Here is a 72,089-nt window from a genome sequence, read left to right on the forward strand (position 1 = left end):
AGCGTGTAAAGGGGGGGGGGGGGGGGGGGGCAATGCAAATAGTCTGGGTAGCCATTTGATTAGGTGTTCAGGAGTCTTATGGCTTGGGGGTAGAAGCTGTTTAGAAGCCTCTTGGACCTAGACTTGGTGCTCCGGTACCGCTTGCCGAGCAGTAGAAGAGAGAACAGTCTATGACTAGGGTGGCTGGAGTCTTTGACAATTTTTAGGGCCTTCCTCTGACACAGCCTGGTATAGAGGTCCTGGATGGCAGGAAACTTGGCCCCAGTGATGTACTGGGCCGTTCACACTACCCTCTGTAGTGCCTTGCGGTCGGAGGCCGAGCAGTTGCCATACCAGGCGGTGATGCAACCAGTCAGGATGCTCTCGAAGGTGTAGCTGTAGAACCTTTTTAGGATCTGAGGACCCATGCCAAATCTTTTCAGTCTCCTGAGGGGGAAAAGCTTTTGTTGTGCCCGCTTCACGACTGTCATGGTGTGTTTGGACCATGTTAATTATGTAGACACCAAGGAACTTGAAGCTCTCAACCTGCTCCACTGCAGCCCTGTTGATGAGAGAGAATTGGGGAGTGCTCGGTCCTCTTTTTAAATCATCATGTTGAGGGAAAGGTTGTTGTCCTGGCACCACACGGCCAGATCTCTGACCTCCTCCCTATAGGCTGTCTCGTCATTGTCCATGATCAGCCCTACCACTGTTGTGTCATCGGCAAACTTAATGATGGTGTTGGAGTCATGCCAGGCCGTGCAGTCATGAGTGAACAGGGAGTACAGGGGGGGACTGAGCATGTACCCCTGAGGGGCCAGTGTTGAGGATCAGCATGGCGGATGTGTTGTTGCCTACCCTTACCAACTGGGGGCGGCCCGTCAGGATGTCCAGGATCCAGTTGCAGAGGGATGTGTTTAGTCCCAGGGTCCTTAGCTTATTGATGAGCTTTGAGGGCACTGTGGTGTTGAACGCTAAGCTGTTGTCAATGAATCACATTCTCACATAGGTGTTCCTTTTGTCCAGGTGGGAAAGGGCAGTGTGGAGTGCAATAGAGATGGCATCATCTCCTGATCTGTTGGGGCGGTGAGCAAATTGGAGTGGGTCTAGGGTTTCTGGGATAATAGTGTTGATGAAAGGCTGGTCATGGCTCACAAAGCACTTCATGGCAACTGACGCGAGTGCTACGGGTCGGTAGTCGTTTAGGCAGATTACCTTAGTGTTCTTGGGCACAGGCACTATGGTGGTCTGCTTAAAACATGTTGGTATTACAGAGACAGAGAGAGGTTGAAAATGTCAGTGAAGACACTTGCCAGTTGGTAAGCGCAAGCTCGTAGTACGCATCCTGGTAATCCATCTGGCCCTGCGGCCTTGTGAATGTTGACCTGTTTAAAGGTCTTACATCGGCTGCGGAGAGTGTGATCACGCAGTCTTCCAGAACAGCTGGTACCCTCATGCATGTTTGTGTTATTTGCCTCGAAGCTAGCATAGAAGTAGTTTAGCTCGTCTGGTAGGCTCATGTCACTGCGCAGCTCGTGGCTGTGCTTCCCTTTGTAGTCTGTAATGGTTTGCAATCTCTGCCACATCCAACAAGCATCCGAGCCGGTGTAGTACGAGTCGATCTTAGTCCTGTATTGACGCTTTGCCTGTTTGATGGTTCGTCGGAGGGCAAAGCGGGATTTCTTATAGCTTCCGGGTTAGAGTCCCGCTCCTTGAATGTGGGAGCTCTACCATTTAGCTCAGTGCGGATGTTGCCTGTAATCCATGGCTTCTGGTTGGGGTATGTACATACTATACGGTCACTGTGGGGACAACGTCATTAATGCACTTATTGATGAAGCCAATGACAGATGTGGTGTACTCCTCAATGCCATCGGAGGAATCCTGGAACATATTCCAGTCTTGTGCTAGCTAAGCTACAGGACTGTTTTGCATCTGCTTCATCTGACCACTTTTTTATTGATCTAGTCACTGGTGCTTCCTGCTTGAAGGAATCAGGAGGATAGAATTATGGTCAGATTTGCCAAATGGAGGGTGAGGGAGAGCTTTGTATGTGTCTCTGTATGTGGAGTCAAGGTGGTCCAGAGTTTTTTTCCCTCTGGTTGCACATTTAACATGCGGATAGAAATTTTGTAAAACCGATACAAGTTTCCCTGCATTATAGTCCCCGGCTACTAGGAGCGCCGCCTCTGGGTGAGCGTTTTCTTGTTTGCTTATGGTGAAATACAGCTCATTCAGTGCGGTCTTAGTGCCAGCCTCTGACTGTGGTGATATGTAAACATCTACAAACAATTACAGATGAAAACTATGATTTTACAGTTTTGAATGTCCTGTTTGTAGTTTAATCTTCCACATAGGTCATCAAAGATTGCACGTTTGCTAGCAGAATGGAAGGAAGTGAGGGTTTATATGATCGCCTACGAATTCTCAGACGGCAGTCTCGACCCTTTTTCTCCGCCTCCTCTTCACGCAAATCACAGGGATCTGGGCCTGTCCCCGAGAAAGAAGTATATTGTTCACGTCGGCATCGTCAGATTCGTTAAAGGAAAAAAAGGATTCTGCCTGTCTGTGGTGAGTAATCGCAGTCCTGATGTCCAGAAGTTATTTTTCGGTCATAAGAGACGGTAGCACCAACATTATGTACAAAATAAGTTTAACTTTTTTTTGTTAAATGCAAATAAAAAATACAAATTGGTTGGGGGGCACGTAAAATGAGTTCCATGGGTTCCAACCCGCTCTGCCAATAACAGATAGTTTTCAGTTTGGCCTTCCCCACTCCCAGCAAAATTATTTCTTGAGAAATTGCTTTGCCAGTGGTGGAAAAAGTACCCAATTGTCATACTTGAGTCAAAGTAAAGATACCTTAATAAAAAAATTACTCAAGTAAAAATAAAGTATTTGGTTTTAAATATACTTAAGTATCAAAAGTAAATGTAATTGCTAAAATATACTTAAATATTGAAAGTAAATGTATAAATCATTTCAAATTCTTTATGTTAAATCAGACGGCACCATTTTCTTTAATTCACCATTTATTTACAAATAACCAGGGGCACACTCCAACACAGACATCATTTACAAACTAAGCCTGTGTTTAGTTAGTTCGCTAGATCATAAGGCAATAGGGATGACCAGGGATGTTCTCTTGATAATTGCGTGAACTGGACCAGCTGTCATGCTAGCCATTCAAAATGCAACGAGTACTTTTGAGTTAAAGGAAAAAAAGTAAATTATTTTCTTTAGGAATGTAGTGAAGTAAAAGTAGTCAAAAATATAAATAGTAAAGTACAGATACGCCCAAAACTATTTAACTAGTTCTTTAAAGTATTTCTACTTAAGTACTTTACATCACTGCTCTTTGCGAAGATGCCGTTTATTGTTTTATGAAAACATTCAAATAGAAACAAAATCACAGCAAGGCCTTTCCTGCAGTCAAATGAACAAATTGCCCTCATGGGTGGCATGTTATTCATATTTTTCTTAAACTTTTTTTTCTTTCCTTTTACACATAAAATCCAGTGTGGCTTTGTCAAACAGTTTTGTTATTTTTTTAAATTTTTACCTTTATTTAACTAGGCAAGTCAGTTAAGAACAGATTCATATTTTCAATGACGGCCTAGGAACAGTGGGTTAACTGCCTGTTCAGGGGCAGAACGACAGATGTACCTTGTCAGCTCGGGGGTTTGAACTTGCAACCTTCCGGTTACTAGTCCAACGCTCTAACCACTAGGCTACCCTGCCGCCCCGTTATATGTCAGTCTTCTATTATGCATGTCTGACATGGCACAGGTGTCTTTTTATTTTAAAGCCCATAACCATGTGTGAGGTGTATACTTCTGTTTCAAAGTAGATTTGTTTAAGACTACCAAGAATCACTCTTTGATCCTGATTTCACCTACTGCTGTAAAAGGTCAATTGTTAACCAGAAATAAGACATTGAGATAACACCTTCAGTAACCGATAGGTTACACACTGTTCCCCGGTAGGCCGTCATTTTAAATAAGAATTTGTTCTTAACTGACTTACTTAGTTCAAATAAATGATTGTGTTAAATGTAATATATTACATTTAACACAAACACCATTTCCCTCCAGTGGTACCAAACTTCACAACGTAGAAAAAGAGGCTTAGCATTTATAGGATGTTTTACAGTACACTGCAGCTGCTCTTCAAGCCACACTCAGTTTCAAGTCTCTATGATGTGTAACTGTCTCATTTCATGGACAATTCATTACATTAATCACTTTTTTACATAATTATTTCAGCTTAAAAAACATGTAAAAGATATAAAACAATCAAGTAGTATTTCAAACAGGAAAGAACGCAGAGGTTGTTGTTGCATAAGATTGTGAATGGTTCCGGGTGTCATTTTTACAACGGGCACTTAAAAACCTAGCAAGAACAGGTCGACATCCAGGTACACTTCTCCTACAGGTAGTGTGTACACAGGTAATAGGTCATAAAGGCACTGTGAGAACATTGCTATGGTGGGTTGCTGGGTGTGACCAAATTCCACCCTGGAACATGGTACATTGACAGGATAATATGGTGGTAATAGACATACAGTGGGGCAAAAAAGTATTTAGTCAGCCACCAATTGTGCAAGTTCTCCCACTTAAAAAGATGAGGCCCGTAATTTTCATCATAGGTACACTTAAATCCAGAAAATCACATTGTAGGATTTTAATGAATTTTTTTGCAAATTATGGTGGAAAATAAGTATTTGGTCACCTACAAAGAAGCAAGATTTCTGGCTCTCACAGACCTGTAACTTCTTCTTTAAGAGGCTCCTCTGTCCTCCACTCGTTACCTGTATTAATGGCACCTGTTTGAACTTGTTATCAGTATAAAAGACACCTGTCCACAACCTCAAACAGTCACACTCCAAACTCCACTATGGCCAAGACCAAAGAGCTGTCAAAGGACACCAGAAACAAAATTGTAGACCTGCACCAGGCTGGGAAGACTGAATCTGCAATAGGTAAGCAGCTTGGTTTGAAGAAATCAACTGTGGGAACAATTATTAGGAAATGGAAGACATACAAGACCACTGATAATCTCACTCGATCTGGGGCTCCACGGCAAGATCTCACCCCGTGGGGTCAAAATGATCACAAGAACGGTGAGCAAAAATCCCAGAACCACACAGAGGGACCTAGTGAATGACCTGCAGAGAGCTGGGACCAAAGTAACAAAGCCTACCATCAGTAACACACTATGCCGCCAGGGACTCAAATCCTGCAGTGCCAGACGTGTCCCCCTGCTTAAGCCAGTACATGTCCAGGCCCATCGAAAGTTTGCTAGAGAGCATTTGGATGATCCAGAAGAAGATTGGGAGAATGTCATATGGTCAGATGAAACCAAAATATAACTTTTTGGTAAAAACTCAACTCGTCGTGTTTGGAGGACAAAGAATGCTGAGTTGCATCCAAAGAACACCACACCTACTGTGAAACATGGGGGTGGAAACATCATGCTTTGGGGCTGTTTTTCTGCAAAGGGACCAGGACGAGTGATCCGTGTAAAGGAAAGAATGAATGGGGCCATGTATCGTGAGATTTTGAGTGAAAACCTCCTTCCATCAGCAAGGGCATTGAAGATGAAACATGGCTGGGTCTTTCAGCATGACAATGAGCCCAAACACACCGCCCGGGCAACGAAGGAGTGGCTTCGTAAGAAGCATTTCAAGGTCCTGGAGTGGCCAAGCCAGTCTCCAGATCTAAACCCTTTAGAAAATCTTTGGAGGGAGTTGAAAGTCCGTATTGCCCAGCAACAGCCCCAAAACATCACTGCTCTAGAGGAGATCTGCATGGAGGAATGGGCCAAAATACCAGCAACAGTGTGTGAAAACCTTGTGAAGACTTATAGAAAACATTTGACCTCTGTCATTGCCAACAAAAGGTATATAAAGTATTGAGAAACTTTTGTTATTGACCAAATACATATTTTCCACAATAATTTGCAAATAAATTCATATAAAAATCCTACAATGTGATTTTCTGGATTTTTTTTCTTGCATTTTGTCTGTCATAGTTGAAGTGTACCTATGATGAAAATTACAGGCCTCATCTTTTTAAGTGGGAGAACCTGCACAATTGGTGGCTGACAATACTTTTTTGCCCCACTGTACACAGAAGAGGGTGTAAGTCTGATTAACCAAAATACCATTTGTAAATATTGTGCACAACCCTGTACTCCTTATGTTTTCCTACATGGTCACAGGCATAACAAATAGCTTGGATGAACTCTTGACTCAGTTGAATTAGATGTTGCTGAGCAAATAAGTTTCTACGCCACTGAAAGTAGTGCAGATATGCCTCATCATCCTTGTCCAACTTCAGGAGGAATTCAGCCAGGGCTTTTGCATTGGGAAAGTCATTAACATGGATGAAGGAATCTCCCGGGACAAAGTCCTCATAGTTCTGTCTCGGTGGGCCCAATACTACTGGCACTGTTCCTGCTGCAAGTGGTCCGTTAAGCTTCTCAGTGATGTAGTCTCTGTGGACTGAGTTCTCAAAGGAGAGGTAGAACTTACAGCTGGAGAGTGTTGAGAAGTAGTCCTCATATCTCAAAAATCTAGCAAAGGCTTTTCCATAGACATCCACCTTAATATGTTTGACAAGTTCTCTGTAATAGTTATCCCTTACTGCTGTTCCAGTTGCAGGGTTATTGTTACTCACAATCCAGCAAACTAATTTATCCTTCTTGGGCAGCACAAAGTCCTCACCCTGACCTTTCCTTGCAGTTAAGCGCCAACGTACAGGGATGTCTGCATCTTCCCTATAACTCAAGGTCAAGTTGAAAAGGTTCTCTAGACCAGGTATTCTAATTGTGTTTGTAGGTGATTCCACATGATACCAGATCCACTTCTGGAATGGTGGTCGAGGTGATGGAGGCAAGTTGGATAAATCATGTTTGATGGATTTGTGAAAGATGAGCACCCCGTCTGCCTTGTTGTACAGAGACTGGTCATCTGTCAGTTGGCAGCCATCAATGTTGAAGAAAGTGGTGCAATCGCTAAAATCAAACCTGCGGTTTTCAGGCCAGAACCACAACAGCATGATGGGCTTGTCTGGCTGCTTCTTAGACAAGGAGCTGTTCTCAGATGGCTTTGAGTAATGACGTGGCAAAGCAGGTTGGGGAGGGCAGATCGGAGATGGAGCTGATTGATAGTACATTACAAACAGCGTCAGAAATCCTCCTATACCAAGGATCCCCACCAAGATGGTACGCAAAGGTCCAGTAAGGAATGTACCTGGCAGCATTTTGCCTCCTGTAAAGAGCAAAAGAAAAACATTATTCACACAAAGAAATGCAACTAAATGAAGAATTTTGTTTAACTGTTATTAAACAGCTTGTGTGTACACACAAAGTAAAAGAAAATAAACTGGTGCAGATTAAAAACACATCATATATTTGCCCTCATCCTGTGCCCGAAAGACAACTCTCTCATAAAAGCAATAAAGAGCTAATACCCAGGAGCGGCAGGCAGCCTAGCGGTTAGAGGCAATCCTAGACCAATTCCGTGTCTGACGGTTCAAATCTGGCAGTAAGTGAGCTGGCAACCGAAGGGTTGCTGGTATCAAATCCTAGATGCCATTGCCTGCCGTTGTGCCCTTAAGCAAGGCACTTAACCCCCCCACAACAACAGCTCCCCAGGCACCCAGTGTGGCAGCTCCCCCACACCTCTCCAAAACACACAAACATAAATATTTTGTAGGGGTTAGGTTAAAAGCAGTGGTCAAATTTCAGTTGGACCTTGTGTGCAATTGATCAATAAAGTGATCTTAATATTGACCCCCCCCCCCCAAAAAAAACAAATATTTTGTAGGGGTTAGGTTAAAAGCGGTGGTCAAATTTCAGTTGGACCTTGTGTGCAATTGATCAATAAAGTGATCTTAATATTGACCCCCCCCCCAAAAAAGGCAGGAATTGAGCATCAATGAGGCCTACAGAATCTACAATTAAAACAATTAACCATGAAGTAGCAAGTGAAGCGACGTTGTCATAGATCTAATATGTTGACCTGTAGATTATTGGTTAGGCTACTGTGAAATGTGTGCGCTTTTAGATAATAGTACCCTATAGCTGGCCTCATAAATACAAATATTGAAGCAACTGATGTAGCCTAATGGCTTAATACTAGGTAGGTCTATCAATTGAACATACATGAAAGATGTCAATATTTAGCCTAATAATCTAACTAGCTATCATATAATTCATAAATCTTGGTTTTAATTAGTTTTTTTAAATGCATCCTTGCTTCGCTTGTATATAACATTGCAAACTTTTTAGGCTTTATATTCAACAATTAAGTTTTCGGAGGTCAGAGACAGATTAACATCTTCATTCTATGTTTAGCAGAGGTGTGTGCGTGTGTGTGTGTGTAAAGTGACACAGGAGGGCAAACGGTGGTATAAGACACGTACACCTCGATCCCACCGACAGTGTTGTTTCGCAAAATGATTGGCAGATATCTGGATATTTGTGCAACAAAAAGTTCAACGTTCACCTTCTGATACCACTTCTGTCAAGCATACACTTGAGGCATATGTTCTATAAAGCTAATGTATGCACCACACAGAACACACTGCAACTGCCTCTGAAAGGCAATGCTGCAAGGCAAAAGCAGCGTTCCATTGGATATTAATGTACTTCTGGTGGACCAAAATTAAATTTTCACTGTCGGTGTAATTGAGGCGTTAGCTGTTCTAATAGTGGTCTGAGGCAGGAGTTAGATTATGAGCGATTTCATGTGCAACGTTTATAAAAGGCTGTTTTGGGAAATTGCTCTGGAATTTAAAGATGCTCTTACAAAGGTTCTAAAGATGAACTTAGCCTTAAGATGTTTTTGGGAAACCAGGCCCTGGTCTGCGTTCAGTAAAAACAGAAACTGTGATTTACTGAATGACCAGTTGTGTTCAAAATGCACCGCTGCCCTTTAAATATGTCACTCATTGATTAAAGCCACAACCACCAAACATTACAGAGGAGTATAAGGGCCAAGTGAATAATGGCAATATTGAGCATAGTGGCAATATATATTTTTTGAGACGAAAGTAAACATTTTTATAATAAAGTCTCAGTTATACAGCATTTCAATATTAATGTAGGGGATATGGTTAAGGGAATGTCTCCCTGGCTCCCCGTTGCTGTGCGTGCCACCATTGAAATGCCTGAGTTAGATGACTTGGTGAAACTATACTTTAGAATTGGCTTTAGTAAGGAAATCATTGATATTTTAGCACATAATATTATAAGCATTAGGACCTGGAAAATATTGCCACAGATTGTTTTCAGAAGGACACTGTGGTCACATACTTTTGGTCATGTAGTGTGTATGTGGACACCTGCCCGTCAAACATCTCATTCCAAAATCATGGGCATTAATATGGAGTTGGTCCCCCCTTTGCTGCTATAACAGCCTCCACTCTTCTGGGAAGGTTTTCCACTAGATGTTGGAACATTGTTGCGGGGACTTGCTTCCATTCAGCCACAAGAGCATTAATGAGGTCGGACGATTAGGCCTGGTTTGCAGTCTGCGTTCCAATTCATCCCAATGGTGTTCAATGGGCTTAAGGGCAGTGCTCAGTGCAGGGCAGTCAAGTTCTTCCACACCAATCTCGACAAACCATTTCTGTATGGGCCTCAATTTATGCAGGGGGGCATTGTCATCTTGAGACAGGAAAGGGTCTTTCCCAAACTGTTGCCACAAAGTTAGAAGCACAGAATCATCTCAAATGTCATTGTATGCTGTAGCGTAAAGAGATGTCCCATCACTGGAACTAAGGGGCCTAGCCCAAAACATGAAAAACAGCCCCAGATCATTACTGCTCCACCAAACTTTAAAATTGGCACTATGCATCCAGATGCGTCCGTCAGACTGGCAGATGGTGAAGCTTGAGTTATCACTCAGAATGCGTTTCCACTGCTCTAGAGTCCAATGGCGGTGAGCTTTACAACAATCTGCCACCCTAGACCTACTTCAATTTGCTTACCGCCCCAATAGATCCAGACATGATGCAAACGCCACCACACTGCCCTGTCCCATCTGGACAAGAGGCATACCTATATAAGATAAACACTTATTGACTATAGCTCAGCATTCCACACCATAGTACCCTCCAAGCTCGAGGCCCTGGTCCTGAATCCCACCCTGTGCAACTGGGTCCTGGACTTCCTGACGGTCACCCCCAGGTGGTGAAGGTAGGAAACACTGGGGCCCCACAAGGGTGCGTGCTCAGCCCCCTCTTGTACTCCCTGTTCACCCATGTCTGCATGGCCATGCACGTCTCCAACTCAAATCATCAAGTTTTCAGACGACACTACAGTGGTATGCTTGATTACCAACAACGATGAGACCGCCTACAGGGAGGAGGTGAGGGCTCTGGGAGTGTGGTGTCAGGAAAATAACCTCTAACTTCAACAAAACTAAAGAGATGATTGTGGACATCAGGAAACAGCAGAGGGAGCACCCCCCTATCCACATCGATGGGACCGCAATGGAGAAGGTGGAAAGCTTCAAGTTCCACGGTGTACACATCACTAACAAACTGAAATGGTCTACATACAGACAGTGTGGTGAAGGCGCAACAGCGCTTCTTCAACCTCAGGAGGCTAAAGAAATTTGGCCTAAAACCCTCAATTTTACAGAAGCACAATTGAGAGCATCCTGTTGGGCTGTATCACCGCCTGGTACGGCAACTGCACCGCCCACAAAGCTCTCCAGAGGGTGGAGCGGTCTGCCCAACGCATTACCGGGGACAAACTTTCCACCCTCCTGGACACCTACAGCACCCAAAGCCATAGGAAGGCCAAAAAGATAAAGGACAACAACCATCTGAGCCACTGCCTGTTCACCCCGCTATCATCCAGAAGGCGAGGTCAGTACAGGCGCATCAAAGCTGGGACCGAGAGACTGAAAAACAGCTTCTATCTCAAGGCCATCAGACTGCTAAAGAGCCATCACTAGCACATCAAAGGCAGCTGCCTATTGACATAGATTAGGAATCACTGGCCACTTTTAGAAATGGTTCACTAGCCACTTTAAAAAAGATTCCTTATCTAGCATTACTCATCTCATACAGTTGAAGTCAGAAGTTTACCTACACCTTAGTCAAATACATTTAAACTCAGTTTCACAATTCCTGACATTTAATCCTAGTAATTCCCTGTCTTAGGTTAGTTAGGATCACCACTTTATTTTAAGAATGTGACATGTCAGAATAATAGTAGAGAGAATTATTTATTTCAGCTTTTATTTCTTTCATCACATTCCCAGTGGGTCGGAGGTTTCCATACACAATTAATATTTGGTAGCATTGCCTTTAAATTGTTTAACTTGGGTCAAACGTTTTGGGTAGCCTTCCACAAGCTTGCCACAATAAGTTGGGTGAATTTTGGCCCATTCCTCCTGACAGAGCAGGTGTAACAGAGTCAGTTTTGTAGGCCTCCTTGCTCACACACGCTTTTTCAGTTCTGCCCACAAGTTCTATAGGATTGAGGTCAGGGCTTTGTGATGGCCACTCACACCTTGACTTTGTTGTCCTTAAGCCATTTTGCCACAACTTTGGAAGTATGCTTGGGGTCATTGTCCATTTGGAAGACCCATTTGCGACCAAGCTTTAACTTCCTCACTGATGTCTTGAGATGTTGCTTCAATAAATCCACATAATATTCTTGCCTCAGGATGCAATCTATTTTGTGAAGTTCACCAGTTCCTCCTGCAGAAAAGCCCCCCCACAACATGATGCTGCCACCCCCGTGCTTCACGGTTGGGATGCTGTTCTTCGGCTTGCAAGCCTCCCCTTTTTTCCTCCAAACATAACGATGGTCATTATGGTCAAAGAGTTCATTTTTGTTTCATCAGACTAGAGGACATTCCTCCAAAAAGTACGATCTTTGTCCCCATGTGCAGTTGCAAACTGTAGTCTGGCTTTTTATGGCGGTTTTGGAGCAGTGGCTTCTTGCTTGCCGAGTGGCCTTTCAGGTTATGTCGATATAGGACTCGTTTTACTGTGGATATAGATACTTTTGTACCCATTTCCTCCAGCATCTTCACAAGGTCCTTTGCTGTTGATCTGGGATTGATTTGCACTTTTTGCACCAAAGTACCTTCATCTCTAGGAGACAGAATGCGTCTCGTTCCTGAGCGGTACGACGGCTGCGTGGTCCCATGGTGTTTATACTTGCGTACTATTGTTTGTGCCGATGAATGTGGTACCTTCAGGCATTTCGAAATTGCTCCCAAGGATGAACCAGACTTGGAGGTCTACAATTTGTTTTCTGAGGTCTTGGCTGATTTCATTTGATTTTCTCATGATGTCAAGCAAAGCGGCACAGAGTTTGAAGGTAGGCCTTGAAATACATCCACACCTCCAGTTGACTCAAATGATGTCAATTAGCCTATCAGAAGCTTCTAAAACCATGACATCATTCTCTGGAATGTTCCAAGCTCTTTAAAAAGGCAGTCAACTTAGTGTATGTAAACTTCTGACCCACCTGAATTGTGATACAATGAATTACAAGTGAAATAATCTGTAAACAATTTTAGGAAAAATTACTTGTGTCATGCACAACGTAGATGTCCTAAACGACTTGCCAAAACTATAGTTTGTTAACAATAAATTTGTGGAGTGGTTGAAAAACGAGTTTTAATGACTCCAACCTAAGTGTATGTAAACTGCACTCCACACTATCTTAGTCACTTTAATTGTTGTAAAATGTCATCACCCATTTCATATGTATATACTGTACTCTATACGATGCCTCTATCTTAGTCCAATGCCGCTCTGACACACACACATATTTCTGTGTATTAGTTGTGAAACTGTTCGATATTTCTGCACTGTCGGAGCTAGAAGCACAAGCATTTCGTAACACCCACAATAACATATGCTAAACACATGTATGTGAGCAATAACATTTGATTTGACATGGTGATTTTAGGCTTGTGTGCAGCTGCTCAGCCACGGAAACCCATTTCATGAAGCTCATGTTCTGACGTTGCTTCAGAGGCCGTTTGGAACTCGGTATTGAGTGTTGTAACCAATAACAAACGATTTTTACGTGCTACAGCACACGGCGGTCCCGTTCTCTGAGCTTGTGTGGTCTACCACTTCGCGGCTGAGCAGTTATTGCACCTAGACGTTTCCACTTCACAATAACAGCACTTACAGTTGAGCGGGGCAGCTCTAGCAGTGCAGAAATTTGATGAACTGACCTGTTGGAAAGGTGGCATCCTATGACGGTGCCACGTTGAAAGTCACTGAGCTCTTCAGTAAGGCCATTCTAATGCCAATGTTTGTCTATGGAGATTGCATGGCGGTGTGCTCGATTTTATACACCGGTCAGCAACGGGTGTGGCTGAAATAGCCAAATGGACTAATTGGAAGTTGTGTCCACATACTTTTGTATATATAGTGTAGGTAGAGATAGCGGGTTGTGTGTGGGTAGTACAAAGTAGGGTCAAAAAACAAACAAATGACCTAATGCTGGTTCAAACAGGCATCATTGCGTACCTACGCTTACCAATGGAATGAGTTAATAACTCCCATGCCAAATTTCCCACTGACAATTTCAGATTATAGGCATACACTAAATGGCAATGGTGGGTTATGAGTACCAAAAGAAAAAATAGAAAAAAAATTGGCGCTGGTCACTAAATACGAAGAGAAGTGTGGACGAGTTCCTGTCATCTGCTACAACGTTCTGCTGCGTAGCCTAGGCAAACACCTTGCAAATAAATGTGTGCATAATGGCAACTATTATCAACTTTATCCATGGTGCTTTACTAACTGTATTATTTCCCCCTTACGACTATAGGCTAGTTGGCTATGTGAGCACACCCAATAAAACGAATTATCTTGGGATCCTGGAGACCAGAGTATGCCCCATTTCAAGCTGCTCTCCAAATTCGCTCCAACACCGCTATTTTGCAGCCCATTATAAATCTATAGCGGCACACTAGATTACCCACTAATTGAACATTAGTGGGTAAGTGAGAGTAAATTACAGGCCCATCCAACGGCTGTCGGAAAAATGAACAATGAAGCAGCGGTTTTAGCAAGAGTCTGTGGGAGGTGAGGCAACTCAAGTAATAAGCATATGAGACTACTTCATTGGAAGTGTAGCCTACATAAAACACCATGCCATTATGACATATAGGCTGCTGGCCTAACTGTTACTCTAAAATATACTATGCAGTGTTGGCATACGCAGGGGATTGAGAGTAACATTGTAGCGAATTCGAAGGGCACCATGTCTGCAGGCAACTCCACGCCTCTTCGCAGTCTGACAATGCACAACAGCCGTTAGAATGGTGTTGCTTTGGGGATACCGTGTGTGTGTGTGACGCCTGTTTGACACACATACCTCCCGCAATCGCCAAAATATAACAGCCACAGGACAACTTTGGTTGAATGTCGTAAAGGATCAGTCGCCGAAACTGAAGCGATATAGTTAGCTAACGACCCCCTTTTCCACAGAAAAAAAAACGAGACAGGGGCTTGCTAGCTACGATAGCTAGATAGCTGGGATTTTCTATAAGGAATCTGCCTCCCGAAAAAAGCTTCTCCCAAGTGGGTGTAACCTACTCCCATTGCCTGCTGCACTGCTTTTTGGATTCCACCTGACAATGTGTTGACCGTCTGCCCAGTCTCCCCTTGTCTGGTACAGGTACCCCCGAGCTTTTACTCGCCTCCAGCACACACGCACTGTTGGGGCGAGTGACGCTTTGAACTTACAATGGCCCCAAGTCATTATATTTTTTTTCTTGTGCTTTATGCTATTTGCATCATGACTCCAGTGTGCTTTGTGAATATAAACTTGCTCGTTTACCCAACCGTGGGGCAGACAGTTTGTTCCCAAACACGGGACCCCGACTATTGGTTACACGGACTCTTGGCCTACCATCCTATTTTAACCACCTCTCACCGGCTTTGTATTCATGTTACCTGATTAAATTGCTGTACAATATGATCTTGTTGCCATCTGATGCACATTCAAATGTCAAATCAACACTGCAGAGCTCTCCCGGTCCTCTGCCGTGCCCTGATTGTATTACTGCTGATTATATCTGGAAATGTGCCTGTACACCCTGGCCCATCTACTGTTGCTAATCCCAATTCTCCCCTGATTTCGGCTTCACTGATTTCTGCTCTCGTAAAAGCCTGGGTTTTCTGCACGTTAACACTAGAAGCTTATTACCTAAAATGTATCAATTGAAAGTGTGGGTTCACAGCTCCAATCCAGATGTGTTGTTCATTACTGAGATGTGGTTAAGGAAGTGTGTTTTGAATACTGATGTTAACCTTTCTGGTTTTAACTGCTTTTGGAAAGACAGATCTTCCAAAGGTGGTGGAGTGGCAATCTTTACCAAGCAACACCTTCAGTGCTCAGTTGTCTCCACCAAGTCTCTCCCCAAACAAATTAATTTGCTGGTTTTAAGCATCAAATGGCTCTTTGTTGACTGTTGCTGGGTGCTATCGTCTTCCATCAGCACCAGCCTGTACCCTTCCTGCCCTATGCTCTCTCCTGGCCATTTACACTAAGTCTGAATTTATCCTGCTAGGTGACCTAAACTTGGACATGCTTAAACCACCTGACCAAGTCCTAAAGCAATGGGACTCCCTAAATCTTTCTCATATTATTACCAACCCGACTCGGTATGATTCCAAACACCCAGAAAAGGCTACTCTTTGATGTTATCCTCACAAATAATCCTGATAGGTATCAGTCTGGTGTTTTCTGTAATGACCTTAGTGACTACTGTTTTACAGCCTGTGTTCGTGATGGCTGCTCAGTGAAACGACCTGTCCTGATTTGTCATAGACACTTGCTAAAAACTTTAATGAGCAAGCCTTCCTTCATGACCTGGCCTCTGTAAAATGGTATAGAATCAGCTTGATCCCCTCTGTCGAAGACGCTTGGACCTTCTTTTTTGATATTTTCAGTGGTATGTTAAACAAGTCCCCATAAAGAAAATGAGAATTAAATACAGGTTCAGCCCCTGGTTTGGCTGTGATCTGTCAGAGTTACTCCACTTCAAGAATTCCATTTGGCGAAAGGCTCGGCACACGCATAAATCAGGCTGACTGGCTCACGTTCAGGCGAATTAAAAAAGTGCACTCAGGCTATCCGGAAGGTCAAAGTTACTTACTTTAAGGAGCAGTTCTCCAAGAAGTTCTAGAGGTTAAAGACCTGGAGAATAAACCCTCCTCCTCAAAGCTACCCATGTCCCTTAATGATGTGGTTGTTACTGACAAAGAGCACATGGCTGAGCTCTTTAAATCACTACTTCATTAACTCAACCATGCCTCCTTGCCTGTCCAACATTTCCTCATCTCCCACCCCTTCGAATGCAAATAGCCCCGATGCTCCTCCCTCTTTTTCCCCTACAAAGTTTCTCCCTGCAGGCAGTCACAGAGTTCGAGGTGCTAAAGGAGCTCCTTAAACTTGACCCCCAAAAAACATCTGGGTCAGATGGTTTAGACCCTTTCTTCTTTAAGGTTGCAGCCCCTATCATCGCTAAGCCTATCTCCGACCTTTTTGACCGGTCTCCTTTCTGGGGAGATTCCCATTGCTTGGAAGGCAGCCACGGTGCATCCTTTATTTGAAGGGGGAGATCAAGCTGATCCGAACTGTCATTTGCCAATTTCTAATTTTCCCTGTTTATCAAAAGTGTTGAAAAACTTGTCAATAATCAACTGACTAACGTTCTTGTCTATAGTATTCTCTCTGGTATGCAATCTGGTTTCTGCTCAGGTTATGGATGTGTCACTGCAACCTTAAAATGTTCTCAATGATGTCACCATTGCCCTGGATTCTAAGCAATATTGTGCTGTTATTTATACTGACGTGGACAAATCTTTTGATACGGTAGACCATTCCATTCTTGTGGGCCGGCTAAGGAGTATTGGTGTACAAGGGGTCTTTGGCCTGGTTTGTTAACTACCTCTCTCAGAGTGCAGTATATAAAGTCAGAACATCTGCTGTCTCAGCCACTGCCCGTCAGAAAGGGAGTATCCAAAGGCTCGATCCTAGGCCCCACGCTCTCCTCAATTTACATCAACAACATAGCTCAGGCAGTAGGAAGCGCTCTCATCCATTCATATGCAAATGCTAGTCTTATACCCCTCCCCGGATTGTGATAAACGCTCTACAACAACGCTTCGTAGTGTCCAACAAGCTTTCGCTGCCCTTTACCTTTTGTTTTGGAGGTGTTCAGACCAAGGTAATGTGGTTTGGTAAGAAGAATGCCCTTCCGCCCACTGGTGTGATTACTACCTGAGGATTTAGACCTGGAGGTAGTCACCTCATACAAGTACCTGGGAGTTTGTTTTTCTCAGCGCATATAAAACCTGCAGGCTAAAGTTAAATCTAGACTTGGTTTCCTCTATCGTAATCACACTTCTTTCACCCCAGCTAAACCTGATACAGATGACCATCATACCCATGCTAGATTACAGAGACGTAATTTATAGATCAGCACGAAAGGGTGCTCTCGAGTGGCTAGATGTACCATTCGGCCATCAGATTTGCCACCAATGCTCCTTATAGGACACATCACTGCACTCTATACTCTTCTGTAAACTGGTCATCCTCTGTATACCTGTCGCAAGACCCACTGGTTGATGCTTATTTATAAAAACACTCACCCCTATCTGAGAAACCTACTGCAACCCTCATCCTCCACATACAACACCTGTTTTGACAGTCACATTCTGTTAAAGGTCTCCAAAGCACACACATCCCTGGGTCGCTCCTCTTTCCAGTTCACTGCAGCTAACGACTGGAACGAGCCGCAAAAAAGCTTAAACTGGACAGTTTTATCTCAATCTCTTCATTCAAAGACTCAATCATGGACACTCTTACTGACAGTTGTGGCTGCTTCGCATGAACTATTGGTGTCTCTACCTGCTTGCCCTTTGTGCTGTTGCCTGTGCCCAATAATGTTTGCACCATGTTGTGTTGCTACCATGTTGTGCTGCTGCCATGTTGTGCTGCTGCCATGCTATGTTGTCGTCTTAGGTCTCTCTATGTAGTGTTGTGGTGTCTCTTGTCGTGATGTGTTTTGTCCTATATTTAAAAAATAATATTAATCCCAGCCTGTCCCCACAGGGGGCCTGTTGGTAGGCTGTCATGATAAGAATTTGTTCTTAACTGACATGCCTAGTTAAATAAAGGTTCAATCAAATCAGATTTCAAATGCGATTTGTGGCAAAATTGGGAAGAAGTGGAATAATAAAATAAGTGTGGATAATAACAGTAGTGTTCTTTCTGACAAGCACAGTAATTACCCTATATATTAGCCCATTGTTAATGAGAATAGTTCCGCTGTTAAGACTAAATTAAGTAAATAGATAAGTCTCCTATAGACAAGTAAATAGATAAGTCTCCTATAGACAAGATTTCAACTCTGCCCCTACCCCCTAACCAAATTATTATTATATTCATTGTCCCCCCCACCCCCTACAATCAAGCTTACACTTTTCAGTTCACTATTATTTTAATAGTTACAAATCAAGTCACCCTACCAAACTTCCCTGCTAAAACATACTGTAGGTCTGTCAGCTGCCTTTTCGTTGTTGCTTCCTAAATGCCAATCACCAAACGAGGGGACTAATGCAAGTGTGGATTAAATCAACTTTAGTACATGCTATCAAATGTCTACAATAATAGGGACGGGAGTAACAGCACTAATTGTGTTAGCATTGTACATAAAACAGCACTACTGTGCTCCTCTTTTTAAAAGGTTTTATAAACTCAGCGGAGAACATTCTCTCGCTCCATTCAGCTCCACTAATCTTGAGCGGCGTTTCTTTAAAACATGCATTCAATCCCCTTACATAACTAGACCAATGTGCCGCAATGACAGTGACAGAGGTGCCGCTCATGATGTTAAATAAATTGCTCCGATGCGGAGCACAGTTGAAAAGTTAATGCTCTGACTATAGAATGGACTAATTCAAAAAATAAAAGCACTACTTTTCAAACGAGGTAAAGACAGTTTCAGGTTGGCTAGACAACAGATATTCACGCTTTCAAATCGTAATAGCCCTCAAACCACTTGTGCCACAGACTCCAAATAAATGTCATGATGTTGGAAAAATTGCGCACATTGCACAGGACTTATTTTCATGATTTGGACATGAATTCCCTTTCCAAAGATAATAAACATGTGGAGAAGTGAACAGCATTTGGTATTCCTAGTTGAATTAGGGAGCGTAACAAAAGTACAATTTTTTTTTAACATTCGAATTTCAATAGCTCCTTGGTCATGTGACCTACTGACCTCAAACAAGGTTCAGAATGTACACTCGCATTGCACACCCTTTAGTTTGTCCATTTTCATCTCACATGGTTTTACATGAATTTTTCAAACTTTCTCATTTCAATAGCTCTTTGGTCATGTGACCTACTGACCTCAAAACTACTTTCAGAATGTCCACAGACTGGCGGAGACGGGCGCAGTGAGGTGTCCAATGCAGAAACGCAACCGATCCCAGAGAAGCTGGCGGGAGCCCCAGGGAGAGTTCTCTTTTCTTTGTGAAGGGCAGGGCGCCCTGGAATGGGTTCGCCCGAGAGAGTCACTCTTTCGCCACCCTGGAAGTTTGTTGTGTGGCAAATCTCGTGGTCTCGCGAGCGGCTGTGTGCGGGGTTGTCAGGGTGGTGTCTGTCAGCAGACCGGTGGGGGGGGGGTCCGGCGGTTGGCGGCGACTCTGGATACGCGCCCTGTCCCTTCTCGTGGATCTCCCCAGCTACGGCACATGCCGGCCCCATTCGCGCAGCGCATAACAGCGGACTTAGAACTGTTGCGGACCAGGGGAATCCGACTGTTTAATTAAAACAAAGCATTGAAGACTCAAGGTGGGTGTTGACGCAATGTGATATCTGCCCAGTGCTCTAAATGTCAAGGTGAAGAGATTCAATGAAGCGCGGGTAAACAGCAGGAGTAACTATGACTCTTATGGAGTCCTTAGCCCAGGACATTGGATGTCTATGCTTCCCAAAATAATGTGAAGTCGAATACGGTCGACCCCAAACCATACATTGTGTCACCTGCTTGCAGGTAGCCCTAACATAACAACAAACTGGAGCAAAAGGGGACTTCAGGTCGAACGAAACCCTGGTCCGGCTGAGAGTGACTAACTCAGATAGGTTAAGACAGGGGAGGTAAGGGAAGACGGCAAAGTCAGATCCATAACTTCGGGATAAATAGTACCGTAGCCCTTGGAGGGCTCTTCCAACCCCTACTCTGTCACTTGTTTGAGGGAGTCTCTCCAACGGCTAGGATACATACTATCTCTAGCATGTTAGTACAGGGGGTAAAGGGAGATAATGAGGTAGCCCTCTAGCAGTTCTCTTCCAATCTCTCCCTGTATGTCACCTGTTTTCAGGTGTCACTAACGATGCAAACCAAACAGGAGTCAGCTGCCGATGGTGACAGCTGTTGATTGTTTACAGAAGGCGGCAGTCGGTCCTGGAATACAGGGCTTTCGGTCAAGCATGAAAATGTGAGGGCGGCTCCACCAGACTCAATGATTTTCTGCTCTTGTAAACGAATCCTGACCTTGACAGGAAGCAAATCTGATAATAATGGCTCGAACGCATCCCTGGCTTTGGCTGGGGGGGGGGGGGTTAAAGTCCTGGGAGACGGCTGTGTACTATGTGGTGAAACGTTTTAACACGCATCCCCCTCCCCCCCCCGTATACTGGGGCGGCAGGTAGCCTAGTGGTTAGAGAGTTGGGCCAGTAACCGAAAGGTTGCTAGATCGAATCCCCAAGCTGACAAGGTAAAAATCTGTCGTTCTGCCCCTGAACAAGGCAGTTAACCCACTGTTCCTAGGCCATCATTGTAAATAAGAATGTGTTCTTAACTGACTTGCCTAGTTAAATAAAGGTTAAATAAAAACTTCGCTAACTCTAAACCGAAGGTTTGAATCGAAAGCTGGCTTTGGCTGGACCCTCTAACAGTGGAGCACTAAATGGAGATGGAATGTGCCTAGCAGTTATGGACACTGCCAGGTCTCAGGTTCGCCAGGGTGCGGGACTCTACACATTCTATGTGGGAGCTCTCCTCCACACTCCTTGGAGCATGTAGTGGAGATGACATGTGCCTTACCATTAGCTGACACTACCAGGCCTAGGCTTGCCTGTGTGGGACACCACACATTGTATTTGTGGAGGTCTCCTCTACGCTCACTAGACTCGAGGCGGAGACGAAACCCATTGGCCCCGCAGTGATAGGGCAATGCATGGATCTGGCTCATGCCCTACGAAGTGAGGAGAGGCATCTCCAGCTTGTCTGGGGAGGAAGTCCTACATCTGATGTGGGTAGTACCATCAACGCCCATTGATTTTCTGTGGACCCATAAAATGGACGGAAGCAGCCTAGGATCACTTGATGAAATTCAAAGGAGCGTACCCAACTGTAGTAATCCTGCTCAGTACGAGGAAGAACAACAGGTTCAGACATTTGGTGTATGTGCTTGGCTGAGGAGCCAAAGGTGCGAAGCTACTATCTGTGGGATTATGACTGAACGCCTCTAAGTCAGAATCCCCCCCTAAACGTAATGATACCTTAGCGGCGCGGATCTTCGGTTGGCCCAGGACAGCCTGCCTCTTTTGGCAGATGAGTAGAGCAGTCCGTGACGGAGTTGGGGTGCGGCCGGGTGAGTTGCTGCCCTTCTCCTGATGCGCACCGCATGTTTGTGGGGAACCTGGTGCTAAATCACTCGTAGACGACCCGATTCTGGGTTAAGGTTTCGTACGTAGCAGAGCAGCTCACTCGCTGCGATCTATTAAAAGTCAGCCCTTGATCCAAGCTTTTGTCGGGACGGAAGGAGTCTTCCTCCACCATCCTCCTTCTTCTTTACTTACCAGGTGCACGCAGAAGGGCCAGAGGCCAGACACCGAGTGTGAGGGGGCACAGGCAGGCGGGTAGAAGGCATAAAATATTGACATTGGGCTCTGGATACGTAGGGGGCTAGGTGGTGGTCGCCCATCCACCCGGACCCATCCTCTGGTGGGACTGTGAGTCAGATTGGAAAGTCAGCTGTGGAAGTCAAAGGGTCCCCAGGTGCACGAGGAGGCCTCCCCCAAGGCGGGGGACACTCAGAGTCCGAGCAGGGGCGGCCGGACTCGGGGGGCTGGGAGCAGCACTCAGGCTGTGGAGGTTGGAGTAGGGACTTTGTCTCTGAGCGTTAAAAAGTAGGTGGGTCACTAGGTGCACAGAGCCTGTTTCACGGGGTTCCTGACAGCGGGACTATACACGTTTTAGTAATTCCAGATAGTAAGCTATACTTTAAGGCCAAAGGAGAAGGGTGTTGACCAGGTAGGTGTGGAGGCCTGTAGTTACAGGGAGTAAGCTCTCAGGCCCAGGGAGAGGGCAGGCAGGCGGGCGGGCGGGCAGGGAGTGTAGGCCTAGAGGCCAGGAGACAGAGGTCACCAATCCCCACCCTCCTCTATATTCCTTACAAGTTGTGGCTAGTCAAATACTCTCTATAGAACAAACTTCAAGTCAGGATAGTCAAACAAAATTAATAATTAATGTATGTGTGTTATATTAAACAGAGGGAGTAAAATGTAGGCAAGCAATAAACATTTCAGAACTATTAGACAAATAAGAGAGATGTATTTATAGACTACACTTGAAACAAAGAGCGAAACCGAAAACTGCAGACATTACTAGTGCCTCTCCATCAATAATGAAACGCAGCCTGACGTGATCCTTGACAGCTGCCTTGAAGGACACACATAAAAAAATGCTTTCTGCTACTAAGATCAGTGGTATGTAGGCTAAACTGACAACGGAGTGAAGAGCAAAAATCTCAACTAGCAAGCAAGTCGCAGCAATGAACAATTGTGTGTGTGTGTGGAGGGTGGGGTTCGGTCTCAACTTCGTATCGGGCCTAATACCCGTGCCAATATAGCCTCAACAGCGGCTTCTCGGGCATTATCACTTAAATTATCGAAAGGCGGAAATCAATTTAACTGCGCATTCGCAGTATGGATAAATCTAGCCGACTAAAACTCCGCTAGGAAAACCTAGTGTGATGATCTGTTGTATAAATTGCCGTTACACAGGAAGCACAATTCGGATCTTTGCCCCTAGCCTTATTATTTTCACAATTAAAGCTGCCTGTCTAAACGCAGCCTAAGGAATCCGTTTTTACAAAAAAGTAGGTAACCTTCTAAATAGTAGCCTAATGTATGACCAGTAAGCTTGGGGGACCGATTTTACACACACACACAAAAAAACAAAACATTTTAGGGCTAAGTTCATAGTTAGAACCTTCGTATGAGGTTCATTACATCTCCGAGCTATTTTCCAAAACCATCGTTTTTAACGTTGCATTTAACATTCGTAATCTAGGGCCTGTCCCAGACCACTCGTAGAACAGTTAAATGAATAGTTAATGCTTTTTTTGCCCTCCCGTGTCACTTTATACACAGACCTCCGCTAAACATATAATCACATGGTTTATCTGTCTTCTCTGTGACCGCTGATAATTTAGGAAGTTGACGAAAAAAAGTAGCACGTCTTTGCAATTGATACAAACAAGCGACGCATACAAATATGCTTCAAATGAAATCCGAGAGGACTACAATAAAAATAAACACTAGACTATAGGCCTATTTCAATCATATTGAAATATATTTCGTGGTCAATCAATTGAGTTCTATTTTGTTAGTTGTATTGAGACAAATTAGTCGCCTACATTTCAGGATGTGTAGCCTAACAAATGCACAATGTGCCAAAATCGGTGATTTAGTGCATTTTCATTGGTAAACGGAATAAGCCCCTCTATTTGCAGACGTTGGTGGCCTATTAATATATATCAGCTGATTAGTTGTCAGTATTGTGAACGAATTATAGAGTTAAGAAAATATTTAAATTGAGAAAGCGGATACGAGTGCTCTTCTTGAGATCCTATCACGATTGACATGTTCCAACCACGCACCTAGCGACCGTTCTTTCTACGTGGTGTTTTGAGAAACGCATGTTAGGCCTACATCTTCGGCTGCTGTAGGAAAGCTGCATCGTTAAAACACTCGTAAACCTAAATTATATCGCTATCGGGAAACTGGGCACAGCACACGATGTAGTTTGAGTGAGTAGTAGACAATACATTTCGGACACAGCCTCAGACATATAAAAGTCAATCCTGTAAAATATACAAGTACATTTGCATGTATTATTTTACTTGACCATTCAAAACGGAACTCAACAAGGCACCAATAAGTGAAAGCCTGTAAGACAAAAAGATAATGACTCACCGGTCAACAGGTTGTCACGCCGTATTCAGAGCTTCTCGTCAAGTCATTCATACACACGCCCGATGAGAACTATGTAGCTGTGAGATGTTTCTTTGGTAGGCCTACTCATCAGTTCAATAAAGCGATAGGACACCGCGAGAAGCTGTTTCACAAGATCCTCCAACTACACTGGGTGTGAGAAGGGAAAAAAACAACTTCTGGACACCCGTATAGTTGGAAAATATAGCATTATTGTCAAGGTGAAATAGAGGTTTGCCTCAGCGGGGAGGGGCAAGCCAGATCGCGTTACTTCCTTCTAAGCCACGCCAATAAACGGTAAAGAAAAACATCCTCCATCGTGTTTCTTTAGAAAGTGGGGATGCAAGAAGTTCTACTTCATACATTTCAGACGTTAGTACGGTTGAAAGTATTGATAATATCGGGTAATAATAATAGTCACGCCGTTGACTTGACAGCGTGGGAGGAAGTGTGCGTGGTTCATATATTCATATAAAACCGTACACCAGACACTAATTGTCCATTCTTCTCGCAAAGTTATTTTAGTTGTATCAAGCAAGTTGACTGCTCCCCATTTTTCGGATTGTATCTTCCCATGTCCTGTTTTTAGGTTATGTTGTTTCTTAACATGACAGTGCATGATTTATTTAATTGGCCGTCAAATAAGTTAGGCTATTTGATCGGAGAAACGTGCATGATGTAAAAGGTGTCCGTCTCATTACATTGCCATACATTTGATCTCCAGCCTGTAGGCTACAGAAAAGGCCACATACTCTTTCTACCATGTCCTATATCTGCTACATGATTTATTTTTGATATTTTCTTTTTGACCGAACTTTGGTGGAGCGCCCCAGCTATATGCGTCTCTCCAACAGCACCCTGGAGAGGCGAGCGGTGAATGGACTAGCAAAATATTTTGTGCCCCTCCCTTTGACAAAGTGGGAACTGTTTATCACAGGGTGGCATCAGCACTCACATAAAAAGGCACCGGTTGAGAGAAATTGTCATTGTTTTTTAGCAGAATTATGTGTTGTTGTTGGTGTGACTTGATGAGTTTGGCTCAGCAAATGCCACCCTCGCCGCTCTCCCCTACCTATTCCCTTTATCGGAGGACATCGGGCTTCATTGTCTTGTGCTGACTTAGCCCCCCAGCTGGTGTGTGTGTTGGCCACTGTACTCCGGTGCTAACCTTGTCAAGATATCCTCCACTGCTGTGCTCGTTATCAAGGCCACCGTGCACTGTCGTCCTTCGATTATTTAAAACTCCAAAGGGTCACTTCCCTCGATAACCACGTCTAGGAAGGATGTTAAGTTTAGCCAGCTATAAATCGTGAGATTCGGATTGCCTCTGTAACAGGGTGGTTATGTTTCCACTTGCCTCGAAAGAAAGGTGTATTTAATGTTCAAGCATTCTTATTGGTTGGTTCAATTCTGATGAAAATAAGGCGTGTTGTGATTGGCCCCGCTTGCAGATGGGGGAGATCGCGAACGTCAGGTGTCCCCAGTATGAAATGTGATGCAAGGGGTAGGTCACATTCTGAGTACTGTTTTATAATGTGTACACGTTTGCTGGACATTGCTGATTTATACATGTGTGTTCATATGGTACCTGTTAGGGATTGAGGGGATGTGTTTTGGTTTATGATTGCTGTATATACGTGTGTTAGCTAGCATGCTGGTCACATACGCCCACTGCTAACAGTTGTTTTCATGCTACAAATTTTACCATTGACAGCCATCAACATCATCAAGCCCCGCACTTTCCTATTTAACAACAGCAGATAATAAATAATGCTCAACTGGGACCACTGGCTAGGGTGATTTATTTGTACAAAACACAACGCAAGGAGAGTATTATCAACATCTGTTACACCTCTCCTAGGCATCCTTCTCCCCTGGTATTACTAGCACGCTAAAAGCTAGCTAGCAAGTTTACCAACTCAACCTAGCTGCCACTGTGTGTTGTCATCTTGGATTACCAAATGACTGCCATAGTTGCGTTTCACATATATAAGCCTACGTTTCAACATGATATGTCTCCTGCTCCAGCCCTGTAGTCATAGCTATGCTCACCCAAAATTATTTTGCGGGAGCTGTACAACTCCAGCCAGATTATTGTAGCTCTATACCTTTACTGTGTATTGTGGTAGCTGTTGTAATACAGTCTCCTATTACTATTATGTTAGTTAATTTGATTAATAAGTACATTACATTACATTTAAGTCATTTAGCAGACGCTCTTATCCAGAGCGACTTACAAATTGGTGCATTCACCTTATGACATCCAGTGGAACAGTAGTGCATCTAAATCTTTTAAGGGGGGTGTGAGGGATTACTTTATCCTATCCTAGGTATTCCTTAAAGAGGTGGGGTTTCAGGTGTCTCCGGAAGGTGGTGATTGACTCCGCTGTCCTGGCGTCGTGAGGGAGTTTGTTCCACCATTGGGGGGCCAGAGCAGCGAACAGTTTTGACTGGGCTGAGCGGGAACTGTACTTCCTCAGTGGTAGGGAGGCGAGCAGGCCAGAGGTGGATGAACGCAGTGCCCTTGTTTGGGTGTAGGGCCTGATCAGAGCCTGGAGGTACTGAGGTGCCGTTCCCCTCACAGCTCCGTAGGCAAGCACCATGGTCTTGTAGCGGATGCGAGCTTCAACTGGAAGCCAGTGGAGAGAGCGGAGGAGCGGGGTGACGTGAGAGAACTTGGGAAGGTTGAACACCAGACGGGCTGCGGCGTTCTGGATGAGTTGTAGGGGTTTAATGGCACAGGCAGGGAGCCCAGCCAACAGCGAGTTGCAGTAATCCAGACGGGAGATGACAAGTGCCTGGATTAGGACCTGCGCCGCTTCCTGTGTGAGGCAGGGTCGTACTCTGCGGATGTTGTAGAGCATGAACCTACAGGAACGGGCCACCGCCTTGATGTTATTTGAGAACGACAGGGTGTTGTCCAGGATCACGCCAAGGTTCTTAGCGCTCTGGGAGGAGGACACAATGGAGTTGTCAACCGTGATGGCGAGATCATGGAACGGGCAGTCCTTCCCCGGGAGGAAGAGCAGCTCCGTCTTGCCGAGGTTCAGCTTGAGGTGGTGATCCGTCATGCACACTGATATGTCTGCCAGACATGCAGAGATGCGATTCGCCACCTGGTCATCAGAAGGGGGAAAGGAGAAGATTAATTGTGTGTCGTCTGCATAGCAATGATAGGAGAGACCATGTGAGGTTATGACAGAGCCAAGTGACTTGGTGTATAGCGAGAATAGGAGAGGGCCTAGAACAGAGCCCTGGGGGACACCAGTGGTGAGAGCACGTGGTGTGGAGACGGATTTTCGCCACGCCACCTGGTAGGAGCGACCTGTCAGGTAGGACGCAATCCAAGCGTGGGCCGCGCCGACGCAAAATACATATTTTTATTATATATATTTTTTTGAACTGAGAAAACACTGCATCACCATGATGCTGGGCATGCATGGCTGCGCCTCTTGTGGAGCTGAACTACAAGTAGAAGATAGTCATGACCTGTGCTACGCCTGCCGAGGTCGTTGGCCACCTGCGTGTGAGGCCTTTTCTGACCCCTGCATTAACTGTGTCATCCTGTTTGTGAAGGTGAGGGAAGCACGGCTAGCCAGAGTTGATGGCCTGGTTTTCACAGATAATTTACAAGCGTCTGGCATAGTTAGCCAGGACCCATCCAGGGCCACGAAACCGATGGCGGCCCCCCGGTGAAAATGTTTTTAAAAAATAAGCACCTCAGATCGATTCTTTATCCTCTGAGATAGAGCAGCTAAAAACGCTTTGTGTTCCTTCAAGCCCCCGGAGTCAGGGCCCTATAGCACTCCCTCCAGCATGCGAGATGCAACAGAGGACTCTGATATCCGTGATGATGACCTACTCTCCACTTGGGCATCCATCCAGCACTTTAGTGACCAAGATGATGACACACCCAACATGGTGAAGGAGGTGCCAACCAGTGTTGTGAACCCATTCAGTGTCAATGCAAAAGATGGGTCAGAGGAGTAATTCCGAGGCTCTGATCACACTGAGTCAGAAAAAAGCTCTGCCTCAATACGTGCTGTCCTTTGTGCAGACTTAGCTAGGCTAGAGCTCGATGATCCTCATGCTACAGCCTCTGCAGCTAACCCGTTCTTTAAGAAGGTCCCCGCAGCTACACCGTTCGGTGTGCCACCTTCACCGGACTTAGTTACAGAGCTCTAGAGATGCTGGCCAGACCCGCGGGCCCCCCACTGCAAGGATAGTAAGATGCTATCTGCCATGCACGATACAAAACAACATGGGCTTGACCATCTGCCTAAGGTGTATGAATGCATAGCAGAGCTGATGCTCTCCCCAGCTGAAGCCCACTGCCCCAGACCTCACTATAGGGGTACAGATGAGCTACTGTCATGGGCCTACAACACAGCGGCCCGCATTGGGAACTCCCTTTCAGTGCTCGTGCTAGCACAGAACAGGATGCTCCAGCCGAAGCACGCAGAACTGGACCTCTTCAAGCGTTTGCGTTCATGTCCAGAGAGCTAGTCATACTGATTTACACCCAAGTTGTGACTCATCGCTAGGTCTGGCTTTCCCAAGCCCCAATGTCCAATGACTGGACGGACTCAGAGAAAGATTCCAGTGGTCGCCGGGCTGATATTCGGCCCCGCGGCTGAGCGGGCAATCAAATGTAGAAAACAGCTGAGTCAAGCTACACCACTGTGGAACCCACCTTTCAGAAACCAGGCATCACAGAGTAGTGGTAGAGTGTGAGGCCTGACCCGCATGAACCTCGCCTTTCTCACTCGGCCCAGCACCACATACGCCCTTGGCCCTACCACCAGCCTAACACAGGCGCTCGCCAGCCCTAGACCGCAACGCTGCCACCCCCCAGACCCCAAGAGGCCGGGGCCATAGCACCCCCCAACCCCATAAATAGGCATGGGGGCAGAAACTGAATGGCAGGTGTCAGCCGTCGGCTGATTTACCCAGCAGCACCTGACCTACTGGGCATCCCACTCCTCAGACCCATGGGTGGTGATGACCTTCTCACAAGGGTACAGGCTGTAGTTCTGACGCCTACTCCAGCAATTCTCAGGGGTCAGAATGACTTCAGTCACAGGCCCCCTTAAAGCTTGCACCCTCAACCAGGAGATTACATCTATCCTGGAGAAGGGTACGATCACAAAAGTAAAAGCATCAGAACAGCAAGATGGCTTTTACTCAACCTATTTCCTGGTTCCCGAAGAAAGACGGAGGCTTCCGTCCAGGTCTGGATATAAAATGGTTCAATTCTTCCTGAAAGTTCTCCCCTTTCACATGTTGTGGATGGTCAATGTTCTCCAGACCGTAGCCGCAGGGGAATGGTTCACGTCCCTGGACTTAAAGGATGCTTACTTTCACGTTCCTGTGTTACCAGAACACAGGCATTTTCTACGGTTCGCCTTCCAAGGCTAGGCATATCAGTTCATGGTATTACCCTAGGGCCTCTCCCTGGCTCCTCATGTCTTCACAAAATGTGTGAGCGCAGCCCTGAGCTCCCTCCACCTACAGGGGATCAAGATCCTTCCTTACCTCGACAACTGGCTCATCTGCACCCCTCTCGCGAGTGTGCGGCTGAGGGCACAGCGCTGACACTGACCCACGTCACCACACCGAGTCTTACCCTGAACAACGAAAGGGCAACTTCACATCAAGCCAAAAGGTCACCTTTATTGGCATGGCTCTGAACTCCCACGCTATGAGGGCATGTATAACACCTCGGCATGTGGACAGCATTATTCTTCTGCAATTCCAGTTGAACGCGCTGGTGAAGGTTAGAATGTTCCAACAACTGATGGGCATGCTCACGGTGGCCTCCGCGGTGACACCATTAGGCATTCTGTCTTTAAGGCCACTACAAGTGTTGTTCAAAAACCTTCCACCTCCGCTTGGACCCCAAGCGGGACAGAAATACCAGAATACGGGTGACGAGCATGCTACTCTACTCTGCAGCCATGGAAGAAGAGAACCTAACTGACTACAGGTGTCACAACCGACACTTCACTAACAAACTGGGGAGCACGGGCAGAGCTGGAGGAAAGAGCACATCAACGTGCTAGGAATTCAGAATCACTTTCTGATGGTTCTCAAACACAAACATGCCCTGATACGATCAGACAATACATTGAGTGTTCCACATCAACCATCAAGGGGGAACAAGGTCTGTACGGTCCCTACAGGTTGCTCAACAACTCTTGACATGGGCTCTACCACATCTGGCCCCCCTATGAGCCATTCATCTCCCAGGCAAAGTGAATGAGATGGTGACTTCTTGTCGCGACAGAAACCGCCCGCGGGGGAATGGAGACTTCACCCGCAAGTAGTGAAGATGATACGGCAGCGGTTACTGCTCCCTCTGGTTCTCTCTGGCAGAGTCCAAGAACCCCCTGGACATGGACTCCTTAGCCAACACAAGGCCAGAGGGCCTACTGTTTACTTTCCTTCTGATCCCCTGATCTTAGCAACGCTGCACATGGTCTCTCAAGCTCAGCATAGGCTGCTGCTTGTTGCCCCCAGATGGCCAGCGAGACCCTGGCTTCCAGTCCTGCTCAGTCAATGGAGGGAGAACCATGGCAGCTCCCTCACAGACAGAACCTGCTCTCACAGATGGGTGGCAGGATTTGGCATCCCAGCAAAGACCAATTGCAGCTATGGGTGTGGCTTCTGATGAGCCCGACCCTCTACTGATCGGCTGTGATCCTGCTTTTATCGAGACGTTACAGAATGGCAGAGCCCCATTGACCAGGATGATGTATGCTGGTCGCTAGAAGCTGTTTACTGAATGGTGCTCTACCAGGGCGGAGGAACCGATGTCCTGCTCTGTAACTGTTATATTGAGCTTCCTTCAGAAACTATTGGACTCCGGTTGCTCTGACTCTATATTGAAGATGCATGCCTCAGCCATATTTGCTAACCATTTACACATCGATTAAAAAATCGAATCTGCCAATTCTTACAAGGTGTCCGGCGGCTGCATCACCCCAGGGCCTGTCCGCGCGGCATCTTTGGATCTGCCACTAGTATTGGAGGCATTAACGAAACCTCCCTTCGAGCATACGAAGGAGCTGGACATAAAATGGTTCTCTCTGAAAATTACTTTCCTCTTAGCTATTTCATCAGCGAACCGTGTGAGTGAGCTCCACGCACTCTCTGGGTCCTGTCTGCCTACAATGGAAGACAGACAACCTACAGTGAGGGAAAAAAGTATTTGATCCCCTGCTGATTTTGTACGTTTGTACGTTACAAAAAAATCAGAAACTCATGTCAAAAATGTTATAAATTGATTTCCATTTTAATGAGGGAAATAAGTATTTGACCCCTCTGCAAAACATGACTTAGTACTTGGTCGCAAAAACCTTGTTGACAATCACAGAGGTCAGACATTTCTTGTAGTTCCAGGTTTGCACACATCTCAGGGGGTGATTTTGTCCCACTCCTCTTTGCAGATCTTCTCCAAGTTATTAAATTCGAGGCTGACGTTTGGCAACTCGAACCTTCAGCTCCCTCCACAGATTTTCTATGGGATTAAGGTCTGGCGACTGGCTAGGCCACTCCAGGACCTTAATGTGCTTCTTCTTGAGCAACTCCTTTGTTGCCTTGGCCGTGTGTTTTGGGTCATTGTCATGCTGGAATACCCATCCACGACCCATTTCCAATGCCCTGGCTGAGAGAAGGAGGTTCTCACCCAAGATTTGACGGCACATGGCCCCGTCCATCGTCCCTTTGATGCGGTGAAGTTGTCCTGTCCACTTAGCAGAAAAACACCCCCAAAACATAATGTTTCCACCTCCATGTTTGATGGTGGGGATGGTGTTCTTGGGGTCATAGGCAGCATTCCTCCTCCTCCAAACACGGCGAGTTGAGTTGATGCCAAAGAGCTCATTTTGGTCTCATCTGACCACAACACTTTCATCCAGTTGTCCTCTGAATCAGTCAGATGTTCATTGGCAAACTTCAGACGGGCATGTATATGTGCTTTCTTGAGCAGGGGGACCTTGCGGGCGCTGCAGGATTTCAGTCCTTCACGGCGTAGTGTGTTACCAATTGTTTTCTTTGGTGACTATGTTCCCAGCTGCCTTGAGATCATTGACAAGATCCTCCCGTGTAGTTCTGGGCTGATTCCTCACCGTTCTCATGATAATTACAACTCCACGAGGTGCGATCTTGCATGGAGCCCCAGGCCGAGGGAGATTGACAGTTCTTTTGTGTTTCTTCCATTTGCGAATAATCGCACCAACTGTTGTCACCTTCTCACCAAGCTGCTTGGCGATGGTCTTGTAGGCCATTCCAGCCTTGTGTAGGTCTGCAATCTTGTCCCTGACATCCTTGGAGAGCTCTTTGGTCTTGGCCACTCCATATTAATGCCCATGATTTTGGAATGAGATGTTCGACGAGCAGGTGTCCACATACTTTTGGCCATGTAGTGTATGAAATGAACCCCCCACAAAAAAATTCTCACAAGAGTAGCAGGTTGTGAACTCTGCAAACAACGTTTCCACTCCGAGAATGAGAATGGTAAATGACTGTAGGCTTCATTAATCCTTGTATTAACAGAAATGTATGGAACAAAATTACAGGGATTAATGGTAAATGAGGACATACAGTAACAGTCAAAAGTTTGGACACACCTACTCATTCAAGGGTTTTTCTTTATTTTTTAAACTATTTTCCACATTGTAGAATAATAGTGAAGACATCAAAACTATGAAATAACACATGGAATCATGTAGTAACTGAAAAAGTGTATTCTTCAATGTAGCCACCCTTTGCCTTGAAGACAGCTTTGCACACTCTTGGCATTAGGTGTTGTGTGTGTATATATGCACACACACAGTACTACATAGAGCCATGACTACACGGAACTCTATTCCACATCAGGTAAGGTAGATCAGGTAGATTTACAAAACATGTAAAAATACACCTTATGGACTGTGAAGAGACGCACACAAAGGTACAGACACACGCAATAACATGTGTACAGAAACATGTAATACTGTTGTATGGTGGTATTATACATTTTATATTGTTCATATGTAGTGATGTATGATGTACTGTTTTATCTTTTGTTTAATGTGTGATGCAAGTGCCTTAATGTGTTTGGACCCCAGGAAAAGTAGCTGCTGGAGATGATCGTGGACTACAGGAAAAGGAGGCCCGAACAGGCCTCCATTAACATCGACGGGGCTGTAGTGGAGCGGGTCGAGAGTTTCAAGTTCCTTGGTGTCCACATCACCAACAAACTCATGGTCCAAACACACCAAGACAGTTGTGAAGAGGGCACGGCAACATCTTGTCCCCCACAGGAGACTGAAAAGATTTGGTATAGGTTCCAAGATCATCAAAAAGTTCTACAGCTGCACCATCAAGAGCATCACCGCCTGGCATGGCAACTGCTCGGCATCCGACCGTAAGGCGCTACAGAGGTTAGTGCGTATGGCCCTATACATCACTGGGGCCAAGCTTCCTGCCATCCAGGACCTATATACTAGGCGGTGTCAGAGGAAGGCCCCAAAAATTGTCAAAGACTCCAGTCATCCAAGTCATAGACTGTTCTCTCTGCTATCGCACGGCAAGCGGCAAGGCTAGGTCGAATAGGCTCCTTAACAGCTTCTATCCCCAAGCTATAAGACTGCTGAACAATTAATCAAATGGCCACCCGGACTATTTACATTGAACCCCCCCCATTTTTACACTGCTGCTACTCGCCGTTTATTATCTATGCATTGTCACTTTACCCCTATCTACATGTACAAATTACCTCGACTAACCTGTACCCCCGCACATTGACTTGGTACTGGTTCCCCCTGTATATAGCCTCGTTATTGTTATGTAATTTTGTTGAGTACTTTTTATTACATTTTTTACTTTAGTTTATTTAGTAAATATTTTCTTAGCTCTTTCTTGAACTTCTCTGTTGGTTAAGGGCTTGTAAGTAAGCATTTCACGGTAAGGTAGTAAGGTCTACACCAGTTGTATTCAGAGCATGTGACAAATAACATTTGATTTGATATATTTGATTTACTACCTTGGCAGCATCTGATGGGATCCCTAATAAATACAAAAAATATATATAAACAGTATACACAGTATATTATACTGTATATATTGTGTGTGTATCTGTGTGTGCATGTGTTCCTACTGAGACGGATGGCGTCTCCAAATTAAGAATATGCCACTGACTTCAGAGCAACTGTCTTGGTTAGGCAGGGAGCTTACCTCCAGCCAAGTTTTATGAGCAGAATCAGAGAGCCTGACCTCCCTCTGTCTGTCTGTCTGTCTGTACGTACCAACCACCAACTTGTCTAGCCAGTTAGTTGTTTTTATTGGATGATGTTTCTTTTCATGAGCAATACATGTGAGATCACGTTACATTGGGTGATGTTTCTTTTCATGAGCAATACATGTGAGATCACGTTACATTGGGTGATGTTTCTTTTCATGAGCAATACATGTGAGATCACGTTACATTGGGTGATGTTTCTTTTCATGAGCAATACATGTGAGATCACGTTACATTGGGTGATGTTTCTTTTAATGAGCAATACATGTGAGATCACGTTACATTGGGTGATGTTTCTTTTCATGAGCAATACATGTGAGATCACGTTACATTGGATGATGTTTCTTTTCATGAGCAATACATGTGAGATCACGTTACATTGGGTGATGTTTGTTTTCATGAGCAATACATGTGAGATCACGTTACATTGCCGCGGAGCTGATGTTCATTTTACTGTAGGTGTCTTTTCTTATGTTTGTTTTCTGTATGAAAATGCTATTGGCAAAAAATATGTTATTGAGACCAATACATCACTGAGAGTAGGCTGGTTTTGAGAGGCGTGTGTGGGCATTGTCCTCTCAGTATTGGCTGCCATTTAAACGGCATTTACGTAAATAACTGGCTTGTTAAAGAGCCTTCCCCTGTTTGTTTGTAAGATGTGGGTGAAAAAATGGTGATTTGCAGCCTGCCAGTCTGAGTTATCAACCCCTCATGTTCTCCACTGACCTAAACATTACTGCAGAATCTTCTCTTCAAAAAGCATCCACTGCATTCTACTCATTAAGTATTGAATACAGATGCCACCTTGTCCTTACTAAGCCATGACTACTGTCTTCCTACATGAAAAAATACTATAGTGTTCTCTGTAGTGTTTTTGCTGACTTAACTGTAGTATTCACTGTAGTAACTAAAGTCTGCAAAATGTCTGTAAAACACTAAAGTCAGCAAAAACACTACTGTGGAAACTAGTATATTGTAGTGAACTGTAGTATTTACAGTTAACTATCGTATAAATACTGTAGTAAAATAACTAGTATATACTATAGTAATCCATGTAGTATTTACTGTATTTATAATGTAGTATTTACTGTAGTGTTTTTGTGGACTGTACTACTGTAGTATTTACTATAGTGTTTTTATTTTATTATCTTTGACACAAAACTGTAGGCTTTCCGCTTCAGGAAACCTACTGGAGAAATACTAAAGGAGCACATTTTCGATGACCTGTAGGTAGGTATAGGACTTGTGCTGTTTTTTCCATGACCTGTAGGGAACACAATACAGAATTTTGTCTATTCTTGGCATGTAGGTTTCTCACTTGTGTGGTACAAATTGCGATATGTGGGAGGAAAATGGGCAGGATATATGTAAAATAACCAGTTAAACTGTACTGTTTTTGCAGACATTACTGTAGTATTTTACAGTAAGTACTACACAATCAATGGATAGGACAGTGTGTAGTATACTACAGAATTCTATAGTAAGTACTGTAGTAAAATAGTAGTGAACTTGGGACTTCTGTCTTGCTAGCACACGTGACCGCCCTCCTGAAGCGTCTTACCAGTCGGTGCCACATGAAAAGCTAGCTATTTGCTGGCTTAAGTGGGGACACTTCAGGCTGAGGAGTTAGTTCCACACATCTCCATGTGCTATACACACACACACACTCTCTCTGTTAGCTGCATTTATATGGCCGTTTACACAATATGTCCCTGCGGGCTCACAGTGGAGAAGTTTTTTGAGTGCCACACCTCTGCACGGGACACATTTTAACATGGGAGACTGCACACCTCAACTTGGCATCATCCCACACAGCCTGTGCAACCGCCAACCAGAGCATTTCCATACCCATGAGAACTTAGATGCCTCCATCTAAAGACAAGTCATCCTACAGTATATCACTGGTTAGTTCAACTCTGTAATCACACGTTGTATGACTTTATAGGTCACTAATGGATAGATGTATGTAATATCTTGACATCTTTGCATACTGTATATAGACACAGCTATATTTTGTTGGAATGAAGCTGCAATTATTACCCCATCTAGTGGTTTTAATATATCCATGTCTGTTCTTTGTCATCAGTTTGACAAAGCATCTCCTCAACATCTTTATCCAGATCCTTATATTGCAAATCAGAAATCATCAGTACGTGTTAAATAATACTTCACATTTGATATTTGTGATGATTAATACTGTCAATTTTATATTTTGTTTAATATCTTGTATTACAGTCATTGCCTTTGAATAGTTTGATATAACTGAATGCTTTAGATGGTCTGCTGTAATATTCATTTAAGGGACATATCTGTCTCATTCAATGTTCTGAGTACATTTCGCATGATGAAAATACATATCCATATTACACTTCTTTTTATGGGGTTGTGAGATTTATACTGTCTGTTATTGAAATATATGATCAGACATTTAAAAATATGTCACGTTTATATATGGGTTTATCTGAATACCAGTCGAACGTTTGGACCTCATTCCAGGGTTTTTCTTTTAGTTTTTTTTTTTTTTTACAATTTTCTACTTTGTAGAATAATAGTGAAGACACCAAAACTATGAAATAACACAAATGGAATCATGTAGCTCTTCAAAGTAGCAACCCCTTGGTTTGATAACAACTTTGCACACTCTTGGCATTCTCTATTATATCCATATTAAAAACTATAGCTGTGTCTATGTACAGTATGCAAAGATGTCGACATGAGTTTACCACAGCTTGTCCTGCAGCAGCTTCATGAGGTAATCACCTGGAATGCATTTCAATTAACAGGTGTACCTCGTTAAAAGTTCATTTGTGGAATTTCTTTCCTTCTTAGGGGTTGTATACAGAAGATAGACCTCTTTGGTAAAAGACCAAGTCCATATTATGGCAAGAACAGCTCAAATAAGCAGTCATTACTTTTAAGACATGAAGGTCAGTCAATGCAGAAAATTTCAAGAACATTGAACGTTTCTTAAGTGCTATGATGAAACTGGCTCTCATGAGGACCGCCAAAGGAAAGGAAGACCCAGAGTTACCTCTGCTGCAGAGGATAAGTTCATTAGAGTTACTGGCCTCAGAAATCGGCAATTAACTGCACCTCAGATTGCACCTCACAGAGTTCAAGTAACAGACATCTCAACATCAACTGTTCAGAGGAGACTGCGTGTGTCACGCCCTGACCTTAGATATCCTTTTTATGTCTCTATTTGGTTTGGTCAGGGTGTGATTTGGGGTGGGTATTCTATGTTCTATTATTTGTATTTCTATGTTTGGCCGGGTAGGTTTCTCAATCAGGGACAGCTGTCTATCGTTGTCTCTGATTGAGAACCATACTTAGGTAGCCCTTTTTCCCCACCTGTCTTTGTTTATGGCACATAGCCTTTAGGTTCACGGTTTATTTTGTAGTGTTTTGTTTTGTTCTGCGTCTTTTCTAATAAAAATAATATGTACGCTCACCACGCTGCACCTTGGTCCTCTTCTTCCAGCAGCCGTGACACCCTGAATCAGGCAGTCATGGTCTAATTGCTGCATAGGAACACTACTTAAGGACACCAATAAGAAGAAGAGACTTCCTTGGGCCAAGAAACACAAGCAAAGGACATTCGACTGGTGGAAATCTGTCCTTTGGTCTGATTAGTCCAAATTTGAGATTTTTGGTTCCAACTGCCGAGTCTTTGGGAGACGCAGAGTTGGTGAACGGACGATCTCTGTATGTGTCATCGCCACCTGAAGCATGAAGGAGGAGGTGTGATAGTGCTTTTGCTGTTGACACTGTCTGTGATTTATTTAGAATTCAAGGCACACTTAACCAGCATGGCTACCACAGCATTCTGCAACGATACACCATCCCATCTGGTTTGCCCTTAGTGGGACTATCATTTGTTTTTCAACAGGACAATGACTCAACACACCTCCAGGCTGTTTAAGGGTTATTTGACCAAGAAGGAGAGTGATGGAGTGCTGCATCAGATGACTTGGCCTCCACAATCACATGACCTACACCCAATTGAGATGGTTTGGGATGAGTTGCACCGCAGAGTGAAGGAAAAGCACCCAACAAGTGCTCAGCATATGTGGGAACTCCTTCAAGACTGTTGGAAAAGCATTACATGTGATTACCTCGTGATCCTGGTTGAGAGAATGCAAATCTGCAATCAAGGCAAAGGGTGGCTACTTTGAAGAATCTTAACATCTAAAATATATTTAGATTTGTTTTAAGATTTTTTAGTTACTACATGATTCCATGTGTGTTATTTCATAAGTTTGATGTCGTCACTATTATTCAACAATGTAGAAAAAGGTAAAAATAAGAAAAACCCTTGAATGAGTAGGTGTGTCAACTTTTGACTGGTACTGTATATGATCATGTATTTTAAACTGGAGAGAAGGAGTGAGAGAGAGGAAGGTAGAGAGAGTAGAAGGTAGAGAGGGAGGGGTTAGAAGATTGATATCAAAAAGCAAAGGGCAGAGAGAGAGTGTTTGGGATATATGAGAGAGTGTTTGGGATATATGAGAGTGTGTTTGGGATATATGAGAGAGTGTTTGGGCTGTATGAGAGAGTGTTTGGGCTGTATGAGAGAGTGTTTGGGCTGTATGAGAGAGTGTTTGGGCTGTATGAGAGAGTGTTTGGGCTGTATGAGAGAGTGTTTGGGCTGTATGAGAGAGTGGGATATATGAGAGAGTGTTTGGGATATATGAGAGTGTTTGGGATATATGAGAGAGTGTTTGGGCTGTATGAGAGAGTGTTTGGGCTGTATGAGAGAGTGGGATATATGAGAGAGTGTTTGGGATATATGAGAGTGTTTGGGCTGTATGAGAGAGTGTTTGGGCTGTATGAGAGAGTGTTTGGGCTGTATGAGAGAGTGTTTGGGCTGTATGAGAGAGTGGGATATATGAGAGAGTGTTTGGGATGTATGAGAGTGTTTGGGATATATGAGAGAGTGTTTGGGCTGTATGAGAGAGTGTTTGGGCTGTATGAGAGAGTGGGATATATGAGAGAGTGTTTGGGATATATGAGAGTGTTTGGGATATATGAGAGTGTTTGGGATATATGAGAGAGTGTTTGGGATATATGAGAGAGTGTGTGGGCTGTATGAGAGAGTGTTTGGGCTGTATGAGAGAGTGTTTGGGCTGTATGAGAGAGTGTTTGGGCTGTATGAGAGAGTGTTTGGGCTGTATGAGAGAGTGTTTGGGCTGTATGAGAGAGTGTTTGGGCTGTATGAGAGAGTGTTTGGGCTGTATGAGTAATGAGAGAATTGTCACTGGGGGCTAAGTGTACATTACTTTTGACCAGAACTGCATAGGGCTGGGCGATATATCAAATTAATTTGATTAATTCAAATGTATATTTTTGTGTAATATTCCAAATGCCTGTATAGCAAGAATCAAGTTCTATATTTTATGAGCATTTGTCTTTTTGGTCTGGTCTCCTTGTCTAACAAGGCGAAAATCTGTCGTTCTGCCCCCTGAACAAGGCAGTTAACCCACTGTTCCTAGGCCGTCGTTGTAAATAAGAATTTGTTCTCCCAGAGATTGGTTCCTAACTTCCCTGAAAAGTTGCATATCACAGGGGGCTATTCGATGCTAATGCAGTACGCACAGAGACAGATCTTGACCAAATACAGGCTCAGCGACCACCAATTGGCTATTGAAAAAGGGAGACAAAAATAGACATGGCTACCCAAAAAGGAGTGTCTATGTGGTTACTGGACGACAGGGGATGTAGACCCAGAGAGACAGAGACACAGAGAGACCGAGACACAGAGAGACCGAGACCTAGAGAGACAGCATCTCTGTGTCTCTCTGTCTCTCCCCCAGACATGTTCAGTAGCCATACCCTTAACCTACTCCTCCTCTGTTCCTCTGGTGATGTAGAGGTTAATCCAGGCCCTGCAGTGCCTAGCTCCACTCCTATTCTCCAGGTGCTCTCATTTGTTGACTTCTGTAACCGTAAAAGCCTTGGTTTCATGAATGTTAACATTAGAAGCCTCCTCCCTAAATTTGTTTTATTCACTGTTTTAGCACACTCTGCAAACCCGGATTTCCTAGCTGTGTCTGAATCCTGGCTTAGGAAGACCATCAAAAACCCTGAAATTTCCATCCCTAACTATAACATTTTCCGACAAGATAGAACTGCCAAAGGGGGTGGAGTTGCAATCTACTGCAAAGATAGCCTGCAGAGTTCTGTCCTACTATCCAGGTCTGTACCCAAACAATTTGAGCTTCTACTTTTAAAAATCCACCTTTTCAGAAACAAGTCTCTCACCGTTGCCGCTTGCTATAGACCACTTTCTCCCCCGAGCTGTGCCCTGGACACCATATGTGAATTGATTGCCCCCCATCTATCTTCAGAGCTCGTACTGTTAGGTGGCCTAAACTGACCTAAACTGGGCCCTTGGTTCACTCCGATCATCCTACAATCTAAGCTTGATGCCCTCAATTGCACACAGATTATCAATGAACCTACCAGGTACAACCCCAAATACGTAAACACGGGCACCCTCATAGATATCATCCTAACCAACTTGCCCTCCAAATACACGTCTGCTGCCAAGATCTCAGCGACCACTGCCTCATTGCCTGCATTCGTAATGGGTCTGCAGTCAAACGACAACACCTCATCACTGTCAAACGCTCCCTAAAACAAGCCTTTCTAATCGACCTGGCCCAGGTATCCTGGAAGGATATTGACCTCAGTAGAGGATGCCTGGTTATTCTTTAAAAGTGCCTTCCTCACCATCTTAAGTAAGCATGCCCCATTCAAAAAAATGTATAACCAGGGACAGATGTAGCCCTTGGTTCACTCCAGACCTGACTGCCCTTCACACAAAAACATCCTGTGGCGTACTGCATTAGCATCGAATAGCCCCCGTGATATGCAACTTTTCAGGGAAGTTAGGAACCAATATACACAGGCAGGAAAGCTAAGGCTAGCTTTGTCAAACAGATATTTGCATCAAACTCAAAACAATTCTGGGACACTGTAAAGTCCATGGAGAATAAGAGCACCTCCTCCCAGCTGCCCACTGCACTGAGGCTAGGAAACACTGTCACCACCGATAAGTCCACTATAATTGGTCATTTACAATAAGCATTTTTCTATGGCTGGCCATGCTTTCCAACTGGCTACCCCTACCCTGGTCAACAGCCCTGCACCCCCCCACAGCAACTCACCCAAGCCACCCCCATTTCTCCTTCACCCAAATCCAGATAGCTGATGTTCTGAAAAAGCTGCAATATCTGGACCCCTACAAATCAGCCAGGCTAGACAATCTGGACCCTCTCTTTCTAAACTTATCCCCTGAAATTGTTGCAACCCATATTACTAGCCTATTCAACTCTTTCTGGAATTGTGATACAGTGAATTATAAGTGAAATAATCTGTCTGTAAACATTTGTTGGAAAAATGACTTGTGTCATGCACAAAGTAGATGCCCTAACCTAACTTGCCAAAACTATAGTTTGTTAACAAGAAATATGTGGAGTGGTTGAAAAACGAGTTTTAATGACTCCAACCTAAGTGTATGTTAACTTCTGACTTCAACTGTATATTCTGTAGTGAGTCAACTTCATTAGCTAGGCCTACTATTTCTAAAACAAATGTATTAATTTGTCACAGGTGTTACCATGGCTACTATGGACACATTGCTGCCTTTTCCTTGACAATAACCCAGGTAAGAGGCATGGGAGCGGAGGATACATCTACCAAATAAGAAAATATTTTCCTTATTAGGCTGGAAGCAGCAACCAGCACTTAAGCAGCATTGATTGGACAGAAGCGAAACTGAATGGCGGGGAGTTCTTCAACACTAGCTGACATGCCAGCTTAGATAGCTAGACAAGCTACTCTAACTTGATTGATAGCCTGAAATGGCCTTGGTAGCTAGTTATGAGATTGGGAACCTACTGTATCTAGCTGCCTCGCTAAAGCCAACTTCAAAAAATTGCTAGGTGGCTACCCACTGGGCAAAAACTGGTTGAATAAACTTTGTGTCCACCACATTCCAACCCAAAAATGATATGTGACGACATTGAATCGACATGGAAAACTGATTGGATTTGCAAAAAATCATTAACATAAGGGAATTAAGTGTTTTTCCACCCATCTTTTAACCAAATCCAATGACATGATGAGATATTTAGTTGACCAAATGTAAATCACAATTAGATGTTGAAATGATGTCTGTGCCCAGTGGGTAGTATTACAGAGAAACATACAACAAAATATTTTTTGTTTTATTCATTCATCAAGAATAAATTATTTCTCAAATTAAATGGATGGAGGAAATGCGGTAGGAGATAATGTTTCCTAGTAATTATGATTAAATCAGGGGGTTTAGTAATTAATTTAACAATTGAAAATAAAAATAAATCAAACAGGACAGATCTAAGGGGGCACAAAGGTCTCTCTTTATGTTGTGTTGTGGTGTCTCTCTTGTCGCTATGTGTGTTTTGTCCTATATTTCTATTTTGAATCCCATCCCTCCCCTCGGAGGCCTTTTGGTAGGCCGTCATTGTAAATAAGAATTTGTTCTTAACTGACTTGCCTAGTTGAATAAAGGTTAAATAAAAAATGACAAAATAAAGTAAAAGGACATGACGCCTCTGTGTACAGTTGCGTCGTGTGTTACTGTAGAATGTATGGTCAATGTTTCAATGCTTTATAGCATTTTTGCTCTACATTTTAATAGAATCTTCGTGAACAGGTTTACAGGTCTTGGTGAATGTGGTGGTTTATGCCTATCATTTATGTTTAATATAGTTCTTTACATTAGCATTTAAAGTGTTGTGAGTAATGGTAATGGAGTGATTATGCATGTGTGGTGCAATAGCCATGCTGCCTTAACTGTCCCTCACAGTGCTGAAGGAGCTGACATTAGACTTTTTACAGGAGAACACACACACACACACACACTTTTATACTTTTTACACATTCTAGATTAACTGATTGTTAATCTCTCCTTATACAAGGACGGGTTGGGAGGCTTACATTAAATTGTCCAATCAGCAGTATACCGCCTGTCTTTCACAGTAAGTCAGGGAATCAGTTTTACCATCGTTTTTGATGATCAGAACCAGCGATGGAGGACTATTCTGAGCGTTCCTTATCGCTGCTCCTCAGGCCTTGCATTTTATCTAGCCTGACTCATCAGATTTTCTAAATTGTGCATGTTAATTTCTTCAGTATAGATCATCTAACAAATCTACTGCATCTCCTGCCTGAGAAACTGGAGAGGATGGGGACAATATAGGAACGTCGGAGGGCTGTTTAAGCCAATGTGTGTATCTATTGAGGAACTGAGGGTAAAATCAACCAGCAAAGATTTTCAAACAACTTTTTCAATCATATCAACACAGACCTAAATATTTTTATATATGAAATGCTCTTATTTGAAAGATTTGTAACAATGTACTTCGCAATAACTACCTGCACTCTTACATTACGGGGACTGTCAACCTCTGAGTTACAGCACTAGGTGGCGCTATCGCCTTTGATGATGAACACATCAGATGAACCAAGATACTTACCAGGGTGGGACAAGAACCAGTCAGTGTGGCAGTCAGATTCATTTAGGCCCACATATGTGCAATGTTTGGCTGGTTGGTTTGCAATGTGTGGCCTTGGGGAGAATCACTTCATCAGTGTCCCAATGCAATATGTTTGTCATATTCTAGGTCAGCACTAGTACAAACACATCTGCATGTTAATATCTACATTTACTCAAGAGGGTAATCTAGAGCAGTGTTTCCCAACCAGGAGTACTAGGACCCCTGGGGGTACTTGGCCTATCCACAGGGGGTAATTGAGAAGACTCTTGAGACCATAGACTTACTGGTAAAATGCACATGAGGGGTACTTCAGGGGTACTCCGGGCAGAGCAAAATTTAGTTGGTGGTACGGTAACCGAAAAAGGTTGGGAATGAACCACTGATCTATCCTAATAGACAGTGAGTGTCAATACAGAGACAGTATCTTTTCTCATTCCTTCATCATCTAATTTCTACTGGGGTTGTATTCATAACAGAAAACTGAGCTGGAAAATGAGTGTTTCTTATTGGACTAGAACAAGTACTCCGTCCCTGTTTCAGCTGTTTCCCTCCGTTTGGTGAACGATGAACACAACCCTGCTCTATTGACCTGCCTCTCCCGTGACACCAGCCTACACATCATAATACAACCACATCTCTAATTACCTTCAAATGGATCAAATAAATACCGGATGCACTTTTAATTATAACAATTTTTTGCTTTGTATTTGTGGCTTGGAGAATTGAGCGGCGTTTCTCTGGAGCGGAGCCATTTGACAAGCGCAACGCTCTTTCCTTGAGCGAGTGGGGAGCGGTTACCGCACCTGCCTTTTCTGCCCCTTGGTGCCATAATTAATGCTCACTTTAATCAAATGAGGAGCATGAACAAAATAATACAGGGCCTTTGAGGTATTCCTCAGGAATTAATGTGGGAGAATGGGATTCTCTGTTCCACGTGTGGTGTTTTTGAGGGCAATTATCATATTGTAGGCCTGTAGTTTAGATAGCTTGACTTGTGACCATGGGGACAATTCAGGTCAAGTGTGATAGATCTAAGATTGTCGTATGGTGCAATGTTGTCTTTCTCTGGAGTAATTATTTCGACCAGTGCAGTACTGTACAAGTGCAGTACTGGATTACAGATAAGAAAATATATATTTGGCTGAGATATTGAGGAGGTAACTTTTCACAGTGAACTTATTCTATGCGAAATCAAATTTTTTGAGACTTCCAAATTGTTGAATCAGCAGGATATTTCTGTAGTTATGGCACTGGCTTCTCTTGAGGTGAAGCTGTGCAGGATCTTTATGACCCTATAGGGCCCTTAGACCTCTTCCAACATCTCCCTCCCTCTTCTCCCCTTTAGCCCAATGCTACAGTGTAACCACAGCACAAACTTTTCTGCAGCCCTATTCCCTTAGTAGCACCTCTCCCCTGTCAAGAGGGAGTGCACTCTAATCCCTCAGAAACTAGTGTCCACTCCATGAGACTACCAATAAACTACATTAACTCCACTACCAATGAGCAACATTAACCCAAAATCAATATAATCCTCAGACAAGTTGTATATATTTTTCTCTTCAAAGATATCTTCTTTTGCCCTGAGAGAGAGAGCAGATTTATAAAATGGCAGGACGTGAGGTTAATCGGAGGGGTGATGGTTTCAGTTCTGGTACAGTAGCTGGACTGTCTATTAATGATGAATCATGGTGGTAACTCGCACTTTGATTGACAGCAGTTTGAATCCAGGTATGTTTTTGTTTTTTAAGCCTAATTATTACCTTAACGGTAGACTCAGTGAAATGCAGTGGTGGAAAAGTACACAATTGTCATACTTGAGTAAAAGTAAAGATACCATAATAGAAAATGACTCAAGTAAAGGTGAAAGTCGCCTAGTAAAATTCTACTTGAGTAAAAGTCTAAAAGTATTGTTTTTAAAATAAAGTAAAAGTATGAATAATTAAAATGTCCTTATACTAAGCAAACCAGATGGCCAGATCAGTGGCAGTAGGGATGACCAGGGATGGGTTTTTTTGTGTGTGGGAATTGAACCATTTTCTGTCCTGCTAATCATTCAAAATGTAACAAGTACTTTTGGGTGTCAGGGAAAATGTATGGAGTAAAAAGTACATAATTTTCTTTAGTAATATAGTGAAGTAAAATTAAACAATGTCAAATATATAAATAGTAAAGTACAGATAACCCCAAAAACGAATTAAGTAAAAATACTTTAAAGTACTACTTAAGTACTTTACACCACTGGCGAAATGACATTGCCACGAGCAGCAACGCAGTTATTGAGAGGAGCAAGATGCAAGACTTGGCTCTCACACAGTCACACACAGTATCTGTGCATGTGCATGGGTTCCCATCATGCTGTTACAGCGTGGCAGCCAGAGCACCAAAACAACGGAGAAGTTGAGCCTCGGGCTTCAACGCCCTTACTTTTGTGGAAATTGACCCACTATGCTGTTTACTTTCTGCATCTACGTCATATCTTTAACCACTCATTAGCATGCCTAAACCTAACCCTAAGTTAACCACTCACTAGCATGCCTAAACCTAACCCTAAGTTAACCACTCACTAGCATGCCTAAACCTAACCCTAAGTTAACCACTCACTAGCATGCCTAAACCTAACCCTAAGTTAACCACTCACTAGCATGCCTAAACCTAACCCTAAGTTAACCACTCACTAGCATGCCTAAACCTAACCCTAAGTTAACCACTCACTAGCATGCCTAAACCTAACCCTAAGTTAACCACTCACTAGGATATCTAAACCTAACCCTAAGTTAACCACTCACTAGGATATCTAAACTAACCTGTTGCATGTAAATGTAAGTTGTTTTGTGAGTTAGTGTTTCTCCATCTATTGGAATTTTGTGTTATGTGTTATGTTATTGGGGCGGCAGGGTAGCCTAGTAGAGCGTTGGACTAGTAACCGTAAGGTTGCAAGTTTGAATCCCCGAGCTGACAAGGTACAAATCTGTCATTCTGCCCCTGAACAGGCAGTTAACCCACTGTTCCTAGGCCGTCATTGAAAATAAGAATTTGTTCTTAACTGACTTGCCTAGTAAAATAAAAGTAAAATAAAAATAAATAAAATAAATATTACATGATTTGCAACTCCAAATTAGGTAATAGTGTCATCTGATATTACCTATGATGAAAAATCATCAGCTGAAGGTCCAACTGAATCCAAGAAATGTGTCTGAAGTCTGTGACTTTAATACTCACACGAGACAGGGAAAACACTCACTGTCGGTCAGCTGAAGCAGTGATGTCATCATCATCAGAGGAGGAGGTTGGAGCTTTATTGGGCTTGACATTTTATTGCCAGGAGTATCAGACACATGACGTCCAGTGAGAGGAGTGAGGGACGACGCAAAGGACGGAAAAGGAGAAGAAGGATCCAATGATATGGAGACAAACACAGGACGTACTCTGAACCTGTAGAGAAGAGATAGAGGTAAATCAATACAAAAATAGAAGGGGATATGTGGAGATACAGAAATGCAGGGTTCTGAATCCATTGGACGGGAATTTAGTTGCCGTGTTTTGCGCTGTGCCGGTAGAGCCTGTGGAACATGCAGCACGAGCCTCTGTCACTCACACTGCTGCAGTGGAGGAGTACACGCAGAGCCCAGCACTGACACACAGCCACAGAACAGTACAACAGACTGGTCCTCCTGCATCTCATCCTCTCCTCATCACCCCATTCCTATCACCCTATTCCTCTGAGGGCTTGGATAAAAAAAGAAACAGGAAGGAAGGAAGGAAGAGAGGGATTTTGTTTTTTTTCTTCTGCCCACCAGAACAGACTCTTTCTCAGATCTGTGTGTCTCTGAATGACTGTGCTGTGTTTTCCTGTCATCGAGTGAAGAAGCAACATATGTGCTCCGATGTCTCCAGAACATAGGCACGCTGCAAGGTAAGAGCATTGGGATGCATGTCATGTTACCCCTAAAGGCACAGCAAGCCAAGCCTTTATGGGCTACATAATTTTTCACAAGCAGGAGAAATTTGAGACTTATCGCAGTATATATGTATGTTTTCTTGTCATTGCCTTGCTACTGTCTCAGAGGCGGATGAAACAGGTTGATTGAAAGTTGACGGAGCCAGACCTAGTACTTGGTATTCATCTCAGTATTGGATTGGGGGACGGGTAGAACATCACACCAGATATTCAACACCTTGGGCAGATGCAGCACATCTGTCTTCAGCTGGACGTGGAGAACTGAATGCTCTCTCCCTTCATCCATCGTCAGTGATCCGTCTGGCTAATGTATGTGTGTGTTAAGCTCGAAGAGTGGGAGGGCCAAACCACTGCCAAGGTTCTCGATGGGCAACGGGGTAATTTTCACCCGGTCTATCTGACCAATATCTGAAGATGGAGCAACTCTGGTATGTTGCGGCTGTGAATATTTGGGGCTCCTTTTCTCAAATGATACGGATGAATGAAATGGGGTAGGAGATAATGTTACCTAGCAATAATCTCATAGGGGTTTAGTTGGCCGTAATGGGGCGGCAGGGTAGCCTAGTGGTTAGAGCGTTGGACTAGTAACCGAAAGGTTGCAAGTTCGAATCCCCGAGCTGACAAGGTACAAATCTGTCGTTCTGCCCCTGAACAGGCAGTTAACCCACTGTTCCTAGGCCGTCATTGAAAATAAGAATTTGTTCTTAACTGTCTTGCCTAGTAAAATAAAGGTAAAAATAAAATGGTACAGGGAAGGAGCGAGAGAGATAGTGTGACAGTCCTCCCTGTTCCACTTGACTCACTCTCTCTGTGCTCTGCAAACCATGGGGAAGACGTGGTGGTTACCATCTGAATGGTGGTTTCCCTCACATCTCTCAATCACATGTGGGAAGTCTGGCCCTAGGGTGACCTAATGGAGATCACTTTCAACTTTCTTTTAGGGCTGGGAATTTCCCTTGCTCACAATACCATATGCATTACGATTCTCACGATTCGCAATTCGATACTGTGATTTTATTGCGATTCGATGTTCCAAACATATTGCAGCTCCAGAGGGACAAGAGAGAGCCATGAGAAAACGAATTTTGATCAGACATGTAAATAAAGGTGCTGAAAACAAATTGGTTACCTATTTAAAAAGAAGATTGAGAACAAATTATGAAGGAAACATTTTGATGCAGGTACAGAAAACTAGCGCAAAATAATATTGCGAAATTGTCAAAATGATACAATATTTCATAAAAAATAATATCCTTATATGTAACTGTATGAATTCAATTCCCCCATCACTACTCTCTAGGCCCCGCCCACACGTACCCCCATCACTACTCTCTAGGCCCCCCCCCCCCATCACTACTCTCTAGGCCCCGCCCACACGTACCCCCATCACTACTCTCTAGGCCCCGCCCACCCCCATCACTACTCTCTAGGCCCCGCCCACACGTACCCCCATCACTACTCTCTAGGCCCCCCCCCCCATCACTACTCTCTAGGCCCCGCCCACACGTACCCCCATCACTACTCTCTAGGCCCCGCCCACACGTACCCCCATCACTACTCTCTAGGCCCCGCCCACCTCTACCCCATCACTACTCTCTAGGCCCCGCCCACCTCTACCCCATCACTACTCTCTAGGCCCCGCCCACACGTACCCCCATCACTACTCTCTAGGCCCCCCCCCCCCATCACTACTCTCTAGGCCCCGCCCACCTCTACCCCATCACTACTCTCTAGGCCCCGCCAACATCTACCCCCATCACTACTCTCTAGGCCCCGCCCACACGTACCCCCATCACTACTCTCTAGGCCCCGCCCACCTCTACCCCATCACTACTCTCTAGGCCCCGCCCACACGTACCCCCATCACTACTCTCTAGGCCCCGCCAACATCTACCCCATCACTACTCTCTAGGCCCCGCCCACATCGACCCCCATCACTTGTCTCTAGGCCTGCCCACACCTACTACCATCACTAGTCTCTAGGCCCTGCCCACACCTACCCCATCACTAGTCTCTAGGCCCTGCCCACACCTACTCCCATCACTAGTCTCTAGGCCCTGCCCACACCTACCCCATCACTAGTCTCTAGGCCCTGCCCACACCTACCCCATCACTAGTCTGTAGGCCCCACCTACACCTACCCCATCACTAGTCTCTAGGCCCTACCTCCATAAATTAGGGGCGGAGCCAAGCTGCTACTGCAGCTCCCTCTGAATCCTTAATTGCTGCTTTGAACATCTTCACAGGGCTTTGGCCAGGGCTGGTGTGTGTGTGTGTGTGTGTGTGTGTGTGTGTGTGTGTGTGTGTGTGTGTGTGTGTGTGTGTGTGTGCCTGACTAGCCAGTATAAGATCCTTTACCATGTGTGAGGCTTGTACCCTCCCGGCTCTACAATGTGCTAGACAATGCTTTAACAGGGTTCCAGAGATACATTTTATCATTGTAGATGTGATCCATTGATGTGACAAACAGGCTTACACACACACAAACGCACACACAGCAGAGTGGACGACTGTGTTGAACCCGAGGTAGCCATTTGTCATCCCTTTAATGTTGTAATGCATAGGAGATTCTGGGAGGGATAGGATAGCAGCAGCTCCTCACAGCTACCTGCACTCTGTCAGGCATCTGTGTTGCCCCATTCCCCCCAGCAGTTAACACAGCATCCTTATAACAGATTCCCCAGCAGTTAGCGTAGCATCCTTATAGCAGATTCTTCAGCAGTTAGCATAGCATCCTTAATGCAGATTCCCCAGCAGTTAACATAGCATCCTTATAGCAGATTCCCCAGCAGTTAGCATAGCATCCTTATAGCAGATTCCCCAGCAGTTAGCATAGCATCCTTAAAGCAGATTCCCCAGCAGTTAGCATAGCATCCTTAAAGCAGATTCCCCAGCAGTTAGCGTAGCATCCTTAAAGCAGATTCCCCAGCAGTTACCGTAGCATCCTTATAGCAGATTCCCCAGCAGTTAGGCTAGCATCCTTAAAGCAGATTCCCCAGCAGTCAGCACAGCACCCTGAAAGCAGATTCCCCAGCAGTTAGCATAGCATCCTTAAAGAAGATTTCCCAGCAGTTAGCATAGCATCCTTAAAGCAGATTCCCCAGCTACTCCCTCACAACCACTATTGTATGTTTGCCCGTCTGTCATGTTCACACATCAATCACCTAGCTCGATTTATGAGATCATTGACGCACTTAACTGGCCTTTAGTTTCAGTCAAGGCCTACCATTCATGTTGTATGAGCAACAACAGCAGTGTGTAGATCAGACAAGCATTTCGCTACACTCGCACTAACATCTGCTAACCATGTGTATGTGACAAATCAAATTTGATTTGATTTGATCAACACCAGAGATAATAAGGATAATGTATGGTCCTTCTCTCTCTGTGGTATGTCTGTCTGCCACTGGTTGATGTGGTCTTCAGTGTGCTTTCTACTGTTGGAGTCTGTGGTTCTGGAAGACCAATAAGGATATGAAGTCGTACAGTCTACTAGCACTAGGCTTGGATCCACTGTTCGGTAGTTAGTGGTGCTTAGGATCATGCGATGGGCTTAGTGTGTGTGTGTGGGTGTACAGGTGAATACGAGCTGGACTAGAGCGCATTCAGAGCATCCCTGTTCATTGTTTAACTGGATTGTAATGGCATTGCTACTCACACACACTCACATGTTCTCTGTATAGCCGTGTACAATTCCAATCAACTTCAGTATACTGGGTGTATCACTGTCTCTCTTTCTCATCATCTCCAAATGTTTCTCTATAGTAGTGTGTTTCTCTATAATGGTGTTTCTCTCTATAATGATGTTTCTCTCTATAATAATGTTTCTCTCAAAATATTTGTTTCTCTATAGTGGTTTCTCTATAGTGGTGTGTTTTTCAATGATGGTGTTTCTCTAAAATGGGGTTTCTCTATAGTGGTGCTCCTCCATAGCTGTGTATTTCTCCATAATGGTGTGTTTCTCTATAATAAGTTTATCTGTAGTGGTGTTTTTCTCTATTGTTGTGTGTTTCTCTTTAGTGGTACATTTCTCTATAGTGGTGTGTTTCTCTATAGTGGTGTTTCACTATAGTGGTGTGTTTGTCTATAATGGTGTCTCTATAGTGGTGTGTTTCTCTATAGATGTGTGTTTCTCTAATGTGGTGTGTTTCTCTATAGGGCTGTTTCTCTAAAGTGGTGATTTTCTCAATAGAGGTGTGTTTCTCAATAGTGGTGTTTTTCTATAGTGGTGTAATTCTCTATAGTGTTTTTTTTCTCTATAGTGGTGTGTTTCTCTTTAGTTTGTCTTTCTCTATAGGGGTGTGTTTCTCTTTAGTTTGTCTTTCTCTATACGGGTGTGTTTCTCAATAGTGGTGTTTTTCTATAGTGGTGTAATTCTCTATAGTGTTTTTTTTCTCTATAGTGGTGTGTTTCTCTTTAGTTTCTCTTTCTCTATAGGGGTGTGTTTCTCTTTAGTTTCTCTTTCTTTATAGGGGCATGTTTCTCTCTAGTGGTGTGTTTCTATATAATGGTGTGTTTCTCTATCGTGGTGTGCTTCTTTATAATGGTGTGCTTCTCTATAATGGTGTGTTTCTCTTTGATGGTGTTTCTCTAAAATGGTGTGGTTCTCTATAGTGGAATGGTACTCTATAGTGGTGTGTCTCTCTAATAGTGTGCTTTTCTTGAATGGCGTGCTTCTCTATTTTGATGTGCTTCTCTATACTGGTGTGTTTCTATATAGTGGTGTTTCTTTAAAGTAATGTGTTCCTTTGTAGTGGTGTATTTCTCAATAATGGTGGTTTCTCTATAGTGGTATGTTACTCTATAGTGGTGTATTTCTATATAATGGTGTTTCTCTACAGTGTTGTCTTTCTCTATAATGGTGGTGTCCTACCACTTTTAAAAGGGGGAGATCCAACTCTTTTTTTAAATAATTATAGGCCAATCTCAAAGCTGTCACCCCTGTTGAAAATACTTGAAACCTTTGTGAGTGAACAATTTTATCAATGTACCAATCGGGCTTCAGGAAGAAGCATAGCACAATTATAGCAGCCATGAAGGTTTTAAATGATATCACTGAAGCCCTTGACAAAAAATAGCACTGTGTCTCACTTTTTATTGATCTCTCTAATGATTTTGAACCAGTTGATCATGCTATACTAAGGCAGAGATTGTCGAGTGTAGGTCTTTCAGTGCATGCAGTTGCATGGTTTGCTAACTATCTGTCTGATAGATCTCAGTGCACTCAATTTGATGGGCTTATGTCTGTTAAATTGTGTGTCTTTAATGGTGTGCCCCAAGGCTCTGTACTTGGTCCTCTCTTATTCACTATTTATATAAATGATTTAGACAAAAATGTCAAAAATGTGCAACTTAATTTTTATGCTGATGATACTGTTATTTACTGTTTTGCCTCGTCTCTTACAAAAGCTTTCCAGAACTTGCAAACTGCTTTTTATACTGTTCAACAGACCTTGTGTCAATTGAAGCTTATTCTCAATACTGACAAAACTAAACTAATGGTGTTTTCTAAAGCAAGAAATAGACCTCTGAACCTTTCACCTATTACTACCTGTCAGGGCAAGGAGATTGAGGTTGTAACCTCATATAAATATATTGGAATTTTAATTGATGACGGCCTCTCTTTTAAATTACATATTCAACAACTTACAAAAAAATTGAAGCTGAAATTGAGATTTTATTTTAGGAATAAGGCCTGTTTTTCATTTGAAGCCAGAAGGAGGCTAGTATCAGCTACATTTATGCCTTTACTAGACTATGGGGATATTTTACATATGAATGCTTCCACTCAGTGTTTGAGATCAATTGACACCCTTTACCATGGCACTTTGAGATTTATTTTAAACCGCACTTTGTATACCAGGGTTGGCTGGCCTTCTCTAGTCACTCGTAGGCTCAGGTACAAAGCCATTTTGGGTTTACTACCTTTTTAGTTGGGCATTTTTATTGTTCAGAAATGTAGTGGGTACTCTCTTCGTTCGCTGGACTTCATCCTGCTAACTGTTCCAAATGTCCGAACTGAATTTGGTAAAAGGGCTTTGATGTACTCTGCGCCATCATCTTGGCACGCCTTACAAAATACTTTTAAACTGGAAGGACTTGTCCCGATTGGTATTTTTAAATCACTGATGAATGATCTTGAGACTGATAACCTGACCTGTCAATGTTTTTAATTTGCCGTTTTTGATTTTGTTATACTCTTGTGAATTATATGGTTTTTACTAGATTACTTGTAGTTTTTCTTGTTGGTTGTCTGTAATTTTTGTAATGACTTGGTGCTGCCTATCTTGGCCAGTACGCTCTTGAAAAAGTGATTTTAAATCTCAATGCGCCCTTCCCGATGAAATAAAGGTTAAATAAATATAGTGGTGTGTTTTTATATAATGGTCTTTCTCTACAGTAGTGTGTTTCTATATAATGGTATTTCTCTACAGTGTTGTGTTTTTCCACAATGGTTTTTCTCTCAATTAAGGTGTTTCTCTATAATGGTGTTTCTCTATAGTGGTTTGTCTCTCCGTAATTGTGTTTCTATATAACAGTTTTTCTCTATTGTGGTCTGATTCTCTATAATGGTGTGTTTCACCATAGTGGTGTTTTTCTTATTTGTGGTGTTTTTCTCTATAGTGGTGTTTCACAATTATTTTGTTTCTCTATATTAGTGTTTCTCAATAATGGTGTATTTCACTCTAGTGGTGTGTTTCTGAATAATGTTGTTTCTCTATAGTGGTGTTTCTTTTTAACTGTTTTTCTCGATAGTGGTGTTCCTCTGTAGTTGTGTGTTTCTCTGTAATGGTGTATTTCTCTGTAATGGTGTTTTTCTATAGTGGTATGTTTTTCTATAGTGGTGTGTTTCTCTATAGTGGTGTGTTTCTCTATAATGGCGTGTTTCTCTATAGTGGTGTGTTACTATAGATTGGTGTGTTTCTCTATAGTGGTGTGTTTCTGTGTGATGGGGGTTTCTCTATAGTGGTGTTTCTCTATAGTGGTGTCTCTCTATAGTGGTGTCTCTCTATAGTGGTGTCTCTATAGTGGTGTCTCTCTATAGTGGTGTGTTTCTCTATAGTGGTGTGTTTCTCTATAATGGCGTGTTTCTCTATATTGGTGTTTTCTTCTATATTGGTGTGTTTCTCTATATTGGTGTGCTTCTCTCCAATGGTGTGCTTCTCTATAATGGTGTGTTTCTCTATAATGGCTTGTTTCTCTATATTGGTGTTTTCTTCTATATTGGTGTGTTTCTCTATATTGGTGTGCTTCTCTCCAATGGTGTGCTTCTCTATAATGGTGTGTTTCTCCATAGTGGTGTGTTTCTCTGTAGTTGTGTTTCACAATAGTTTTGTTTCTCTATGGTGGTGTTTCTCTAGAATGGTGTTTCTCTCATTTAAGGTGTTTCTCTATGGTGGTATTTCACTGCAGTAATGTTTCTCTATAATGGTTTTTCTTTACAGTGGTGTGTTTCTCTAGAATGGTGTGTTTCTCTATAGTGGTGTGTTTCTCTACAGTGGTGTTTCTCTATAGTGGTGTCTTTCTCGATATTGGTGTTTCACAATAGTTTTGTTTCTCTATGGTTGTGTATGTCCATAGTGGTGTGTTTCTCTATGGTGGTGGTCTTCTATAGTGGTGTGTTTGTCTATAGTGTGTTTCTTTAAAATAGTGTGTTTTTCTATACCAGTGTTTTTCTCTAGTGGTGTGTTTCACTGTAGTGGTTTATTTCACTATAGTTGTGTGTTTGTCTATGTACGAACACACCACGGGGCGGCAGCTTCTCTACATTGGTGTGTTTCGGTATAGTGGTGTGTTTCTCTGTACGGGTGTGTTTGTCTATAATAGTGTTTCTCATGAGTAATGCTTCTCAATAGTGGTGTGTTTCTCTATAATGGTGTTCCTCTATAATGGTGGTTTCTCCTTTGCAATGTGTTTCTATATAGTGGTGTATTTCTCTATAATGGTGTGTTTCTCCATAGTGGTATGTTTCTCTATAATGCTGTGTTTCTCTAATGGTGTGTTTCTCTATGTTGTTGTTACTCTAAAATTGTGTTTCTCTATGATGGTGATTTCCTCTATAATGGTGTTTTCTCAGTTAAGGGGTTTCTCTATGGTGTGTTTCTCCGTAGTGGTGTTTCTCTGTCGGGTGTCTCTCTTTAATGGTGTTTCACTATAGTAGTAGTGTTCTGTTTCCTAATAATGTTGTTTCTCAAGAGTGGTGTGTTTCTCTATAGTGGTGTTCCTCTATAGTAGTGTGTTTCTCTTTGGTGGTGTTTCTCTATAATGGTGGTTTATCTATAGCTGTGTGTTTCTCTATAGTGGTGTTCCTCCATAGTGGTGTGTTTTACAATAGTGGTGTTTTTCTCTATAGCGGTGTTTCACAATAGTTTTGTTTCTCTATGGTGTGTTTTTTCTATTTTGGTGAGTTTCTCTATAATGGTGTGTTTCTCCGTAGTGGTGTTTCTCTATAATGGTGTTTCTCTGCAATGGTGTTTCACTATAGTAGTTTTTCTCTATAGTGTTCTGTTTCTCAATAATGTTGTTTCTCAAGAGTGGTGTGTTTCTCTATAGTGGTGTTTCTACAGTATATAACGGTGTGTTTCTCTATAGTGGTGTTCCTCCATAGTGGTGTGTTTCACAATAGTGGTGTTTTCCTCTATAGTGGTGTTTCACAATAGTTTTTCTCTATAGTAGTGTTTCTCTATAATGCTGTTTTTCTCAAAATTGGTGTGTTTCTCTGTATTGGTGTATTTCTCTATAATGGTGTGTTTCAATCTAGTGGTGTGTTTCTCTATATTGGTGTGTTGGTCTATTGAGGTTGTCGTGTCTTTGGCTATGCCGGATTAAGTGATATGACATACTATTCTATAAAATAAATTCTCCGTAATTAATATTACCTGATTGAGCTAATCATGTAAATGTAATTAACTAGAGAGTCGGGGCACCACAATAATATTTATAGAGCTGTTATCTTCCGAATAAACTCTTAAAGACCTAGTAATATTTTACATCAATAGTAGTCAATATTAATCGACACCTTAATCTCATTTGAAAGTTGTATATTCTTGGTTATCTTCACGAACAAGTTGAATCAGCAATACAACATTGGGTTTAATTATTTATGTACTAAATACCTAACTAATCACACAGAATTACACATACACATAATTAATCATAACTTGATTACAAATTACGTCATAACGGAAAATGTCCCTAGCGGGCGGAACAGATATGACAGCTTGTTACACAAGAGAAAAGGGCTGGGTTTGAGTGTAAGAGCGGGAAGACTGAGTAACAAAGGAAGAAGCTGTGCTATCGTAAATACAGTATCTTATGCATTCTAAATTACCACCCATTTGGAAAAGGAAACTGCAATAAATATTTACTCTGAGCTGCACTTCAGTAGGTTGGTGGTAGATGGAAGGCCGTTTTGCCAAACCGAGTCCTTTGTCCTTTGAAGAATGTCTCTGGTGGTCAATTGGATATGATGTAGTAACGTCGTTGTGTGATAGACGGGATACTCTGTCTGTTCCTTCCTAACCCTCGTTTGCAGCTGCTGTTGCTAACTCAACGGCTAGGAGGTATCACTTTTGTAGTGAATAAGAGTTCAAAGTTCATACCATTCACAACCAAAGCTCACACTGATGTTGGCTTCGTTCTGTAGTTATTATCTGAACCATTCTGATATCGGACCATCGTCCTCACATCCTCAGAACAGGAGGTTACATTGTTGTCAAGGCTTTATATACGAAGGGAGAGGAGGGCGTGTTTGAAAAGTTTTATAACCCATGTCTCTTCACAGGGGCGGGCCACTGATTGAGCAGAGCCCTAACCTTATGAAAACCCAAATCTCTCATTTTAGAAGCTAAAGTCACATTTCATCCCATCACGAATAATTTTATATTCAAACATTTAAATTGAACAACAATTCCATGTGAATCCGATAACTCTGATGTTTAGACTTTCCACTGTAGAGCTTGTCATCTTATCATTGATGAGAATGACTCAGATGACAACCGAACTGACATCATATTCATTAAGTACCACCGCATATGTTCAATTAGTCGGATTACCAGAATATAGTTCATTTCCCCCCACCTTCTGATGTTCCCAGAATCTCTATGTTAATCAAGGGGTTTTCAAATTTCACATCAGTAGGGTAGAGAGAGGGGAAAGGTAGATGAGGTATTTATGACTGTCATAAACCTACCCCCAGGCCAACGTCATGACAAGGTGTTTCTCTATAATGTTGTTCCTCTGCAGTGGTGTGTTTCTCTACATTGGTGTGTTTCTTGATAATGGCGTGTTTCTTGATAGTTGTGTTTCTCTATATTGATGTGCTTCTCGATAATGGTGTGTTTCTTTATAGTGACATTGTTTCTCTGTAATGCATTTTCTCAATAATGGTGTTTCTCTATAATGGTGTTTCGCTATAATGCTGTGTTTCTCTGTTGTTTCTCTAAAATTGTGTTTCTCTATATTGGTGTTTTTCTCAATTATGGGGTTTCTCTATGGTTTGTTTCTCTTTAGTGGTGTGTTTCTCCGTAGTGGTGTTTCTCTGTTGTAGTGTTTCTCTTTAATTGTGTTGATCTATAGTGGTGTTTCTCTATAATGGTGTCTCTCTGTAATGTTGTATCACTTCAGTAGTTTTTCTCTATAGTGTTCTGTTTCTCAATAATGTTGTTTCTCAAGAGTGGTGTGTTTCTATATAATGGTGTGTGGTTCTTCTGTGGTGTTTTTCTTTACAGTGGTGTGTTTCTCTGTCGTGGTGTACCTCTATAGTGGTGTATTTCTCTATAATGGTTTGTTTCACTCTAGTGGTGTGTTTCTTTATCATGGTATGTCTCCGTATGGTGTGTTTCTCTCTAAGGTGTGCTTCTCTGGAGTGGTGTTTCGCTGCACTGGTGTTTCTCTGTCATGGTTTGTTTCTCTAGAGTGGTGTTTCACTATAGTGGTGTGTTTCTCAATAAAGGTCTTTGCCTTTAGTGGTGATTTCAAAATAGTTTTGTTTCTCTATAATGCTGTTTTTCTCTACATTGGTGTGTTTCTCTTTAGTGGTGTTTCTCTATATTGGTGCTTTTCTCAATGAAGGAGTTTCTCTATGGTTTGTTTCTCCGTCGTGGTATTTCTCTTTAATTGTGTTTATTTATAGTGTTTTTTCTCTATGATGTTGTTTCTCAATAGTGTTTTTTTCTCTATAATGGTGTTGTTTCTGCAGTATTTAACAGTGTGTTTCACAATAGTGGTGTTTTTCTCTATTCTCTATTGTGTTGTTTCTATTTAGTGGTGTTTCTCTATAGTGATGTTTTATCTATAGTGGTGTGTTTCTCTGTTAAGGTGTGTTTCTGTATAGTTGTGAGTTTCTCTATTATGGTGTGTTTCTCTATAGTGCTGTGCATCTCTGTAATGGTGTTTCGCTATACTGGTGCTTCTCTGTAATGGTGTGTTTCGCTATACTGGTGCTTCTCTGTAATGGTGTTTCGCTATACTGGTGGTTCTCTGTAATGTTGTGTTTCGCTATACTGGTGCTTCTCTGTAATGGTGTTTCGCTATTCTGGTGGTTCTCTGTAATGGTGTGTTTCGCTATACTGGTGGTTCTCTGTAATGGTGTGTTTCGCTATACTGGTGCTTCTCTGTAATGGTGTTTCGCTATACTGGTGCTTCTCTGTAATGGTGTTTCGCTATACTGGTGCTTCTCTGTAATGGTGTGTTTCGCTATACTGGTGCTTCTCTGTAATGGTGTGTTTCGCTATACTGGTGCTTCTCTGTAATGGTGTTTCGCTATACTGGTGCTTCTCTGTAATGGTGTGTTTCTCTATACTGGTGCTTCTCTGTAATGGTGTTTCGCTATACTGGTGGTTCTCTGTAATGGTGTTTCGCTATACTGGTGGTTCTCTGTAATGGTGTTTCGCTATACTGGTCCTTCTCTGTAATGGTGTTTCGCTATACTGGTGCTTCTCTGTAATGGTGTTTCGCTATACTAGTGGTTCTCTGTAATGGTGTGTTTCGCTATACTGGTGCTTCTCTGTAATGGTGTTTCGCTATACTGGTGCTTCTCTGTAATGGTGTGTTTCTCTATACTGGTGCTTCTCTGTAATGGTGTGTTTCGCTATACTGGTGCTTCTCTGTAATGGTGTGTTTTGCTATACTGGTGCTTCTCTGTAATGGTGTTACGCTATACTGGTGCTTCTCTGTAATGGTGTGTTTCTCTATACTGGTGCTTCTCTGTAATGGTGTTTCGCTATACTGGTGGTTCTCTGTAATGGTGTGTTTCGCTATACTGGTGCTTCTCTGTAATGGTGTTTCGCTATACTGGTGCTTCTCTGTAATGGTGTTTCGCTATACTGGTGGTTCTCTGTAATGGTGTGTTTCGCTATACTGGTGCTTCTCTGTAATGGTGTGTTTCTCTATACTGGTGCTTCTCTGTAATGGTGTTTCGCTATACTGGTGCTTCTCTGTAATGGTGTTTCGCTATACTGGTGCTTCTCTGTAATGGTGTTTCGCTATACTGGTGGTTCTCTGTAATGGTGTATTTCGCTATACTGGTGCTTCTCTGTAATGGTGTTTCACTGTAGTGATGTGTTTCTCTATTGTTGTGTTTTTCTCTATAGTGTTGTTTCACAATAGATTTGTTTCTCTATAGTTGTTTTTACATTTACATTTAAGTCATTTAGCAGACGCTCTTATCCAGAGCGACTTACAAATTGGTGCATTCACCTTATGACATCCAGTGGAACAGCCACTTTACAATAGTGCATCTAAATCTTTTAAGGGGGGTGAGAAGGATTACTTTATCCTATCCTAGGTATTCCTTAAAGAGGTGGGGTTTCAGGTGTCTCCGGAAGGTGGTGATTGACTCCGCTGTCCTGGCGTCGTGAGGGAGTTTGTTCCACCATTGGGGGGCCAGAGCAGCGAACAGTTTTGACTGGGCTGAGCGGGAACTGTACTTCCTCAGTGGTAGGGAGGCGAGCAGGCCAGAGGTGGATGAACGCAGTGCCCTTGTTTGGGTGTAGGGCCTGATCAGAGCCTGGAGGTACTGAGGTGCCGTTCCCCTCACAGCTCCGTAGGCAAGCACCATGGTCTTGTAGCGGATGCGAGCTTCAACTGGAAGCCAGTGGAGAGAGCGGAGGAGCGGGGTGACGTGAGAGAACATGGGAAGGTTGAACACCAGACGGGCTGCGGCGTTCTGGATGAGTTGTAGGGGTTTAATGGCACAGGCAGGGAGCCCAGCCAACAGCGAGTTGCAGTAATCCAGACGGGAGATGACAAGTGCCTGGATTAGGACCTGCGCCGCTTCCTGTGTGAGGCAGGGTCGTACTCTGCGGATGTTGTAGAGCATGAACCTACAGGAACGGGCCACCGCCTTGATGTTATTTGAGAACGACAGGGTGTTGTCCAGGATCACGCCAAGGTTCTTAGCGCTCTGGGAGGAGGACACAATGGAGTTGTCAACCGTGATGGCGAGATCATGGAACGGGCAGTCCTTCCCGGGAGGAAGAGCAGCTCCGTCTTGCCGAGGTTCAGCTTGAGGTGGTGATCCGTCATCCACACTGATATGTCTGCCAGACATGCAGAGATGCGATTCGCCACCTGGTCATCAGAAGGGGGAAAGGAGAAGATTAATTGTGTGTCGTCTGCATAGCAATGATAGGAGAGACCATGTGAGGTTATGACAGAGCCAAGTGACTTGGTGTATAGCGAGAATAGGAGAGGGCCTAGAACAGAGCCCTGGGGGACACCAGTGGTGAGAGCACGTGGTGAGGAGACAGATTCTCGCCACGCCACCTGGTAGGAGCGACCTGTCAGGTAGGACGCAATCCAAGCGTGGGCCGCGCCGGAGATGCCCAACTCGGAGAGGGTGGAGAGGAGGATCTGATGGTTCACAGTATCGAAGGCAGCCGATAGGTCTAGAAGGATGAGAGCAGAGGAGAGAGAGTTAGCTTTAGCAGTGCGGAGCGCCTCCGTGATACAGAGAAGAGCAGTCTCAGTTGAATGACTAGTCTTGAAACCTGACTGATTTGGATCAAGAAGGTCATTCTGAGAGAGATAGCGGGAGAGCTGGCCCAGGACGGCACGTTCAAGAGTTTTGGAGAGAAAAGAAGGAAGGGATACTGGTCTGTAGTTGTTGACATCGGAGGGATCGAGTGTAGGTTTTTTCAGAAGGGGTGCAACTCTCGCTCTCTTGAAGACGGAAGGGACGTAGCCAGCGGTCAGGGATGAGTTGATGAGCGAGGTGAGGTAAGGGAGAAGGTCTCCGGAAATGGTCTGGAGAAGAGAGGAGGGGATAGGGTCAAGCGGGCAGGTTGTTGGGCGGCCGGCCGTCACAAGACGCGAGATTTCATCTGGAGAGAGAGGGAGAAAGAGGTCAGAGCACAGGGTAGGGCAGTGTGAGCAGAACCAGCGGTGTCGTTTGACTTAGCAAATGAGGATCGGATGTCGTCGACCTTCTTTTCAAAATGGTTGACGAAGTCATCTGCAGAGAGGGAGGAGGGGGGGGGGAGGAGGATTCAGGAGGGAGGAGAAGGTGGCAAAGAGCTTCCTAGGGTTAGAGGCAGATGCTTGGAATTTAGAGTGGTAGAAAGTGGCTTTAGCAGCAGAGACAGAGGAGGAAAATGTAGAGAGGAGGGAGTGAAAGGATGCCAGGTCCGCAGGGAGGCGAGTTTTCCTCCATTTCCGCTCGGCTGCCCGGAGCCCTGTTCTCTGTGATGGTGTGTTTATCTATTTTGGGGATTTTCTCTATAATGGTGTTTTTCTCTTTTAAACGGTTTCTCTACAGTGGTGTTTTTCTATAATGGTGTGTTTCTCTATAGCGGTGTCTTTCTCTGTCTTTCTCTGTCGTGGTGTTTCTCTGTCGTGTTGTTTCTCTGTCATGGTGTTTCTCTGGTGGTGTGTTTCTCTATAATGGTGTGTTTCTCTATATTGGTGTTTTTCTCTAGTTGTGTGTGTCTCTCTAGTGGTGTGTTTCTCTATAATGGTGTGTTTCTCTATATTGGTGTTTTTCTCTAGTTGTGTGTGTCTCTCTAGTGGTGTGTTTCTCTATAATGCTGTGTTTCTCTATAATGCTGTGTTTCTCTATATTGGTGAGTTTCTCTATAGAGGTGTTTCTCTCTAGTGGTGTGTCAGTCTCCAGATCTCAACCCCATAGAAAATCTTTGGAGGGAGTTGAAAGTCCGTGTTGCCCAGCAACAGATCTAGAGGAGATCTGTATGGAGGAATGGGCCAAAATACCAGCAACAGTGTGTGAAAACCTTGTGAAGACTTACAGAAAACATTTGACCTCTGTCATTGCCAACAAAGGGTATATAACAAAGCATTGAGATAAACTTTTGTTATTGACCAAATACTTATTTTCCACCATAATTTGCAAATAAATTCATAAAAAATCCTACAATGTGATTTTCTGGATTTTTTTTCTCATTTTGTCTGTCATAGTTGAAGTGTACCTATTGTGAAAATTACAGGCCTCTCATCTTTTTTAAGTGGGAGAACTTGGCTGACTAAATGCTTTTTTGCCCCACTGTAGGTGTTTCTCTATAGTGGTGTTTCTCTATAGTGGTGTTTCTCTCTAGTGGTGTTTCTCTATAATGGTGTTTCTCTAAAATGGTGTTTCTCTGGATTGGTGTTTCTTTATAGTGGTGTGTTTCTCTACATAGGTGTGTTTCTCTACAGAGGTGTGTTTCTCTACAGAGGTGTGTTTCTCTACAGAGGTGTGTTTCTCTAGTGGTGTGTTTCTCTAGTGGTGTGTTTCTCTACAGAGGTGTGTTTCTCTAGTGGTGTGTTTCTCTAGTGGTGTGTTTCTCTATTGTGGTGGGTTTCTCTGTAATGGTGCTTTTCTGCAGTTTGTTTCTCTATACTGGTGTTTCTCTATATTGGTGTTTCTCCGTAGTGGTGTGTTTCTCTATATTGGTGTGTTTCTCTATAGTGGTGTGTTTCTCTATAGTGGTATATTTCTCTATGGTGATATATTTCTCTATAGTGGTATATTTCTCCATAGTGGTGTATTTCTCTGTAATGGTGTTTCTCTATTACTGTGTTTCTGTGTGTTGGTGTGTTTCTCAATAGTTGTGTATTTCTCTGTAATGGTGTGTTTCTCTGATGGTGTTTCTCTATAGATGTGTGTTTCTCTGGATTGGTGTTTCTCAGTAGTGGTTTTTCTCCATAGTGGTGTGTTTCTCTATAGTGGTGTGTCTCTATAATGGTGTGTTTCTCTATAGTGGTGTGTCTCTATAATGGTGTGTTTCTCCATAGTGGTATATTTCTCTATAGTGGTGTGTCTCTCTGTAATGGTGTTTTTCTATTACAGTGTTTCTGTATGGTGGTGTGTTTCTCTAGAGTTGTGTGTGTCTCTATAATGGTGTGTTTCTCTATAGTGGTGTGTCTCTATAATGGCGTGTTTCTCCATAGTGGTATATTTTTCTATGGTGGTGTATTTCTCTGTAATGGTGTTTCTCTATTACAGTGTTTCTATAATGGTGTGTTTCTCTATAGTGGTGTTTCTCTGCACTGGTGTTTCTCGATAGCGCTGGGTTTCTATAATGGTGTGTTTCTCTATAGTGGTGTTTCTCTGTACTGGTGTTTCTCGATAGCGCTGGGTTTCTATAATGGTGTGTTTCTCTATAGTGGTGTTTCTCTGTACTGGTGTTTCTCGATAGCGCTGGGTTTCTATAATGGTGTGTTTCTCTATAGTGGTGTTTCTCTGTACTGGTGTTTCTCGATAGCTTCCGGCGCCGACAGAGATGGCCGCCTCGCTTCGCGTTCCTAGGAAACTATGCAGTTTTTTGTTTTTTTACGTGTTATTTCTTACATTAGTACCCCAGGTCATCTTAGGGTTCATTACATACAGTCGAGAAGAACTACTGAATATAAGATCAGCGTCAACTCACCATTAGTACGACCAAGAATATGTTTTCCGCGACGCGGATCCTGTGTTCTGCCTTACAAACAGGACAACGGAATGGATCGCATGCAGCGACCCAAGAAAACGACTCCGAAAAAGAGGGAAACGAGGCGGTCTTCTGGTCAGACTCCGAAAAAGGGCACATCGCGCACCACTCCCCAGCATTCTTCTTTCCAATTGCCAGTCTCTTGACAACAAGGTTGACGAAATCCGAGCAAGGGTAGCATTCCAGAGGGACATCAGAGACTGCAACGTTCTCTGCTTCACGGAAACATGGCTCACTGGAGAGACTCTATCCGATGCGGTGCAGCCAACGGGTTTCTCTACGCATCGCGCCGACAGAAACAAACATCTTTCTGGTAAGAAGAGGGGCGGGGGCGTATGCCTTATGGTTAACGAGACATGGTGTGATGAAGGAAACGTACAGGAACTCAAATCCTTCTGTTCACCTGATTTAGAATTCCTCACAATCAAATGTAGACCGCATTATCTTCCAAGAGAATTCTCTTCGATTATAATCACAGCCGTATATATCCCCCCCCAAGCAGACACATCGATGGCTCTGAACGAACTTTGCAAACTGGAAACCATTTATCCGGAGGCTGCATTCATTGTAGCTGGGGATTTTAACAAAGCTAATCTGAAAACAAGACTCCCTAAATTTTATCAGCATATCGATTGAGCAACCAGGGGTGGTAAAACCTTGGATCATTGTTACTCTAACTTCCGCGACGCATATAAGGCCCTGCCCCGCCCCCCTTTCGGAAAAGCTGACCACGACTCCATTTTGCTGATCCCTGCCTACAGGCAGAAACTAAAACAAGAGGCTCCCACGCTGAGGTCTGTCCAACGCTGGTCAGACCAAGCTGACTCCACACTCCAAGACTGCTTCCATCACGTGGACTGGGACATGTTTCGTATTGCATCAGATAAAAATATTGACGAATACGCTGATTCGGTGTGCGAGTTCATTAGAACGTGCGTCGAAGATGTCGTTCCCATAGCAACGATAAAAACATTCCCTAACCAGAAACCGTGGATTGATGGCAGCATTCGCGTGAAACTGAAAGCACGAACCACTGCTTTTAATCAGGGCAAGGTGACCGGAAACATGACAGAATATAAACAATGCAGCTATTCCCTCCGCAAGGCTATTAAACAAGCTAAGCGTCAGTACAGAGACAAAGTGGAATCTCAATTCAATGGCTCAGACACAAGAGGCATGTGGCAGGGTCTACAGTCAATCACGGACTACAAGAAGAAACCCAGCCCAGTCACGGACCAGGATGTCTTGCTCCCAGGCAGACTAAATAACTTTTTTGCCCGCTTTGAGAACAATACAGTGCCACTGACACTGCCTGCAACGAAAACATGCGGTCTCTCCTTCACTGCAGCCGAGGTGAGTAAGACATTTAAACGTGTTAACCCTCGCAAGGCTGCAGGCCCAGACGGCATCCCCAGCCGCGCCCTCAGAGCATGCGCAGACCAGCTGGCCGGTGTGTTTACGGACATATTCAATCAATCCCTATACCAGTCTGCTGTTCCCACATGCTTCAAGAGGGCCACCATTGTTCCTGTTCCCAGGAAAGCTAAGGTAACTGAGCTAAACGACTACCGCCCCGTAGCACTCACTTCCGTCATCATGAAGTGCTTTGAGAGACTAGTCAAGGACCATATCACCTCCACCCTACCTGACACCCTAGACCCACTCCAATTTGCTTATCTCAACCACACTGCACACTGCCCTAACCCACCTGGACAAGAGGAATACCTATGTGAGAATGCTGTTCATCGACTACAGCTCGGCATTCAACACCATAGTGCCCTCCAAGCTCGTCATCAAGCTCGAGACCCTGGGTCTCGACCCCGCCCTGTGCAACTGGGTACTGGACTTCCTGACGGGCCGCCCCCAGGTGGTGAGGGTAGGCAACAACATCTCCTCCCCGCTGATCCTCAACACTGGGGCCCCACAAGGGTGCGTTCTGAGCCCTCTCCTGTACTCCCTGTTCACCCACGACTGCGTGGCCACGCACGCCTCCAACTCAATCATCAAGTTTGCGGACGACACAACAGTGGTAGGCTTGATTACCAACAACGACGAGACGGCCTACAGGGAGGAGGTGAGGGCCCTCGGAGTGTGGTGTCAGGAAAATAACCTCACACCCAACGTCCACAAAACTAAGGAGATGATTGTGGACTTCAGGAAACAGCAGAGGGAACACCCCCCTATCCACATCGATGGAACAGTAGTGGAGAGGGTAGCAAGTTTTAAGTTCCTCGGCATACACATCACAGACAAACTGAATTGGTCCACTCACACTGACAGCGTCGTGAAGAAGGCGCAGCAGCGCCTCTTCAACCTCAGGAGGCTGAAGAAATTCGGCTTGTCACCAAAAGCACTCACAAACTTCTACAGATGCACAATCGAGAGCATCCGGGCGGGCTGTATCACCGCCTGGTACGGCAACTGCTCCGCCCTCAACCGTAAGGCTCTCCAGAGGGTAGTGAGGTCTGCACAACGCATCACCGGGGGCAAACTACCTGCCCTCCAGGACACCTACACCACCGATGTTACAGGAAGGCCATAAAGATCATCAAGGACATCAACCACCCGAACCACTGCCTGTTCACCCCGCTATCATCCAGAAGGCGAGGTCAGTACAGGTGCATCAAAGCTGGGACCGAGAGACTGAAAAACAGCTTCTATCTCAAGGCCATCAGACTGTTAAACAGCCACCACTAACATTGAGTGGCTGCTGCCAACACACTGTCATTGACACTGACCCAACTCCAGCCACTTTAATAATGGGAATTGATGGGAAATGATGTAAATATATCACTAGCCACTTTAAACAATGCTACCTTATATAATGTTACTTACCCTACATTATTCATCTCATATGCATACGTATATACTGTACTCTACATCATCGACTGCATCCTTATGTAATACATGTATCACTAGCCACTTTAACTATGCCACTTTGTTTACTTTGTCTACATACTCATCTCATATGTATATACTGTACTCGATACCATCTACTGTATGCTGCTCTGTACCATCACTCATTCATATATCCTTATGTACATATTCTTTATCCCCTTACACTGTGTATAAGACAGTAGTTTTGGAATTGTTAGTTAGATTACTTGTTGGTTATCACTGCATTGTCGGAACTAGAAGCACAAGCATTTCGCTACACTCGCATTAACATCTGCTAACCATGTGTATGTGACAAATAAAATTTGATTTGATTTGATTTCTATAATGGTGTGTTTCTTTATACTGGTTTTTCTCTATAATGGTGTGTTTCTCTATCGTGGAGTGTTTCTCTATAGTGGAGTGTTTCTTTATAATTGTGTGTTTCTCTATAATCCAAAGACAAACAAGTCTTCACAAGGCTGCCCTTGGCGTCGTTGTGATACCTTCATAATGCACACACACACACACACACACACACACACGCTCCATTTTGGCACTGAGAGTTTGGTGTGAATGCGAGCATCTGAAGTGGCAGCCAGCTCCGGTTTTAAAATGTGTCAAAAGAACAAAATGTTTGACTTGGAGAGTAAGGATTGTGCTTTTGGGTGTGCATGTGGTGTGTGTTTGTTTAGCTATTCCTGTGGGAGGGAGGGAAAGCGATTTTCAGCTTGATGTCCAGTCCATCTACATTCTGAACATTGAATCCAACATTGAATCTATTTACCACCATTTTCATGACAACTCACTTAAGGCTATGGTTAACAAACTATAGTTTTGGCAAGTCAGTTAGGACATCTACCTTGTGCATGACACAAGTCATTTTTCCAGCAATTGTTTACAGACAGATTATTTCACTTATAATTCACTGTATCACAATTCCAGTGGGTCAGAATTTTACATACACTTTGTTGACTGTGCCTTTAAACAGCTTGGAAAACTCCAGAAAATTATGTAATGGCTTTAGAAGCTTCTGATAGTCTAATTGACATAATTTGAGTCAATTGTAGGTGTTCCTGTGGATGTATTTCAAGGCCTACCTTCAAACTCAGTGCCTCTTTGCTTGACATCATGGGAAAATCAAAAGAAATCAGCCAAGACCTCAGAAAAATAATTGTAGACCTCCACAAGTCTGGTTCATCCTTGGGAGCAATTTCCAAATGCCTGAAGGTACCCCGTTCATCTGCACAAACAATAGTACGCAAGTATAAACACCATGGGACCACGCAGCCGTCATACCACTCAGGAAGGAGACGCGTTCTGTCTCCTAGAGATGAACGTACTTTGGTGCAAAAATTGCAAATCAATCCCAGAACAACAGCAAAGGACCTTGTGACGATGCTGGAGGAAACAGGTACAAAAATATCTATAGCCACAGTAAAACGAGTCCTGTATCAATATAACCTGAAAGGCCGTTCAGCAAGGAAGAAGACAATGCTCCAATACTGCCATAAAAAAGCCAGACTACGGTTCACAACTGAACATGGGAAGAAAGATCGTACTTTTTGTAGAAATGTCCTCTAGTCTGATGAAACACAAATAGAACTGTTTGGCCATAATGACCATTGTTATGTTTTTGGAGGAAAAAGGGGGAGGCTTGCAAGCTGAAGAACACCATCCCAACTGTGAAGCACGGGGGTGGCAGCATCATGTTGTGGGGGTGCTTTGCTGCATGAGGGACTGGTGCGCTTCACAAAATAGATGGCATCATGAGGATGGAATATTATGTGGATATATTGAAGCAACTTCTCAAGACAAGTTAAAGCTTTGTCGCAAATGGGTCTTCCAAATGGACAATGACCCCAAGGATATTTACTTTCAAAATGGCTTAAGGACCACAAAGTCAAGGTATTGGAGTGGCCATCACAAAGCCCTGACCTCACTCCTATAGAACATTTGTGGGCAGAACTTAAAAAGCGTGTGCGAGCGAGGAGGCCTACAAATCTGACTCAGTTACACCAGCTCTGTCAGGAGGAATGGGCCAAAATTCACCGAACTTATTGTGGGAAGGTTGTGGAAGGCTCCCGGAAACGTTTGACCCAAGTTAAACAATTTAAAGGCAATGCTACCAAATACTAATTGAGTGTATGTAAACTTCTGACCCACTGGGAATGTGATGAAATAAAAGCTGAAAATAATTCTCTCAACTATTATTTTGATTTTAATATTTTTTTTTAAACTTTAGCTGCTATGTAAGCTAGCTTGACTTTCTAGAAAGTACGCGAAACAAATTAAGGAAAATTTACCTAAACATGTTTTATTGTCACCTGAAACTATATGTTTCTCCTATCTTAACTGAAAACGTCATATTTTGCAATCTCCCAAAATAAATGCTATCTCTGACGAGAGATCGGCTCTCCTCCATCGTGCGTTACAAACACTGCACTTGTCCGACCAGTAGTAGCGGGGCAAGAAAAGGACATAAGGCCAACGGAATTCCGTTAATTTGTGTACATGGCGTAATACACTGCAAGTGTTCGATTTCCTCAAGGATCTCCTTTTGTAGGCTACATATGGAGTTATACAGCATGACGATGATGCAATATACTGAGAATATCATAACAGCACAACTGATCTGCTTTGAGAGCTCTCTCCTCTGTGTTGATGTTAGAGTGCACGCCAAGCCAGAGCTCAGCTGTTTGTCAGAGTGAGGAAACTTTTTGTGGTGGAAATGAAGCAAAGCGTGTGTTCTGTTCTCTGGTATAGAGAAATGTTGCAGTAAATAATGGAATCACCTTCTGTTCTGGTGTGGTCTATGTGGCTTTCCTAATAAGGGTTGTATTCATCCTCTCTCTGGCAGTAACGCAGAGCGCGATGCTCTCCTCTCCTCTCCAGCCTGTTTCCATGGAGATGCTTAGGGCCTGTACTGTTTTTTCTTCATCCTATTTCTCTGTCTCTTTCTCTCTCTATTTTTGTGTGTGCGGGTGTATGTGTGTTACACTCCACTGCGGGGGTGGGTTCACCAGGTATTGTGAGATAGTGAGTGCCAGTAATGTAGTGTGTAAGTGTGTCCGTGTGCATTTGCATGTGCAAGTTGGGCCTAGGGGTATGTTTGGGGGGGGGGGGACTGAATGTACCAGAGTGGGCAGGATTGTGCTCTTCTGTGTTGTGATTAACCAATACAAGATCTTCTCTGTTTCCCTGCTCATAGCAGGAGCAATGTGTTGTGATTCATCAATACTATATCTTCTCTGTTTCACTGCTGATAGGAGCACCATGTATCTGTATTTAGACCTACAGATGACACACAGATTCCTCAGACAAAATCAACCATTTTTATGGCAGAGTCCAAGATAATCATCTGATGATGAGTCATATCACAATTATAGGTGTATGTCAATGGCTTCTGTCTACTGGTTCATCAAGTCAGGTTGTAAAACATATTTTAGGGAACATTGAATCATGACACATGAGACCCCTGTCCATGTCCTCAAACTTTGGATACCTTCCTACCAAGCCCAGTGTGAGTGATAGTCTTCCTACCAAGCCCAGTGTGAGTGATAGTCTTCCTACCAAGCCCAGTGTGAGTGATAGTCTTCCTACCAAGCCCAGTGTGAGTGATAGTCTTCCTACCAAGCCCAGTGTGAGTGATAGTCTTCCTACCAAGCCCAGTGTGAGTGATAGTCTTCCTACCAAGCCCAGTGTGAGTGATAGTCTTCCTACCAAGCCCAATGTGAGTGATAGTCTTCCTACCAAGCCCAGTGTGAGTGATAGTCTTCCTACCAAGCCCAGTGTGAGTGATAGTCTTCCTACCAAGCCCAGTGTGAGTGATAGTCTTCCTACCAAGCCCAGTGTGAGTGATAGTCTTCCTACCAAGCCCAGTGTGAGTGATAGTCTTCCTACCAAGCCCAGTGTGAGTGATAGTCTTCCTTCCAAGCCCAGTGCGACTTGAAGAGAGAAAGATGCCATCTGATGTGCTGATCCCACATTTGCTCCAATCTCCCAAGAGGCTGAAGACTGAGAGCAGTGGTTAAGACAGACTACTGGGGGTTTGTGGTGACAAGGAGGTGGGACAGGTGTCACCTTTGGCCAGAGGACAGAGAAAAGTTGTAAAAACGTTTTTATCCTGTAGTGATGTAATGCAGATACCTAGACAGAGAATCCTGACAGTATTCTGTGAGGCTGCAGCAGCCAGCCTCTCTGTTCAACTATCCTCCCATCCTCAT

At 43.7% G+C, this 72,089-nt stretch overlaps 1 protein-coding gene and 1 long non-coding RNA gene across 3 annotated transcripts; one reads left to right on the plus strand and one right to left on the minus strand.

The window, feature by feature from the left end:
* Positions 1–2,993: 2,993 nt before the first annotated feature.
* Positions 2,994–25,540, minus strand: LOC115139182 (4-galactosyl-N-acetylglucosaminide 3-alpha-L-fucosyltransferase 9-like). Of its 2 annotated transcripts, none has more exons than XM_029676316.2 (2): positions 25,448–25,540; positions 2,994–7,252 (listed from the first exon to the last, which is right to left on the minus strand). In XM_029676316.2, the coding sequence occupies exon 2, from the start codon at positions 7,242–7,244 to the stop codon at positions 6,132–6,134; it is 1,113 nt and encodes a 370-aa protein (XP_029532176.2). In that variant the 5' UTR covers positions 7,245–7,252; positions 25,448–25,540; the 3' UTR covers positions 2,994–6,131. The 2 variants fall into 2 exon arrangements, with proteins under 2 accessions (XP_029532176.2, XP_029532174.2); XM_029676314.2 differs by lacking the exon at positions 25,448–25,540 and adding an exon at positions 24,262–24,481.
* An 84-nt stretch (positions 25,541–25,624) lies between these two features.
* Positions 25,625–34,991, plus strand: LOC135574668 (uncharacterized). Its single transcript, XR_010465529.1, has 2 exons — positions 25,625–25,783; positions 33,390–34,991. It is a non-coding gene; the product is annotated as an uncharacterized LOC135574668 (long non-coding RNA).
* Positions 34,992–72,089: the final 37,098 nt, after the last annotated feature.

Source organism: Oncorhynchus nerka, linkage group LG13 (genome assembly GCF_034236695.1).
Source record: "Oncorhynchus nerka isolate Pitt River linkage group LG13, Oner_Uvic_2.0, whole genome shotgun sequence".
Classification (NCBI taxonomy): domain Eukaryota; kingdom Metazoa; phylum Chordata; class Actinopteri; order Salmoniformes; family Salmonidae; genus Oncorhynchus; species Oncorhynchus nerka.

Coding starts and splice junctions, on each gene's coding strand:
- LOC115139182 (XM_029676316.2), bottom strand. CDS start 7,244: ATGCTGCCAGGTACATTCCTTACTGGACCTTTGCGTACCATCTTGGTG.